The 60,948-nt window shown below is 44.4% G+C and overlaps 11 protein-coding genes and 1 long non-coding RNA gene across 22 annotated transcripts in view; 3 read left to right on the top strand and 9 right to left on the bottom strand.

Moving 5' to 3' along the window:
- Positions 1-3,205: 3,205 nt before the first annotated feature.
- On the top strand, positions 3,206-6,204 carry pter (phosphotriesterase related). 3 transcript variants are annotated; one of them, XM_057057027.1, is made up of 5 exons: positions 3,206-3,359; positions 4,071-4,521; positions 4,637-4,902; positions 5,119-5,259; positions 5,655-6,204. In XM_057057027.1, the coding sequence occupies exons 2-5, from the start codon at positions 4,090-4,092 to the stop codon at positions 5,863-5,865; spliced, it is 1,050 nt and encodes a 349-aa protein (XP_056913007.1). In that variant the 5' UTR covers positions 3,206-3,359; positions 4,071-4,089; the 3' UTR covers positions 5,866-6,204. The 3 variants fall into 3 exon arrangements, with proteins under 3 accessions (XP_056913007.1, XP_056913008.1, XP_056913010.1); XM_057057028.1 differs by having other exon boundaries at positions 3,237-3,371; XM_057057030.1 differs by lacking the exon at positions 3,206-3,359 and adding an exon at positions 3,382-3,551.
- Positions 6,205-6,698: 494 nt separating this feature from the next.
- c1ql3b (complement component 1, q subcomponent-like 3b) lies at positions 6,699-8,676 on the bottom strand. The gene is made up of 2 exons (XM_057057031.1): positions 7,583-8,676; positions 6,699-7,330 (listed from the first exon to the last, which is right to left on the bottom strand). Exons 1-2 carry the CDS (start codon positions 8,195-8,197, stop codon positions 7,151-7,153), a joined length of 795 nt encoding a protein of 264 aa, XP_056913011.1. The 5' UTR covers positions 8,198-8,676; the 3' UTR covers positions 6,699-7,150.
- Positions 8,677-10,934: 2,258 nt separating this feature from the next.
- On the bottom strand, positions 10,935-13,529 carry LOC130539033 (uncharacterized). The gene is made up of 3 exons (XR_008954010.1): positions 13,228-13,529; positions 11,495-11,681; positions 10,935-11,149 (listed from the first exon to the last, which is right to left on the bottom strand). It is a non-coding gene; the product is annotated as an uncharacterized LOC130539033 (long non-coding RNA).
- A 7,300-nt stretch (positions 13,530-20,829) lies between these two features.
- Positions 20,830-29,999, bottom strand: gpt (glutamic--pyruvic transaminase). 2 transcript variants are annotated; one of them, XM_057057164.1, is made up of 12 exons: positions 29,782-29,999; positions 29,082-29,268; positions 25,866-25,955; positions 25,572-25,680; positions 25,257-25,390; positions 24,765-25,008; positions 24,246-24,325; positions 24,030-24,166; positions 23,786-23,960; positions 23,335-23,490; positions 22,393-22,505; positions 20,830-21,376 (listed from the first exon to the last, which is right to left on the bottom strand). In XM_057057164.1, exons 2-12 carry the CDS (start codon positions 29,217-29,219, stop codon positions 21,286-21,288), a joined length of 1,467 nt encoding a protein of 488 aa, XP_056913144.1. In that variant the 5' UTR covers positions 29,220-29,268; positions 29,782-29,999; the 3' UTR covers positions 20,830-21,285. The 2 variants fall into 2 exon arrangements, with proteins under 2 accessions (XP_056913144.1, XP_056913143.1); XM_057057163.1 differs by lacking the exon at positions 29,782-29,999 and having other exon boundaries at positions 29,082-29,678.
- Positions 30,000-30,133: 134 nt separating this feature from the next.
- On the bottom strand, positions 30,134-32,138 carry fuz (fuzzy planar cell polarity protein). The gene has a single exon (XM_057057168.1). It carries the CDS (start codon positions 32,068-32,070, stop codon positions 30,769-30,771), a length of 1,302 nt encoding a protein of 433 aa, XP_056913148.1. The 5' UTR covers positions 32,071-32,138; the 3' UTR covers positions 30,134-30,768.
- Positions 32,139-33,028: 890 nt separating this feature from the next.
- gng5 (guanine nucleotide binding protein (G protein), gamma 5) lies at positions 33,029-34,309 on the bottom strand. The gene is made up of 3 exons (XM_057057174.1): positions 34,132-34,309; positions 33,590-33,732; positions 33,029-33,306 (listed from the first exon to the last, which is right to left on the bottom strand). The coding sequence occupies exons 1-2, from the start codon at positions 34,210-34,212 to the stop codon at positions 33,607-33,609; spliced, it is 207 nt and encodes a 68-aa protein (XP_056913154.1). The 5' UTR covers positions 34,213-34,309; the 3' UTR covers positions 33,029-33,306; positions 33,590-33,606.
- A 70-nt stretch (positions 34,310-34,379) lies between these two features.
- On the bottom strand, positions 34,380-39,223 carry ssx2ipa (synovial sarcoma, X breakpoint 2 interacting protein a). 2 transcript variants are annotated; one of them, XM_057057162.1, is made up of 14 exons: positions 39,017-39,223; positions 38,064-38,197; positions 37,709-37,875; positions 37,372-37,581; positions 36,887-36,997; positions 36,666-36,801; positions 36,505-36,580; positions 36,244-36,424; positions 36,005-36,152; positions 35,796-35,932; positions 35,531-35,704; positions 35,330-35,447; positions 35,056-35,209; positions 34,380-34,886 (listed from the first exon to the last, which is right to left on the bottom strand). In XM_057057162.1, exons 2-14 carry the CDS (start codon positions 38,104-38,106, stop codon positions 34,751-34,753), a joined length of 1,791 nt encoding a protein of 596 aa, XP_056913142.1. In that variant the 5' UTR covers positions 38,107-38,197; positions 39,017-39,223; the 3' UTR covers positions 34,380-34,750. The 2 variants fall into 2 exon arrangements, with proteins under 2 accessions (XP_056913142.1, XP_056913141.1); XM_057057161.1 differs by having other exon boundaries at positions 34,380-34,895; positions 39,017-39,220.
- Positions 39,224-39,446: 223 nt separating this feature from the next.
- mcoln3a (mucolipin TRP cation channel 3a) lies at positions 39,447-43,525 on the bottom strand. 2 transcript variants are annotated; one of them, XM_057057166.1, is made up of 15 exons: positions 43,391-43,525; positions 42,723-42,960; positions 42,482-42,649; positions 42,244-42,397; positions 41,980-42,049; positions 41,772-41,868; positions 41,600-41,699; positions 41,400-41,512; positions 41,077-41,226; positions 40,888-40,989; positions 40,694-40,816; positions 40,565-40,623; positions 40,417-40,459; positions 39,934-40,324; positions 39,447-39,853 (listed from the first exon to the last, which is right to left on the bottom strand). In XM_057057166.1, exons 2-14 carry the CDS (start codon positions 42,945-42,947, stop codon positions 40,193-40,195), a joined length of 1,536 nt encoding a protein of 511 aa, XP_056913146.1. In that variant the 5' UTR covers positions 42,948-42,960; positions 43,391-43,525; the 3' UTR covers positions 39,447-39,853; positions 39,934-40,192. The 2 variants fall into 2 exon arrangements, with proteins under 2 accessions (XP_056913146.1, XP_056913145.1); XM_057057165.1 differs by having other exon boundaries at positions 40,417-40,623.
- bcl10 (BCL10 immune signaling adaptor) lies at positions 43,279-45,928 on the bottom strand. The gene is given in 4 exon segments (XM_057057171.1): positions 43,279-44,115; positions 44,117-44,270; positions 44,359-44,647; positions 45,451-45,928. Coding segments are annotated over 4 exon segments (735 nt in total). The 5' UTR covers positions 45,502-45,928; the 3' UTR covers positions 43,279-43,874.
- A 274-nt stretch (positions 45,929-46,202) lies between these two features.
- LOC130539068 (outer dense fiber protein 2-like) lies at positions 46,203-51,663 on the bottom strand. 4 transcript variants are annotated; one of them, XM_057057159.1, is made up of 17 exons: positions 51,535-51,663; positions 51,086-51,237; positions 50,858-50,981; positions 50,644-50,775; positions 50,453-50,527; positions 50,273-50,344; positions 50,081-50,197; positions 49,827-49,934; positions 49,629-49,738; positions 49,422-49,557; positions 49,211-49,321; positions 48,865-48,948; positions 48,439-48,597; positions 48,013-48,113; positions 47,765-47,927; positions 47,559-47,684; positions 46,203-47,456 (listed from the first exon to the last, which is right to left on the bottom strand). In XM_057057159.1, the coding sequence occupies exons 2-17, from the start codon at positions 51,223-51,225 to the stop codon at positions 47,283-47,285; spliced, it is 1,932 nt and encodes a 643-aa protein (XP_056913139.1). In that variant the 5' UTR covers positions 51,226-51,237; positions 51,535-51,663; the 3' UTR covers positions 46,203-47,282. The 4 variants fall into 4 exon arrangements, with proteins under 4 accessions (XP_056913139.1, XP_056913137.1, XP_056913136.1 ...); XM_057057157.1 differs by having other exon boundaries at positions 49,827-50,012; positions 50,858-50,963; XM_057057156.1 differs by having other exon boundaries at positions 49,827-50,012; positions 51,535-51,662.
- A 92-nt stretch (positions 51,664-51,755) lies between these two features.
- Positions 51,756-53,465, top strand: ift22 (intraflagellar transport 22 homolog (Chlamydomonas)). Its single transcript, XM_057057172.1, has 5 exons — positions 51,756-52,017; positions 52,364-52,446; positions 52,565-52,645; positions 52,758-52,960; positions 53,036-53,465. The coding sequence occupies exons 1-5, from the start codon at positions 51,979-51,981 to the stop codon at positions 53,182-53,184; spliced, it is 555 nt and encodes a 184-aa protein (XP_056913152.1). The 5' UTR covers positions 51,756-51,978; the 3' UTR covers positions 53,185-53,465.
- A 2,355-nt stretch (positions 53,466-55,820) lies between these two features.
- Positions 55,821-60,948, top strand: part of zfyve9a (zinc finger, FYVE domain containing 9a) — a 15,179-nt gene continuing 10,051 nt past the window's right edge. For all 3 annotated transcript variants that reach the window (XM_057057152.1, XM_057057153.1, XM_057057151.1), the window contains exons 1-3: positions 55,821-56,098; positions 60,028-60,118; positions 60,514-60,622. In XM_057057152.1, coding sequence (XP_056913132.1) covers positions 60,553-60,622 — 70 coding nt within the window. In that variant the 5' untranslated portion in view covers positions 55,821-56,098; positions 60,028-60,118; positions 60,514-60,552. The remainder of the gene's footprint in view (positions 56,099-60,027; positions 60,119-60,513; positions 60,623-60,948) is intronic.

The following is a 60,948-nucleotide window of genomic DNA, read 5'->3' as shown; positions in this document are numbered from 1 at the left end:
AGCACCAAACCTGTCGCGCATGCGTCTGTCTCACCTGTACGTGGCAGCCGGTAGCCATGGTCGTGGGGATTATGGTGAAGTTAACTGCCTCCATCTGGCCAACTGCTGAAGTGTGATTGGCCTGAATACAGGTTGGAGTGACTGGGCCGAGCTGGGTGAAAAAACAAAGACGTGAGGTTCACCACGCCCTCCAAAGGGCGTCCAATCACCTCTCAGTAAACTACTCACCTTGTATGATCCCATGACTTTCATCTGTGACACAATGGCTGTTTGAACCTGAGGACATGGAACTCCAACCAACCTGCACACAGATGTAGAAAATGACGGGACGTTGGGGCATCTCTCTGACCACAACATTTCATCGAGACGCGGATGAACTCTTACCAGACAATCTTGCAGTAGGCCCGTGTTGTGTCGGCTGGTTTGCCGCTTGTAATGATGCACAGTCCCAAAAACAGAGCGCCGACCGCTGCCATAGTCCTCAAAGTCGTCATGTTTCTTGTTCCAGTGTTCTCACTCTCACTTCTGGGTTTATATAGCACACAGAGTGGAAATAACAAGCAATTTTATGACCACTGGTTTGTCATGTGGACCCGTGAAAAACTGATTAGCATGATGCTTAGCATTCAAATCGACCACAGAAGAGTTCGCCAGATTCAATTTGGCGTGGGTTTTATCCAGAACGGGAAATTTCTGACTTCATTCCCACATCTTTTAGATCTCCATTCCTTTTCTGGTCTGTTGCCCCTCCTGTCCTCTGCAGGGATCTCTGGACCAGTACCACCAGGATCAGGAACTGGTTTTTCTTCCTTCAAAGATAAGGTACCTCCCAATACTGCCCCTAACATCGGCTGTGATTTAAATCAAATCAGATTAAATGAAAAAAAAAGAGAGAATTATGTATAATTTTGCATTTTCATTTTCATTTTTAATGTAAACAAAGGAAAATAAGGGAAATTTGATAATATAATTGTTCCATTCTAAGTGAAAATAACCTTTTTCCAACTAATTTGCTTTGACTTGTGTGTTGAATTAACATTCCCATCGCCTTTGTGAATGTTTCACAGAGCGTGAACACAAGTGTGACAGGTCAAGAAGTAAAACTCAGCTGACCAACTCTAAAGCATCATTTGATTAAACAGCTTTATCTCAATTCCTTTGTTTAGCTTGACTTCTTCCTGCCTCTGCTGCAGACCCTTTATACACAGATACAGTATATACATATATGACATCCATACTGCACATCATATGTATATGTGTATATCTCATATATATATCTTGATATATGATTAATTATTATTCCGTTTGGTCTACAGAGGGCGCTATATCACAACAATCCACTGAAGTCCAGGTTTTAAAAAATCCTTACGAAAAGAATCAGCCTCGAATGAAAATGTCAAATAAATACTTTGAGAGCTTTACAAAGAAAATGTGGTGATATGACAACAACAATAATATAATATAATTGTTTAATAAATGTAAAATGTTGTAATTGTTATAACATATTATATAATGTGTATATATATTTTCCCAGTTGGGTTCATGGCATGTTTTGAATCTATGAATCTAAATTTTTTTTAACACCCTTTTGACACAGTTTGACACAATTCCCCAATTCTAGCTTTGCATATTGTGCATAAATGATAAGCTTGAAACTTGAAGTGAGCATGTTTTCTTCAGCGCATCACCTCGAGTCTGAATAAGTGGTCATCTGGTGGACAAATGCTCGGTCACCCTCTCCACCATTTGCAGGAATGGTCCATGTGACGGTGAGGGTGACAAATGCTGCTGTGGAGACCATCTGCTGAGCCACAGAAATACAGAGGAGTCACAGTCTGTCCCTCAGAACTCTTCTCCTCATCTCGTTTTCCCATTTTATATTGATGGAAGTTTTAACAGCCTTAGATTAGGTTATACTCAACTAAATTGCAAAGTGGAAGATTATGAGGATAAGTGAAATCATCATTACTCAGCACATGGTCATTTCTGAAATTACTTGTTGTCACCATGAGGAATTACAGTTACATTATCGGTGCATGTGCATTTTCCTGACATCTATCTCTGACTGCCGTGTCTCAAGCTTAATGTGTTTTTGTTATTTTCCTTACTGAGATGGCGGATTTCCTGCATCAGCAAATGCATTGGTGACGTTGTAAATCTGGTTCATGGTGAAGTCAGATTTATACTTAAAGCCTCAGCTGCCACCTTCAGCTCGGGGTATTTGGAGGAGAACAGGTAAGGCCAGGTATGCTCTCCTGGGAGCAATAAACAGTGTCACAAGGGAGAGAGTGACGTCTGGATGGGAGAGCCCTGTTCCCTGACCACTGATTATAACAGGGCAGATTTGTGAAGAGTTTTCTAAACTATTAACCCACAAAGGGATTGCAAACCTGAGGGCATCTGTGGTGGCGTACCCATGTACGGGAAGGGCTTATCCCTCCATCCTACCATGTCTGACAAAATCCTGCTTTGTCCCTGTCCCGTGAAGTTAGCAAGCCCGCTGCCTGAATGAATACTGTGTTGAAGTGTTGAGCAGTTAACCAAAACACTCATCACCGCGCTCCCAGACACCCTAGACCCCCTGCAGTTTACATATCGAGCAAACAGGTGCACAGACGGCTCCATCACCGTCATCCTCCACATGCTCTTTCCTACCAGGAGTAGAAGAAGACATGCTGGTGTGTGCAAACGCTTTTTACCGACGACAGTGCAGCATTCGGCACCATTGTGGCCTTTAAGGTTCATTATGAAGACATCCTGGGGCCAGAACGGCCTCCACCGTTAACAGGATGGCAGCGGTTTCCAGATCCTGGGGGTTGAAATCGCTCACAGCCTGACCTGGTCTCAGTGCACCAACGTTAGCCCAAAAAACAAGGCAGAGAGTCAGACTGAGGACAGCTTCATTGCACAGAAGACTGCTAAAAACTTGGGTATGAACAGTTACATTTGCCCATCAAAACCTGTACATTTCTCCGACCATGGTGCATTATATAAACTCTGCTTTGCATATTGTTTTTTTAATTTCATGCTTTTTACATTTTAACTTATTGCTCTTGATATATTTAAGATGGGGCTTGAGACCTAAGGATTGGATTGCCAGTAATTGTTATTAGTGTAAATGGCAATTTAAAAAAAAAAAAGGACTCTTGCCCTCCGGACGATCACGTGACTATCTCATATACGCAGGCAAACCCCCCGAAACATCGCGATAAGTCGCCCTTTGAGTGGGCGTGTTCTGCTCGGACGTCACCATTGGTCGGGATAAATAGCCCGACTAATTCTTACCGAGTTTGCCTTTTACATGACAGCTCAGCGCACACGAGGTGACGTTCTGTGGTGAACCCGAACCCAGGAACTAGGTCAGTTACTAGGTCAGTTACTAGGTCAGTTACTGGCCCGACAAGAAGAGCGAACAGCGTGTCTGCAGAACTGAGTTTACGACACGTTGGTTTCTGTTTGGTGCTATTCAGTCAACATCTAGCAAACTCGACGCATCGTTGCAATTTTCACTATAGTTTTCTTTTTTGGTTTATTTGTTTTCTAACAACAAGGTAATTGCTGAAAAATTAAAAACGGATAAATAACGCAGCAACTGCAGACCGCACAAGTTTTCATGGGGGGTCGGGTTTTGCAGGCCTGGGGGTGGTCGAGCAGGAACTCCTGGAACTCCGAGTGGTTGTCAGTCCTGTAATAGAAACTAAACAATCCAAATCAATTTTTTATATACGTTGTGTTAATTACCTGCAGCCACACGTCTTAGACACTGTTGTCAGCCATTGCAATCACCTGATTTTGTTTTATCTGCTGATATTTTGCAGTGCAGATGAAGGGCTATAAAGAATGTTTTCACTTTCCATAGAAGCAACCTACAGAGGGCGGCCTCAACGTCACTTGCAAATGTAGAGTTTTTTATTTCTGCTAAACCTGCTAGCCACAGTCGATCTAATGTAATTCGAGTCTGTGGGAGGAAATGATTACCTAAAGAAAACCCCTTACCTGTAACCACACCTGCTCCGTGGCAAAGAACATCTTTTTTTGTTAATGAATAAATCTATAAAGTCTTCTTTCAGGGATCTGTGAACACCAATCATGTCAAACTTAAGCGGCAAAGTCCAGACGGTGCTGGGTCTGGTGGATCCGGAGCAGCTGGGCAAAACCTTGACCCACGAGCACCTGACCATGAGCTTCGAGTGCTGCTACCACCCGCCTCCTTCGGGCGACAAAGCGGTGGCGGAGAACCCGTTCCAGATGCAGCACATGCACTGGTTGAGGCAGAACCCTTACAGCTGCCACGAGAACCTGCTGCTGCTGCAGGAGAACGCCGCCGTACGAGAGGAACTTCTGGCCTACAGGAAAGCCGGTGGGGGCGCCATTGTGGAGAACACCACCACGGGCATCCAGCGGGACCTTCCCACTCTTAAACAGCTCTCCAAGGACACTGGGGTCCACATCATTGCAGGAGCTGGATACTATGTGGACTGCACCCACACGGAGGACACCAAGAGGATGAGTGTGGAGAAGGTGACACAAATAGATTTCGAGTGCTTGCACCACTCAACTGTACTTTAAACAAACATAAAACGAGCCATGTTGTTAATTGCTGTCATTAACTATCTCCCCACATCCGCCTTTTCAGCTCTCGGACATTATCGTCAGCGAAGTGCTCCACGGCGCCGATGGGACAGACATCCGCTGTGGAGTGATAGGAGAGATCGGCACCTGCTGGCCCATCACGGACAGTGAGAAGAAGGTGCTGAAAGCCACAGCTAACGCTCAGTCCCAGCTCGGCTGCCCCGTCATCATCCACCCTGGAAGGAACCCCGCTGCCCCAGCAGAAGTCGTGAGGATTCTGCAGGAGGCGGGTGGTGACATCAGCAAAACTGTCATGTCACACTTGGATAGGTGAGACGTCGGCTGACTGTTTATTTGATTTCATTATATGCATGAGTTTTGTTTTTCTATATCTAACTTAACCAAATTATTATTAACCATATAACCATATTAATCCGCCGTTTGTCTCCCCCTGTAGGAAATCCGGCGGCATTACAACAATATGCTGTCAGGATTTGGAAAATAAGTAAAGTTCCATCTGCCCTCTGTGTGTGTGTGTACTTGCAGGACCATATTTGATGAGGGTGAACTGCTTGAGTTTGCAAAGCTGGGTAGCTACCTGGAGTACGATCTGTTTGGAATGGAGATGCTGAACTACCCCTACAACACGGAGGTGGACATGCCCAGTGACAGCCAGAGGGTGAAGACGTGAGTCATTAGTCCCGTAGTCTTTATGAAACAACATACCATACAATGTTAAAGTTGACAAAAAAGGTGATACAATATTAGATCCTGCTTTTCCTGTACGTTCTTGTGCGGGTGTCAGGAGTGTTTCATTTAGAGCACGGTGTTGATTTTGTGTTGTGGTGTGAAGAAGGGAGCGTGATCTCCAGCTCTTTCTAAGGAATCTGTGAGACACTAAGCTTTGCCTGTGATGGAGGGAGCGGCGCGTGTCAACAGGAGAAGTGAAGCGAACGAAGCCACACAAAACTCTCGCATTCTTCCCGCACACAAAAGGCCAATTTTTCCAACAAACAGAGGAAACTTTCTTTGTCTGAAAGCGCCATTTGAGTTGAGCTTTTTCTATGTTCTTTATTTACCAGCTTGGCGTTTCTCGTGAAGGAGGGCTACGAGGACATGATAGTGGTCGCGCACGACATCCACACCAAGAACCGCCTCACCAAGTTTGGCGGCCACGGCTATTCGCACATCCTGAAGAATATAGTGCCAAAGATGCTAAGGAGGGGCATCTCGCAGCGGCAGGTGGACAAGATCCTCATCGACAACCCGAAACAGTGGCTCGCCTTCAAATGAAGCGGGGAAAACGGGATCCCTGCGAGGCTTTTTAAATGGCTTATTAAGACATAACCAAAACAGCCCACAGTTATTTAATTTTCAAAATCGTTGTAGTCATGATTTTCTATGGAATCACTTTCACTAAAATTCAACTGTAACGATTTTTCTTAATTCTCTTTGGCTAAAGGGTTATAGTACCTCATCAGCCATCTTTTAGTGATGTTTTTAGACAAAAGATTTCAGTAAAAATGGTGCTAATTGTCCTGTCACGGATCATTATTTTTGTAATTTAGGCTTGATGACAAATGTAAACTGTCCAAATGAACTTTATGGAATAAAAAGCACATGGGGATTTTTTTTTTTTGGGTGGGTTTTTGTCTTTTTGATAATCAGTATGCAGCTCAGCTCCTAACACATTGCGGCTGTGTCAGATGGGTTGTCCTGTTGCCCCTCAGAGGGTGTCTGGGTGTCAATGGGAGCCTGACAATGAAGGACGTCGTCTCTTCTCACATCTGGGAACAGGTGGCCTCACAGGGTGACTTCACGGCATGATCAATGGCGCCATCGCCGCAGTGGACTGTGCGCGGCAAACAGCTACTGTATATAACTTTGATTTATCTTCCGAGAGGATTACACCGAGAACCAAAGGGTGTAATTGTACAGTATATTTACAGAATAGATGACAGTCTCGCCTCCAGGGGCCCGGCAGTCAGCGGGCAGATCGATGTACATAGCCTTCAAGCTCAAAGAAACATTTGTTTCGCCGTGGCTGCTCGGGCTGCTGATGTGCCTGCTGGCCTCAACCAGCTGTCACACCGAGATGACAAAAAAAGAGTCAAACTGCTCCAATGTAGACATCAGAATGGTGCTCTCACACGTTTATCTCCTCTTTTAAAGTGTCATTTTTATAATCATGCAGCTACAGTTTACTGTGAAATGAAGCACACGCATGGATTAACAACACTGGACAGAGCGGTGATCAGAACCTAGTAATCTACGCCCGAGTTCTAAAGGTCAGTATGGTGGACCATTGGTAACGGCAGCTAAACAGTATGTTTACTATATCAGCAAACTATTCAATAAAGCTCAACAGCTCACTTGGTGTCACAGCCACAATAATCAGGACAATTCAGTGTTTTACAATGATTCTATTATCAATATAAGCTCTCCACTCTGAAAGTGCAGTTATCTCCCATCTCGTCCTCCTGTTTGATAAGTGTTGGGTTCTGTCTCTAATAATCCAACTGACACCGAACCGAGCGCGGCCGGTGAGGCGGGCTGCCCGCCCAGAGGTCTTCTGACTTCAGTCAGCGTACAACATGAAGCCGGAGAAGGTGCTGTACTTGTTGTTGTTGCCCCCGTGCGCCTTCCCACCGTCCAATTTGATGTAGATCTCGTCCCCGGGTTCGAGATGAAGAACGACGCTGTTGCTGGCGTAGTCGTAGTTCTGGTCGGCGTCTTGGGCGATGGCACTGGCTCTCACCTCAAAGGGAAATACATTTCAGCTGATGCAAAGTTGATTTAAAAAATATATATTTAAAAATCAGAACCACGGTCAGCTCCAGTGACGACGCGGTCCCCAGAGAACTTCAGTATGAGCATTTGTACTGGGGTCCAAAGTCGCGCGTAAAAGCAAATTTAACATGAATAAATAAACATGTATTTTCTAAATGATTAATTCTAAATAACAATCGCAAAATATATCAAGGCGCGTGTTGACACCACAGAAGCTTACCTGGTTGTTTTTACAGAGATCAGCCCACATGCTGGTTCCATCCCCGCCTCGCATCAGCACATGGTACACAAAAAAGTAAATCCCCGGTATTGAGCAGGTGAATTTCCCCGTGGAGGGGTCGTAATGGTTGCCAAGATTTGTGACAACGTCGTCGAATTTCAAGACTTCATACCCTTCGTGCTGCTTCTTCAGTCCTGCGTAAAACGCGATCTTTGGCACTGTGCTGTAAGTGGCAGCACTAATTGCACCGTTGGGGCCGTTTGCTCCGGGTACTCCCGGGGGACCCGGCGGTCCAGGCGCTCCCCTGTCTCCGGGCGGACCAACAGGTCCAGGTGGACCAGGCTCGCCGCTCGGACCCCTCGGACCCATCCTGCCGACGCGCCCCGGCTCCCCTTGCGGACCTTGAATAAACGTCGGAAGAGACTGGACGAGGCGGTTGTCTTTGACCGGGTTGCTTGCCGTGGCCGTGGCTGCGGTCCCGTGAGAATCGCAAACCATTTGACATGATCCGAGCATCTCATAGCGGGCGGAGGTCCCGGCGGTGTTCACCATGACCGGGATCAGAACCACCAGCACCAGCACCAGCGCGACGCCACAAACACCAGTTGCAATCATCTGCACTCTACGGGCTCGCCGTGTTCTCTGGAGTGTGTGGTCTTCCAGCCTGCTTGTGGGCGACAGTTTTGCCGAGGGAAGAATTTTACCAGTTCCTGGCTTAAACTGCAGGGGCGGGAGACGAAATAGCCCTTTAAATGCTGTTGCGCAAAAGTAAACATCCACAACTTTTACGCACCGCGGTTCAGCTGATTTATTTCCACTGTTGCGCCCCGCGAAGAAGGCGGGAAAAAATATATAAAAGAAAACAACACCTGAAGACTGAGAGGAAACAATCTTCTTTATTGCGCAGCGCAAAGTTTCTGCCCACCGCGATGACACAGGAGAATATGGGGCAGAAACCAGCCGTTATCCGCTTCTGTGCTCGCAGAGTGAGGGGAGGGGTGGATGTGATGGATGGGACTAAATGCATGCGAGAGAAAATGAAAGAACATACAACAGTGATGCAACTTTGAGGCTCGGAAACGTGACTGTGCATATCATCGAATCACATCCAACCCAGGCTGGATTACTTTCTGCATTGACGGTCAAAGTTCCGCCCAATAGCAGAACTTCCAACAGCTCTAAAGATCTCAAGCATAAATAGACCCCTTAAAGACGAAAAAGCAATACTTATTTGGCATCTGGTCACACCTCAGAGGCTCCCCGTGTCCAATTTATCATTTGGAAAAATAATCTATAGAGCCAGTGAGAGGAAGATGGCACTGAACAACGAGCAAACGCACATTTGTTGACGAGATGACCGAACGCTGAAGAGTTTAGAAGAGAGATCAGGTGCGATCACTTAATTAATGAGTAATGAAACGTCACCATCAGTAGGTCGGTGTCGGATTTAAATAACGCACCAAAAGATGAGGAAAAGTTGGGATCGATTTCTTGGCTTTGCAACAAAATTTAGACGAAACTTTTGCAAGCTTTGAGTGATGAAGGGCTAATTGTGGGTGAGGAAGGCCGATGATGATGCGCTCATGAATGCAGAGACAGTCACCGTGTCAGTGTCTCCCAGGAGGAGAGATGGATGAACAGCCAGGAACACGAGCAATGGGCCTCATTTTGGTCAGGTGGGAGGCTCAACGCGCCTCAGCGAGAGGAAGGAAGGTACAATCACTCCTTCGAGGAACCAGGGAATTTAAAAAACAAAGTATTTTTGGAAATGACACAGCCATAAAATGTGATAAGTGTTTTTATCGCCAAACATTGCATTTTTATTAGATATTCCATCCGGTTGAGCTTTCATTTATGAGAATACAGATTGATATGTTGTCCTAGAATAGAGCTATATTCCATTAATGCGCCTCAGATCAGGGCAAAGTTCATGTCAGGTATTTTTGCTTCTCAATAAAAGCACCCAGCACACATTTTAAGAAAATATAGAAACATTGGATCTCTTTATATTCTTGTTTTTCAAGAACTGCCATTGACCCTGGTACTGAAAATGGAAGATGGGCCATGTGAAATTGTTCTCACAACTATTTTTTTTTAGTTTCAGTTTTCTCTATGAGAACTTTTTTCCCCACAATATTGAGTTTCAGAAAATGCTTTTTGAGCATAATCTCTTTCACCTTTAGTTTGATTATCTATTTCCAAATGTTGCAAAAAACTGTCACTACATCTTATAGATAAAATAACAAAACCTGGATTGTTGTAATATTTGGTTCACACGTGCCTTCCTACAGATGAATAATAAAACCCTCCTTAGTTAATATATACATTTATTCATTAAAAGGGCAAAGTTTGGCTAACGAGGTCCTGCTACATAAAAGCTTGTTAGCATCAGCGATGTGCAAGTGCATGATAAAAGTCTTTTGGGCTTCAATTTGACTTAATAAAACCTCGACAAAAGTGCATGTTGGTTAAGTGAACAGGACACAGTAAGATTTTTTAAGGCTCCGAAAACCCATATTTTCAAAAACTCATAGTATGTCCTTACTCACAAGCCTGGGAAGATAAAATAATAACCTTGTGATTGGTCAGAGGAAAGGATTAAATGCTCAACACAACCGCTAATTTGAAGAATGAAAACATGCAGCTTTGGAGGATCCGGTTTGCCACCTGTTGCCACGGACGATGGCCATTGCTTATTACAATCAAGATGTATGCTGGTTTTGACATGATGAGAAGAGACATTCCTATGGGCCAGTTTAAACGACTCCATAGCTCCTGCCCTTGGTGCAAAATGAGCTTCTACAATTACGTCGGTGTGAATATTGCTAATCTTTATAAACCGCCTGTGAGCAAAAGAAAAAAAAATCCATGCTGTGTCCCTTCGTTTTTGTGGACAGTGTGCTGTAGGACAGTATAATTAACTCCTCTGAGGCTCTGATGAAGGATCAAGAGAAACTATCTCCAGATGACATTTCATGGAGACAAAATAATATTTACCATATCTGGAAGAGCACCTTGTCTGTGGGATGGGTGCAAAGTGGGAAATAGAATAGTATGTAATTGAATAATAAACAGACACATATCAACTCTCTCCCTCTCTCTCTCTCTCTCTCTCTCTAACACACACACACACACACACAGTGGGACATACTGTGGCAGTTATGAGTCAACGAGCACTTGTTAGTGGTCAGACTCTTTCCCTCCAGTTGGCATGAGCCTCCAGTGACTCAGTGAGACTTGTAGACCAGGAGCCAAAGCGAACAGCAGTGTCAAAAAAAATAAAAAATAAAACACACCGAAAGCTGTGAGAAGACTCAACTTATAATAGAAAGTTTTTCTTAGGATCACTGAATCAGACCAAACAATGTTTATTTGTCTTGAAAAAAGAAAAGCCCCGACAACAACCTTTTACATGTCCGATGTTGCTTTCGCTCACTTTCCACTCAATGCGTTTGTTACCTCCGCTGATGGGCTGAAAAGATCTCTCTGGTGAAGCCCTGACAGGTTGTTTTGAGTCTTCACTCCAGAGTTCATTTACAAGCAGTCGGGCAGGAGTCCTGGGGGAGCCTGATGATTTTTGACATCCAGACAAGCAGATGTTCAGAGGGCATGAATAAAACATACGGCTTCATCTGACCACGGGCTGCAGGCTCTCCGAGAGTCTAATGAAATATGAGCCGTGATTTCAATTCACAAGAAAAAAAAAAAACATATCCTTTTGTCAGATTTCTGTGATGCAGCATTAAATATGTATGACATTTTTGCGGCCTGACCTGAGTGGCTAAGCAGTTATGACAATCAAAGCCCAGACAGGTTTGTCAAAGCGGCGGATGGGAAGGAGAGTGAATGGGCCCCTCGTTACCAGCCGGGAATATCAACAGCAGCATCATGTGACCAGTGACAAGTGTTTACCAACTGATGAAGCACCGTGCGTGCTGGGTGGAGGTCGGGCGCATGGCTTTTTCACACCTCCCGCTCTTTGAAATGTGGAGCGTTTCTTTTTCCTCCTCGCAGCAAAGGCCGGACCCAACAGTTCAGCTCAGCGGGGGGGAGGCGACAGAATGCGTTACCACGCCGCCCACTCAAAGCTGGTCCGGCACTGTATTTAAGAAAGAGAAGCAGTCACAGAACTCAGCAATATGAATTTGGTAACATGGAGACCGTTCATTGAAACAAAACACAAAGTGAGGGTCGAGTTCTAACTCAAAAACCCAGGAAACTACAGGAAGTCCGTTTTAATGGACTGTGTTTTTGTCTGCTTTACAAAGAGAAGTGTGGGTGGGATTATAGCATAAGAGCATAAAATATTGGAAGAACAAAGAAAGCAAAATCACACAAACATTGTAAAGAGACGGGAGAAGAAACAGCTGTGAGAGGCCTAACTGTCCCGTTCTCATTATTTTGGTGCATATTGTTTTTTCCCCCTGTGAAAGTGTTGAGGCAGGATTAATGAGAAACAAAGAACTGCAGTATTGCGACTATTTATGGCACCGTTGGGCCCGTTTGTCCGCTCATCTCGCTTTTCCGTGACTTTCCTCTGATGGTTTCCGTTTTGATAATGTCAATTTCAGGAATTTTCATTTTCAGAATGACGTTTCTTGTTTGAGGTTTGTGGATGATTTTAGAAAAGTGAGGAAGACTCTCTCATCTTTCTATTCTTATCAACTTCTTGTCCCTATTGACAGGGAGGCGGCGCAGTTTGACACATCGAGGAGGTTCTTAAAGCTGCCCCAAGTCTGGAGAAGCTGCCAGGAGGCACCTCGTTTATACTGGACAACAGTTCCCCCCATTATTTGATCATCTTTTCCATTCAATATGAGACCTTGATGCTCATCAGCAGGGTGGCGCCCAAATATAGGAAGTCAGTTATGGTTTCATACACACCGTGGTCCAAATTTGGCCACCCTCATCTGAAGAATCAGAGGACTTCTGAGCTGCTTCATGAAGAACTCTGACCTGGACATAACTAAGTTTATTACCAAAAACTGAATTTCTGCAGGAGGCACTGTTGAACCTCAGAGAGTGATGAGGTGGATCTTGCTCGTAGCCAAAGGTCACATCTAAAGGGGTTCATATTGTGTGGAGGATGGCACTCAGGTGCCCTTCAAAGCTCCTTCAATAAACGAAGGAGGTTATGTTGGTGATCTGTGCACAGCATCGCCGTACAGGTACTCCTAAGTAGTAGCTTTCAACATTCCAAATGACACACACTTACAGCTAATAGATAGCTAATAGCTAATAGATTAACCCCTGGTGGGTTCAGCTACGGCTGATATCCTATTATGGATATTTTAGCTCCTCCTATTGCATCTGAACCATTAAACTGTTTTGTGTTCCCAGGGATTCTGGCGTCTTTTCATGCTGGGCGGGGGTCACCGCAGAAAGGGCCCATGACATCATAGCGACAAGTGTAATCCCACAGACATTGTACAACAACACTTCCCCCGATGATCCAAACAATAATCCTAAACCCTCGCTGCTGTTGCACGAGATGGAAGACCTGCTGATGCGCTGCCATCATTTCTAACTGACCCCTCGCCTCCCCAGCGTCAAAGAAAGGCAATATCCCTCTTATTTTATGGGGTCTTCTTTCTTTCCTGAAAGCACAAATGTTGCACAGTTGACCTTTGGTTGAAAAGACCAACCTTCAACGATCCAGCACTTGCAAGTACGCCTCGATTGGTTGTTTCACAGACACACAACTGATGCTTCCAGGCCTGCTCAGTAAGTTGTGGGTCACCGCTGGACAACATCCCACTGAGGTGAGCTGTGCTGCTGAGGTTGAAGGATCCTCTCCCTCACAGTAATTCCCAGCATTGCTCGGTTAGAGAGACAGAAGCTGCAAGCTGTCATTTTCTGACAACAAAGTTATTTTAAAAGGCGTAAACCTCAACGGGCATCGCCGCATCTCCCCTCTCTTAGCCAGCTGACAGGGCGTCGTCATCACGTTTGATGACACTGTGGAATATTAAGAGTATTTATAACAGCAGAGAGGCTCCAGATTACAGGTTACAGATGGAGTCATCTGGACCTAATGTATGTAACAAGAGTGTCCAGATCCCGTCTCAATTTCTCAGACTCGGAGTCACCTTAGAATAAATTGATATGCGAGAGCAACGGCGGCCAATTATAGAGAAGTGTAGCGTACCTCTACAGGAAAAGCCGGTGTGCCAACTTGTGTCTGTGATGAATGGATGGTAATTAGTGAGGTAACACTAGCCAAAGGATGAATGTGCACATGCCATTCATTTGAATACCTTACCTTTTACGGAGGCCCTTGTGTCCTGGGGCATGGCTGGGTCTAATGAGCTCCCCCCCAGAGATGCCCTCAGCAATAGGTCGCCCGCCGTTCTGACTGACGGCCTCCGGGAGCGGCGGTGGTGACGGACCGCCACCTGCTTTGCGGGCATCAGTTTTTTTTTCCTGTTGGCTATGATGGAGGTCAAATTTGAACATACCCAGAAAACACAAATTTGGAGACATGGGTGCATAAGGGACATTTAAGGGTGGCTTTCATAGAGACAATATTGAATACTGGCAGTGATGGGATGGCTTTTTTCTTTGTATAGGGGATTCCTCTGATGACTTAAATACAGCATCACATGTTGGATGTAGCTGTTGAATGACAGCAGGCTAAACAACACCACAACTGCCTGTAAGTAAATTACACCTTACCTGCTTGGACTAGAATTCTACATTTCATCTTTAGTTGCTGCCAAGTCCTTTCTGTGCCTCTTGCACCTGTGCCCTCAAACACACATACAGAATATAAATAAGTGAATGACTGAAACACTCTTTTTTTTTTACTCCAATTGATATTCACGCGCTAACTCGGTCAGCAATTTTCTGCCACGCGCGCCTAACTCTGTGGTTCAGCACTGCTTTTTAAAATATCTATATATGTGTTTATAGTCATTTTCTGTATATGTTTCTGTAAGGAAAACCAAGTATTTTGTTGTACAGTGTGTTGTGCTTATTAGAGCAGAAGTGAAATCACAACCTTGAACAATTTTGTCAATGCCCTTTAAGTGCTCCTTCAAGTGGAATGGCGGCAAAACAAGGAAACATCTGCTGCTCTCCGTTCTTCCTAATGACGCATGTTTGTGGGATTTGTGTGCGTATAGAACTGTGCTCGTGAAGGATGTATTCAGACAACTCTGTGATAGACTCATATCCTTGCCGCAAGACCTTAATTCAAGATTATTTTCAACTCTCTTCATTAAGTTGGACTCAAATATTGAATTTCCCTGACAACTTCCAACTCCACTGGGTAGAAGAAGAAGCATCAAAGCTTTTTTTTCCCACCTGTTGCCATGGTGAATTATGTTCTGTGTTCCATTGATAAGGGCTTTTCAGATCCCGATGCACGAGCTTCACTCTGGCTAACGTTAACTCGGAGTTGCTCGAACTAATGTTAACACCTGTTCGGCAACCAGAAACTCAGAGTGGAACAACCTGGATTTCAGGATCTGACTCACAGTTTGACAAACCTGCTTTCTGAAACGGGCCTCAGGTGACACTCTTATGCTACGTCAATAAAACTGAATTTAGGCAAACAGAAAAGAACACCAAGCCAAGAAAGGAACCCTGTGGCATCTTCCTATCAGGATTAGCTTGTTGGACAGCCAAAACAAACAAACAAAAAATCCCAAAGGATTATTCAAAAGTCAAGATTCAAGAGTACTTTATTGATCCCTTTAGGGGGTGTCCACCAGGGAAATTAGCATCTCCAAAGATCTACAAGCATCTACAAAATTTCCCACCACCATTACACCCCATTAAACCTATTAAAGATAATAAAAATAGAATAAAATAAGAAATAAAATAGAATAAATTAAAAATAGAATATGAATATAAATATGAAACTATAAAAATGTTCCAGTTCTCCTGTTGGCCCTCCTCCCCCCCTGTGAGGAGTTGAACAAATGAAGTTTCAAATGAAGCCATGCGGGATAAAATTCCAAGGGTGGAAATCTTAAACTTCTGGTGCTGGAAGGACTGATGAGCTGTAACACTTATGGCACCATCCCATGACAGTTAAAACAAACAAAACAAAATCTGTCAAAAGACATTTCTCTTCAAAATCCAGCTTTTTTTAAATAATTCTGCGAGACACGGTGACATCTCCGCCTCTGAGTTGAGTCAGTATGTCTCTGAGTCAGTAGAAAGGGACTTAGTTCACACATCTTTGCGCAAGAGCAAATTATAAATAAGGATGACAAATTGTGTGGTTGAGTTTATGGATTCCAAAAAGCAATCCAGCCTCCCCTCCTATCACTTAGCCCCTCCACAGCAAACTGGCCGTGAGGGGCTCCGATCCCTGCAGGTCTCATTAGGCTTGAAGCGGCATTACACAAATCTTTCAGGCAAAAGTTTTCACCCCTAACAAACACGTGACACGTCCCCCAAAAAAATCTAATTGACGGCAGGTGATTTGCTCGATGAAATAAAACGTTTCTAGCTATACGTGTGTTTTATTGAAAGAACAGGATGAAGTGTTGAGTGGGACCAGGCGCCAGGACCGAGGGGGGTTCAACACACACATCACACATCGCAACACACACACCTGAACACTCACATGATCGTCATGCTGCAGGTGATATGTAATTACAGCTATGCATAATCTTTTGTTGCTGAAGTTGGGAATCATAAATCCGGGATGGGGGAGGGGTGCAGTAAGATCCAGATGGTTCTGCATAATCGAGTGTTTTCGAGAGATGTAGGCCTGTGTTGAGGTATCTGATCAAATGAAGGTTTTTTGGTTGTTTTTTTAAGCAGCGGCCTGATTAAGGTAACTTTAAAAGCACAACCTGTTGCTGAAGAACTTGCCTAAAATGGAACTGCCACTCAAGAGCCAAATATCCCCCAGTAATGGTGTTAGGACGGACTCCGGAAGACACGCTAGGTTTAGATGTAGTAATTGCCGAAGTCAGCTCAGACGGGTCTGTTAGCGCAAAGTGGTCTAAAGGCTTCAGACATTTGTGGAGCCGACATGTTTGACAACTGCCCAACAGTCGACCGGAGAGCCTCATCGATTTCCTCTCTGATAGTTTTATCAGCGAAAAGTCTGGCTACTGTGAAAATAAACCCGTAGCTGTTCTAATTAACGTTTAAGGAAGAATAATGGGTACTTTGAGACAGCCGTTTGTCTGTGTGTAAATGATTTCTACTCTGATTGTGGTTGCACCTAATCTCCGACAGGTCACTTTAGCATAAACTAGACATCATGTTGGACAGAATTAGCTCAGATAAGAGGGAGGATGTAGAAAGATGCTACTGAGAGGTCTAAAAAAAGTAAGAGGAGTTTAAGATTTGAAAATCAGTGATATATAAGGCTGCACCGAAACAATAAAAGATGTCGCTCTCCAAGTGCACTAAGTGTACACATTTCTGAGCCTGTAATGCATTTGAAAACAGAAAAAAAGGGGGGGAAATGGGAAAAATATTCATATTCCACTGGCTTTGATGATTAATTCTATAATGAGTTTTGTCTAAAAATGAAGCTAAGCTGAAGTAAAACTTTTATTTTATATTTATTCTTGTATTTATTCACCAATTAATGATGCTATAAAAGGAACAAAAAGACAAAACAATTTTTTTTTTTTTTTAACTCTTAAATCCCAGAAACTTTACAAGCAATGAGTTGATTATATGAAAGTTGAATACTGACATCTAGATGTGTTTAGAATATTTCATATTTTTGCTCAACTTAAACAAACACGACTCCAAAAAGGCTGCGAAGGCCTATGGTAAGGGTGTGCGAGTGAACGAGCAACCTGGAATACAGGATTACAACAGCGGATTATAGCAATCCAAATCCCTCGTGCAACAACCCGAAAGAAAAAAATAAAAATAAGTACATTGATTTTCATCGAGATGTCAGTCGATACGCTGTTTCACTTGCTGTATCAGAGGGTGGAGTGTCGCATTTTCTGCCGATGAGATTGAGCGGCGGTGAGAGGCTTAGTGGCAAATACAATCGAGGAGTGTAAACATACATAGGGCCACGAGAGGCCGATCAATGCCTGCAGTCTGGGATTGATTAATTACCTCAAGAAAGAGACTGAGGTGTGAGGACACCAGAGAAACCTGATCAGAACAAGATTTATCACCCAATCTCTCTATCCTTGCTCGCCATCTCGTTGTTTACTCTTCTTTGCTTCTCCCTGTTTACCCACTCGATTGCGTCATCTGAAAATATGAACGACCTCTTAACCTCCGGTAGAGGTCAAAAAGACAAATTTCACCCGCCTTAAGCCGTATCTTCGCTGCGTCGCCACTGTGGCCACCTTCTCTTTTTTTTCAGAATGTTAACGTACAGATTTTGCTTGATATCACCACCCTGCTTGGCGCGATTTAGAGCAAAGATGTAGCTGCTTCCAACCTCCGAGCCTTTTCTTCCTCCTGACACCAGCTCCGGCTTTGGCTGAAACCTCTCTGAAATACAGTGAGTTGTCAGGGGATCTCCGCGGTCACAGCGAGAATACAAATGAGCAGATACAGATGAGGCTTTACATCACTGCTGCCGCTGCTCCAGATTTAAGCTTGGCTACAAATCGTGACCGCACTTTGGCTTTTCTTAATAACGTTGGAGAAACAACCGTATCCAATGTTAATGTTGCCCTCTTGGGTCTTTTTCAGCGTTTGATTGCGACCTGCTGGAAAATATTTAAGGTCATCGCGTAAAATCGCACATAATCTCGTGTCCACAAACACTTGTCGGTGGCTCTGGGCGGCCATAACGTCTGATTCTGCTCACACGAGCCTGCACACAGCCGAGAAACAGCCCACTCAGGACAGAACGGCCAAATGACATCCCTGCTGTCTGATGCATGACTGTCTGACGGTCTTCCAACATTCTCAACCCCAACTAATGATAACCTTTGACTCCCAAAAGATGTCAGGAGATGAGAAGGGGAAAAAAACCCAATTAATTTAGGGTGAAGGGGACTGGAACGTGTGAGCTCGTCATGCTGCCGGGGTGAATGGCGAGGAACTCCAGGAGAGACAAGGATGGGTGTAATTAGGATTCAAGAGGCTCATTGTCAAAGATAATTAAAGCTGACAGCCACTGTGGAGTGCAGAAGAAGAGAGCAGAAAACACCGTCAAACTACATGCTCTGATTTAACACTGCAGTCTTTGAATCTCTGTAACACACACACTTGTACTTCTATCTTTGTGAGGACACTAATAGAAATAATGCATTACCTAACCCTGACAATCCAAAACAACCCCTTAAGCCTAACCCTAAACCTAACCTAAAACCAAGTGTAACCTCAACCTAAAAACCATGTCTTAAAAGTCCATTGAAGATGTTAGGACCAGTCAAAATGTCCTCAATTCCCAAAAATGTCCTCACTTTGCTAGTAGAATGAGGATTTAGGTACTCAATATGTAACAAGTACAAGAACACAAACGCAGACCCAGATGCAGATGCGGTGGCATCAATCATCCCAGATTGATCAGGAGCTGCACACAAAGCAATAAACCTGATGACAGATTAATACAGACAATAAAATCAGATATTGTATCTACATATGCAGCCTGTCAGAGCCTGAAATCACGCCGGATGTCATTATTACAGCCAACTGTCTGATCAGCTGATTATCTCCCAAATTTCTAGAAGTGGCAGCTTTAAAGTGGCTGAACGGCAGTCACAGTGCCGATGGATAATGTTTCTCTGTGGTAAAAGAGTAAGTTGTGTCTTTAAATCGGTTATATAGCTGACAAACGCATGTTATATTTGGTTCCCAGGCAGCACAAATGGACTTTGTGACAAAAAGAATTATAAAGTCAAAATTATAAAGTGTCACGATGGCCACTTTACACACGTCCATCACAACTAGGGCTAGGTAAAGATTCGGCGCGGGAGATTTGGCATGAGAACTTTAATTGGAAGAAGTGAATCCCTGTTCTTAACCCCCTCGATTTTCAAGCCTGTCAGAGAAACTGAATTGGCTGCTGGGGAACAAAGTGGATTTTTTTTTCCCTCCCCACAACTGCATCTGCAAATGTGTCTCCCCTGAAGCTTTGTTTTTGGAGATAAACTTTGAAAGAAGGCCTGCAATTTAAAATGTGGTTTATCTGCTGCAAAAGTTAAATTATAGCCTAAATCAATGTTAGGAATTACTATAGGTCATAGTAAATCTATTTTATCTACTATATAGAAATGGCAGAGACACTTAAATATTCAGTAAAGACAAAATACTATGGAGTACCTCAAGCAGCCATATTGGGACCACTGTTATTCCTTCACCTGTTTGGAGATTATTGAAAGATGATGGTGATCAAATCAAACCTTGTGTTGGATGAGTTGCCAGCTCAACAGAGCCCACATAGAGAGACAAACAAGCACTCGTGCTCACACTCACACCTAAGATTAATTTGACTTCAAGCCCTGCACCACATAGGTCAAAGTGTCCTTGAGCGCTGCACCAAGACCGGAAACCGTTTACTCTTTTAATGGGCGTTTTTCCTCATTTACAACCTTAAAATCATATTGCAGAAATGAGATTAGCACCACTCTCTACAGCCCCATATCCTCACCAGTCAATCAATTTAAAAAATTCAACAATTTATGGTCAAATTTTCCAAAACTGTTCTTTTAAATAAACTAAAACTTTGAATTAGCTTTTATTTTTAAATGTTAGCTTATAAATTGTTGTGGAAAACCCAAACTGGTAGTGAGAAGATGTCTTTTGTGATTTATGATAGTTTGCACAGGGAGAGGAGAGATGAATGGAGTTTGTCCCAGGACAGAAAACAAGGTTGTGTGGAGTGGAGACACGAAGGTAAAGTCAAGAGAAAAAACGCCTGAACAAATCATACACTGGTAACCACCTAACATGAACAATGGAAGAAGGTTTAGGTGTCAACCTCACCGCTTGGGTATAAACAACAATCTGGCAATGGGCTGAAGATCTGGGTCTTTTATACAGCAGCAAGAAGAGGTTGGAAAGCAGGTGGGCGTGGTTGCCCAGGTGGGGGTGGCCAGAGTTGATTGGCCACGCCCACACGAGAGAAGAGGGGCGGGGAAACACAGACACAAGGAGTGCTGGGAAACGTAGTTCATAACAATAACCTGTTTCGCTTCTTTATCTGTACGTTCAGTGTGGATGGTATAGCAAATATGATCTCCCAGAGATTTAAAATAAACATCCACATATTATGTTTAAGCATTAGATAGCAATAAATGTATGTTAGCTGAAACAGACCTGTAACTGCTGGAGCTTATTGATTGAGACCATCGCTTTAACTGTGTTTATTTTCAATCATAGAAAATCATCTCAGAATCATCACATAGGTTGGACTCCTCTATGGAATATTTCTGCAAGAGTTACACATTTATCCAGTTATACAGATACAGTTGTACTATTTTTTGCTGAAATAATCTACACCTCTCATTTTTACAAACAGCCCTTCAACACAATTTGAACACCCTTCAAAATGCGCATGTACACACACACTGTAAATCCTTTTTTCATTTCAAGTGAGATATATCTGCAAAAATAAAATCTTCATTTCCAGTTTTTAATTCCGTACGGGGGTTGGGGCAGCTGTAAGGACCTCCACCACCACGACCTCCACGGCCTCAGAGGGTCAAAGGCACTTACAGTATCAGATTCAATCTAATTGGCTGAATTCATTAGTCTATCGGTTGATGAGCCGCTCCTCTTGTGAACAGAGGGGAGGAGAGGAGTTTTTATGAATACTTCTGTGTGAATTTGTGATGGAATTCTTTCACTTTGTCGAGCAGGATCTTCAGCTTGTCTGTCGGTGGCAGGATGGTCATTCTGAAAGAAGAAGAACGAAGGTTATTCATTGACTGACCCACAGCAGCCTCGCTGACAAAGAGAAGGTCAGCGGTTGCTAGTTAATTGAAAACCAAGGATGGGATTTAAATTAAAGATAAGGTAAAAATGAAGAGATTTCTTGAAATAAATGATCATCTCTGTTGGCTGACCTCGTTGACAAATATACGAATTTCACATTGCTTCGTCATTCATTTACTGATTCCGGTAATAGTTTCCTTTGTGACTAGACGGGGAGATGAGAACAAAACCTTTCTTTAGGGACTATTGCACAAGCTGTACAATAAAGTGGCTCCTCCCTCACTGTGCACGTTGACCATTCACTCGTTGGCTAATTCATAACACGCTGCGCTAAGTGAGAAGCTAATCATTTCCAGTGTGGATCATTGGTATTGTGAATGTTTGTTAACGCGGTTTAGGGGTGTGAATGCAGTGAGCATCCTCTCAACACACATTTAATTAGTCACCTCGCTCCCCAAGCAGACTAACTATGGATGGATCTCCTAAGAACCCGCCGAGGGACCCCCTTCACCCACGCTGCTAACATTTCGTGCAGCCACCGAGCGCTCTCAAACACAATGGGAGGGGAGGCATTTGATCTTTTGAAAACAGAAAAAAGGGGGGACAAACACATCTGGGTCTGGCTTTCGCCTCATCCCGCTTTGTTCAGGAGCTCGTGAGGATTGGTTACCTTCCAAAAAACACGGTCCTAGATTTAACTGCATATGGAGGAACGTTATTAAGGGCTGGAATTTAAACCATGCGTGCTTCAGTCCGGCTCTCTCCTGTTGCTTTAGTGTCGGCACTGACAGCAATAGTGCTCAATCAGACCTGGGAGCACCAGGAAAGCCCGTAAAATGTTCCGTAAAATAGCTCCTGTTTATTTTTCTGCAGCACTTTAGTGACATAAGGTGTGAGAGACATTCGGAGTCATAGAAATAATCGATAAATGAAGGGTGGGTAGTTGCAGACCTTGAATGGAACGTAATGTTGTGTACCTGAAATGGTAGGTTCCATCCTTCTGACCGAAGCCACTTCCAGGTACGAGGCAGATCCCCGTCTCCTCCAGCAACCTCATACAATAAAACATATCCGGCTGCTGGCCGTTGGCCTGAAAAAGAAGAGACGTAACTCAGTTATTAAGGTGAAAAGAATTTACTTTTAAAATCCCATTGCCGCCTTCAGGGTAAAAATGCAATAGTTATGCTGCTGTGCTCTTTAAAGAAAATTGTTTTGATTCAAGGCAGGTTAAAGGACAAACATCTCCAAAGCTCCTCCAGTTACCTCATTTCAGTGCAACAATATAATGGTCAGCTTTCACAAAAATATTACTTTGGTTAAGTGGATGTCCTCTGAGCTTTTCATTGCTGTAAGGATAATTCAAAAAGTAGTTTATATAGCTGAGGATTGAAGTACAGGAACATTAAATCACTGAATAAATTAGGGTTTGGAGCCTGAAATAATATGGAGAACAAAATTCAGTGGAATGAAGTGATGATGCTGATGGCTGTTAAAGAAGGGTCGCAGTTTCTGGACAGCGTGACAGTGAGCAGAGTCGCCGGGATTGATGAGATGTTGGTAGATTAGCTTTACTGTGACCTTATCTGCCGCAAGGCTAATCAGATTCTCAGCTCGGCTCATCCGCCCTCCCCGACGTTCCGCCAGGGCGGTCAACCGCGGCACTGATTTAAAACCACAAGCTATTGGAAATCATTTGTTCCCTTCAGTGAACAGAGAGGGGGAGACACACTTAGCTGAAGCTAGTTTAACTGGTTAATCCAGGAAGGGGACGCCATTAGGCCGATCTAAGAAACAACATTTGCTCCAGGATGTAACTAGTGGATTTGTTGGTGGATTTGTTGTATAACTCTATTTAATTCTTCACCTTTGTTGCATATAATTGGAAGGCCAAAGCTTCCGTAAGCGTGTAGAGTACTGACCGTGGCCTCTTTGACGGCCTTTTCTGGAATGCTTATGCGAGGGAAGGAGTACATGGCCCCCTGCACGGGATTGCAGCGGATGCCTTCCACGGTATTGAGAACCTGCTCTGTGAGTTTGGCCTTCTCTGCCAAGACACTCAAGGTAGCTGTGCGCTCCTATATGTGGCAGAAGAAAAGGGAACATTGTTTAATTCTTACATCCGCTTGACCACTTCCAAGCTGACCACAATTGTGGCAAGTGAAACAGTGTAAAGAACATACCCTTGAAAGGGGTTTGAGGATTTCAAAGAGCAGAATTTCATTTACACCATGCAAATATTTTAAATTTGTTAAAATAGGCTAACTGCGTAACTGAATTTCCTTTGCTTAATCACTGCACTGGGAAAAGGCATTAAAAAATTCTATATAAGCTTTCAGTTTGTATCAGAAACACATACAAGAAACTGCGCACCTTAATAAAGTTGTCATATGAGGGTTCCCCAGGCTGAGGAGGGTTGACCACCAGGTCCATCAGAGCCTGTCCTGGAACGGGGGGACACAGACGGACGGACACCAGCTTGGTCAGCTGAGCCTTCACCTCATTATCCATGTTGATGATCTCCATGTAGCCGCCACGGAAGCCACACCTGAGACAGAGAGGCGGCATCAGCACCAGCACAAAATGCTCCGTTGGCCACAAAGTGAAAGCTACTCACTCCCCCATGTAACACTTGGAGGTAGAATGGAACGAGGCCAACTCCACCGTGCTGGAGTACTCCGGGCCCATTTCAAACAAGACTTTCTTAAAGGAGTGGAACTGACAACCGTCGGCATACACGTTATCCTGGTATACCTGACGGACAAGTAAAGACAAGTGTCACAAGCCTTCCCCTGAAAGCGGGCAGATGCGATGCGCGATGCAGAGGCGGCACCTCGTCGGCCATGAGGAAAAGGCGCTCCTTGGCTGCAAATCGGATGACATCTTCAATGCACTGTCTGCTCTGGACCTGACCTGTCAACAAGGGGTGAGGCTTGAAAAGGCGATTCAACGAGCAGGTGTTTATCTGCTGCCACCTAGTGGTCGCTCTTCGCAAATGCGAGGTTACGGAACACGGAGGACTGCGAGTGTTCACGCAGAAACTAACCCAAGGATGCATTATGGGCTTTACTTTAGCTGTTACCTCCCACCATATCTTTTTAAATTACATATTACTTATTTAATTATAATCACTTATTACTTATTTAATTACTTATTTATGATCTGATCGGTAAAACTGAGAATGGAGTACAGAACTGAATGAAATCCAGACAAATTGGAATTAGCTGACAATTCACGAGCCTATGGCGATCATGTTTCCCCTGCAGTTCTCCAGCGCCCCGGTGATCGCCCAGACCTGCTGGTGGAAGTGGGTGGGAAAAGACTTGGTCGGAACTAACAAAACAAATGTTACCAGTGGGGTTTCCAGGGTTGATGATGCACAGGGCCCTGGGGTTGCAGTGCGTCCGGGCCTCGTCCACAGAGCGCTGCAGCTCGCTGATGTCCAGACTCCAGCACTTCTCTTCATTCAGGTAATAGTTGACCTGCACCGCTCCCAGTTCTGCCAGAGCAGCCGAGTAGAGCGGATACTGGGGAATGGAGATCATGACGCCTGTGCGGGTCGCGCCCTCGCCACACACAAGCAGTTTTAGCATGGTCTAGAAGGGAAGCAGACACATAATCGCACTCTTTACTTTTAATTTTAGATCCACTGAAAGGTTGTGCAAATATTTGAAATGTGTGTAGATCTGATTATGATGCTAATTGTTTTTGTCTCTTCATCCAAATCCATTGGGTTTGTGGTTACGGTAGGACTGAAGGATGTAGTGGACTCTTCATCAATTCTGGTGTAAAATTTAATCTTCAGGGACGGCTCGGTTTCAGAGATAAATGACGCGATTAGTACCACAATGCCGTCGCTGGCTCCCGTGGTGAGGTAAATGTTGTCGGGGGCACAAGGCACGCCGCCATCCCTTCGCTCAATGTACCGTGCCACATCCTGACGCACAGATTCGATGCCCTGGCTGGCGCTGTAGGAGCCTGCGGGAGATTAAGGAGGAGAAAGCAGAAGGGGGAAAGGATTTTTTTTTTAAAAAAGACGGATGTTCGTTGCGAGTTTTGACCCAAAAGTGTAAAATATAACACAGATCATTCCAGGTCATTAGAAGGACTGTGTGTTATGGTGACGGTCTAAGAACAAGGCCATCACAATCATTCGCACCCAAACTGTTCCCTCCACAGGACTGAAGAATGCGGCGCGCTCTACTTTTAGCGTCCTCTGGGAATGTGCTGTCATTTAGCAGCTCAGGGTACGAACAGAGTGCCAGGACCTAGCAACAGAGACAAGTATGAGTGTGTGAAAGGATGTTGTGAAATATCCTGCACAGATTAATGCAGAAAAGGGGGGGGGGTACTGACATGTACTCAGTTAAAGAGGAAGAATTGTCCTCTGACACTGAGAGGGAAGTGATATATTTAGATAAAGGGTTGGGGGGGGGGGGGTGTAGGAGCAGACCTGTCTGAAGAACGTGATTGGCTGCTGTCCCATGGCGTGTGCATCCCCAATGTTGGCCTTGATGACTTCAGCAAATGGCTTTTTCACTCCCTACAGAGGAAAAGAACAACACACCACCACATTTGTGAGGAAATTGAACTTCATGGGCAACAGATGGTGGCTTCACTGTCAGAAAGTGAAGAAAAATCAAGTCTACATTTAAGATTTGTAGTTACTGAATAAAGTCCACTGCGAGCGTTGGCGACATCTAGCGGGGAAAACTTTGTCAACACTTATTTTAAATATGAATATGAAAAGTGCTAAATTACAGCAGGACAAAATATCTATGCATAGGTTAATATTTAAATTTTTACTGCCATTAATTAAAAAAACAATAATTAGCAAGCTAACTATTGTTACTGTTTATACACAATCAAAAGATGACTATGTTTAATTAATCTGGGCTATTGTTAATAAGACTATCCAGATATGTGTTCCTCTGCCTCATTTTCTTTCCACTTAAGGTAGGAAGGAGTATGAACAAAGAAGAGGGGCCAAGGAGAGGAATTAAGGATCCACAAATTATAGAAATGGAATGACAGATTCCTATGCATAGACAAAAAAAACAACTGTAAAATGGAGAAACAAATAACAAGGATTGTGCAGAGGTCTAGTAGAGAAAGAAGTGGATTCATTCATTTTATTTAAGGTCAAAAAATTGGCTAATTTAACAGTTCTTCAGGTAATTTATTGTGAAAGCCAAGTGTTCCTGCTATAGCTCAGAAGACGACAGTGTGTGTTAACTTGGGAACAAAGGTCAAACCTGGGCAAAGACCATGTCACATTGACACACCTAACCTTCTGAACCTTGTAGGTTTCATTATGACAATTAAATAAACACATGTTTAACAGCTAAGCACAATTTAATGAAGAAGAAGAATAAAGAAAGCTTCGTTTTGCTCGTGACCATTTCATAAGCAGCTGAGACCACTGACAGAGGGTAAACAGCAAGTGCACGGACAGGAGTGTGCACGTGCACTTGCTGTGCACACCAGATGCTGGGATCAGCATGACACTGACGCCAGTATCGGAATACCAGGCCGACAGCCTGCAGAAACCAAAACAGCATGTTTGTTTGATTTGTCCATCCGCTTCGCCTCTAATTGGTCGCATTCGGAGGCGGCGCTGGGGCTGGACCAATACCAGTATACCAGCTGGGGCAATATCAGCCCTGGGGTCAAAAGTTCCACACACACTAACCTCTGCTCCTGAGAACCAACTGAAAAAGGTTTTCATCCTTTGTCACCCACAAAAAGAGAAGAAAGTCAGCCTCGCACACAATGTGACAGATGGTGATGCTGGGGAAGAGAGGCGCTTTCACTCCTTTACGAACAATTAATGATTAATATTAACAATAATATGTTTAAAAATCATTAAACAACATGAGCAGCTGACAGCCGACTCAGCTGAACTGAAAGTGCAGCATATATTCTACAGCCAAGACCAGTTTTAGACACCTGCATCGTTGGCCAAAGTGTGTGGAAAGAATCTAGCTGCGGTTTTCTCCTCGTAGCAACTTGGAAAAGGTCCTGGTCCACCCCAGCTAGCTACTCATTAGCACAGACAAAGACCTCTATATAATAACGGCATGCTGGGGCCAAGTTATTGCCAACTGGCTCACTTGTTCTGTCCCTGTTCTAGTAACCATTAAAAGATAACAAATGAAGCGTTGAGAAAAGGAGGAATTCATTTTAAAAGAGGCTTTTCTGGGCTGTAAATGGAGAGCAGAGATCTAATGGAGGAATTAAAAAGCTGTAGGAAACTGGAGTAGAACATCATGACGTGCCGTGAGACTTTGATTATTTGGTTCCCAGTGAGAATCTGAGTCTGACCTGTTTCCCAAAGAAATTCAACCCGTTTACAGCTGTTCTCTGAAAAGGAGGTGTTTGTAAAAGCAAACTGGAATGTGTTTATGGTGGAAAAGCACCAATTCACAGTCTAATGATGCTCAGTGGAGTGGAAGATGGGAGGACTGAATACAGAGCATCATTCCTGCGCTCTCCTGCGCACTCGGGGGACGACCGCCAACCCCACAATCATCCTGTGAAAACTGGCAAAAGTTTCTTCTTTCTTTATGCATGAATATGACCAGCAAACCTTAAAATTACAATGTGTCATTTACCAGACGTCCTGTTATGTTTGCAGATCAATGCAAGGCTCGAAATATTTCACAATATTTCTCCCACAAAACCCTCTAAAGTCCATCAGGAGGTCTGATAAGAAACAAGAAACTGTAAGTTTTGATCAGAAACGACCTTAAACTGTTGTTTTTGCAAATGATATGATTTCTGCTTGGAAATATCCTGTATGGGATTGACAGGTCGATAGTTTTTCTTTGATAACTAGTCAGCCAGTCAGGGGGAAGGGACGGGGAGTAAAGTGTGAGGTTCAATGGCAGATAAAGGCCGGTTAAAGCAAACAAAGGCAAAAATCGATAATGCCACTGAGCCATCTGCTCAAAAAGGGTGACTCTTGTCGTCATTACCGCCCCTGCCGGATGAAATGGCCCAGCTTTTCACCTGTGCAGGAACCTGAACTCATCCATTTCCAGGAAAAAGGACATTTCTTTCACACCAGACTGCACACGGTACACTGACAGCTGATGGCCACCTCGCTGAAGAGTGTAAAAGTAAAGAGAGAGAGGCCCCAAAAACTGGCAAGCAAAGCTGTGACTGTTTAGGACTGTAGCTGGAAGGCACATTTAATAGCTACCAGCCGACCACTACAGTCACAAAACATAGATTCTCTTTGAATGGACTTTTACAACGCTGTCAGAATTGTGTGCATCATCTAAAACAATTTAGAAAAAACCTTTATGAAACAAAGACCAAGTATCGATGGCAGCAAGTTTGTGGACTTTGATAAAAGGGTGTGTATGCAAAATCCGTTGGGTTAGACAGTCACAGAGAACATGGGTTGGAAAAGGAAGAAAAAAACGCTGAGATCACTTCATGAAAGACACTTTTCTCACACTCAGCCGAACCGCAGAGGCAGAAGAGACATAAAGAAATTCTTCATTCATTCCCATTCTTCATGGGAATCTTACAGGAGTTCCAAACAATTTAAAAAAGTGGACCAAGGCTACAATACAGCAATAAAACATTCTAAAATGGAGGCCTGTGATATAATAGTATTGTAATCTGATTGTGAGTTGAAAGGTATTTATGAGATAGGTACCTGAGAGAGCTCCCGCTCCAGCTCCACAGCCCGCTGCACGATAGGCCCCCGCACGGCGTACTCCACCTTCTTCACCGTGGGGTTCATGGTGTCTATGGTCAGCACCTTGGCCCTGGACGAGACTCCATTCTCGGTCATTTTCTCTCTGGGAAGCCCACGCCTGGTCTCACTCACGGAGGATATGGTTCTGGAGGACACAGGAGAGGAGTTCAGTGCGCGGCCCCGCGGACCATCACCGGCCCGCTTCGGTGCGCCGCTGACGGCGAACAGCTCGGTTCGCCCGCGGCCTAAAAAGCTGAGGTTTCTGGGTGAGAGAAGCTGCATCCGTGAAGCTGCCATGGTGCAGCCCTTTTATTCCCGATAAGCCGAGGCACTTTATGGAGCGTCTGCGGTGCGCAGCGACACGTCTCACTCCACACCAAAGGAGTGAAACTGAAGTTGTGCACGTAAACGCACCACGCTCCTAAAAATACACCGCCTATGAGTGGACAGAGGTTTGGACTCGCCGGGAAAGGGGACACAGAATTCTCCACAAAAGCACCGATTGTGCAGAACAAGACCCACTCGTTTAAACCTCAGCCTGACATTTGGGGTGCTCTTTTCCCCGTAGTCGTGGCAACACTTTAACCATCCCACCCCTTTGTGTGACTTCACACCGACCGTTATCCCACCCCCGCTGTCCCGTTATCCCTATACGCACCGTCAGGGTGTCACTCAGGCTCGGTTCTTGGGTTACTGAGCAGAATCAGCTCGGTGTGGCTGACGTGGCTCACTGCGATCTCTCCAGAGCACCGAGCGCAGGGTCCAACTTTGTCCGGGCTTCACCGCAGCACCTTTTGTTCCAGCTGCTCCATGTGGTTGGGGAGGAGACTTTTTCATTCTATGGGGATCTAAATGCTTCTTTTGAATGCTCCTCCTATCTGGACACGGCTCTCACCTCAGATGGCTCAATGGTAGTAGACAGAAGTTGCAAAATTAGAAGGGAAAAAACTGCAGGCACATTAGTTTCAATGCAAAAAAATAAATAAAATCAGTGATTTTCACAGTTGTGATAACTTTAAATCCATTTAATCCATTTAGCCTTTCTTTGCTTTTATGCCCAGGCTATTCTGCCTCCAGTTCACAGTGCTTGTCACCTCTAAATCACACAAGCCTGCGAGTGAATTGTGCCACGTATAGAGTTTCCTGGGGAAATGAAACCGGTGTTTGCAGCAGATGCAGTTTCTTTTACTGCTAACCGGAGCCGGTAAACAACCATGAACCAGTATCACAGTCATCCACATAGAAGTTACAATTACCAGTCTCAAATGAGAATAAATCACATTGGATTACAGCTGGGGAGGGAGAAAACGGCACATCTGGTGTTAAACAAATCCAAAAAATTCCACAGGACTTTCACACATTTGAAATGGATGATTGCAGATTAACATTTTCCTTGCTGGTAAACATAGGAAATATATATATTTATGCAACAGTAATTATCCATTAATGAATTAATGATGTCCAGTGCAATTGGCAGAAATAAAGTATCATGTTAGACCCAGCAGATCTATTCATTTGAAATGACAAAACAGCATATTTCAAGCCTCTAAAATGGTCAGCGAACATTTAAAACAAGCCGCCCATCCATATTACAGGGGGGGAAATATGTATCTTGTACCAATAATTAAGAGAAAGTAAAGTTTGGTTAAAAGCCAGTGGCTGAAACGATATCAGAGAGAGTCTGCGAGGCCAGCGTCTGCAATGCAAAGGTGGGCACTGACAGCGGGGTGAGCAGGAACAGCTGGTGCTGCGGTGTCTGGAGTCCAAAGCTTTTGCACTCTTCTGTCACTAGGTAACACTGCAGTGGATTGTGGGAGAAACTCAGGACAAAGTCTTCAGCGTTGCTCCTCGGCTCCTTGTCCTCTGGGACGACACAGAGCGTGTCCTCCTGGGGGAAGTAGCGTGTCACGCTGAAGCTGTAGAAGAGCTTCAGCAGCTCCCAGCAGCGCTGCCTGGACGGCAGCGGGGGGTCACTCGTCTGGAGATTAGGCTGCACGCAGGTGACGCACCGCCGTGTTTCACGGTTGATGAGAAGTACCGCCATCACATCAGGGCGCGGAGATACAGATGCTGGCAAGCAATGCTGTCCGACAGCCAGGCAGGCCCTCAGAGTCTCCATCAGCGGCGCCCAAAAAGGAACCACCAGTCTGGTCTCGGCTCTGTGCAGAGAAGGAGTTGGGCCGCACAGGATGCACACATCTGCCCCCGGGAGCAGCTGGAAGCGGAGCAGCCGGTGGGCCACATTGGGGCTGCCTCTGGGAAGGAAAACTGGATAATCGCAAGAACTTGTTCCAGAGCCCGCCAGAGAGCGTACCAGAGCGGAGAGCAGCACAACTTCCTGCGGTGCCAGACGCCACCACTTCTCCGTCGCAGCCGCTATGCGTCCGCGCACAATGAGGCAGCCAAATTCGCTGTCCGCTGACTTAGCAAATCCGTCTACGGCCTCTTGAAGCAGACCGGGGTCAGGGGGCAGCAGGGAATCAGCGCAGTGTGTCAAGTTACCGAAAACTCCCTCTTGCCCGTCTTCAAGCAGCTGGTCGATGAGGCTGAAGCAGGACCGCAGGTCCTTCTTCAGTCTCTCCACATTCCTGACATTGCCCAGCTCATCCTGTCCCAACACCAGCACCATGCAGTTCCACACGTTCTCCAGGAGGCGCTGCAAAAAGACTTGCTCCGCTCTGCTGCTGCTACCTGCACCACCATGGCCACCTCGGCACACTGCGATGAGCATCACACTGTCCTGGAAAACCCTCCAGACAACCTTACCACCACCTTCTGTCGAAGAGGACGACACCACTACGCCCTGACTGCCCCCGAACATGTGAACACCATTCAGCGAGCCAATGACAGAGAAAGGCAGCTGTCTGTTGGCTCCTCTGGTGAAGAGAGGAACGCCGCTGCTGGCTGTGAGGCAGATGAGCTGCGGTGTTCCATCCTGGGCCATCATCGTGTGGACAAACTAGCTCAGTTCTGCGAGCATCCAGCGCTCATCGCCTTTATTCGACCAGATGTGCAACGCTGTCAGCGGCGCATTAGCCTTTAACATAGTTTAATCATCGGAAGCGAAATGGTTCAACAGAACATAAACAGCATTGTTCACTTATCCAACATTCATTCGTGGCTAAGTACATCCCAACAACGTATGTGGCATTTAACGTGCTAGGTTAACAAAGTAGGCTACCCTCGTTTCCACAGTAACGCTTTCCCATAATTCATCTGTGAAGCTGCGCTGTGATTCAGCTGATCGGGAATCAGTTCGCTTTTACGACCCTCATCGCAACAGATGGTGAAGCTAATCGTCATCGCTGACCTGGGATCAGTTCCGAGCTCACGAAACAACCGCGTGATGAGACTACCCCATCTCGCGAGATTTAAATAAACCAAAGCGGAAACACGTCGACTTTTTTTCAGTAAAAATATGGGGAAACCCCATAAAGACCAGCTGCGCACAATTTACTATATGATTTTAATGATTTAAATTAAAAAGATATGTCAAACAAATACTCTGCATTGATTTTGATGCGTGTGGTAAAATGCAGCAAGATGGATCATGATGGTCAAAAAAGACTCGTAAACAATATAGTTACATTAGCAGTAGCTAAAAAAATGATAAAATTATATATTTTGATTGACTTAATGGAGTTAAAGGTGGCCAGTAATGATAGCTAGTGGTCCTCTATAGACAGATCTCCTGTTGCACTTGTTTGGACTTTAGTTAAGCAGGTAAAAATAAATCTACTGTGATTTTAAGCCATTTGTGATCTTCCTACACAAAAGAACATCTACTTTATATTTATTTTAACCCTTACTGGTTTCCAACAATCAATGTTAGATAGTTGAAATGTCTACTTTATTCCTTATTAGCTCAATATCTTATGGGGAAAAAAAACCAATGAAACTGTCAATGAAATTTTAGATAGTTAACATTTTTTATTAATTAAATACAAAAAAGTCCAGAACAATGATGACTAAATATAACATTAGAAAAGGCACATTTTTTTTAGTTGAAAAACATACTGTGCCATAAAAAATAAACTGGTCTTTTCCCAACTGCGGCTGAAAATAGATGGTTCGTGATATGATTCCAATGTTTTCTAACACTCGAGATCCCGTGGCAGTATAATGGCTTGGCATGAGAAGCAGTGTTGAGGTCAACTTTTCCCTGTAGCATCAACATGAAGGCCTGCACGAACAGCACACACAAGGATTAAGAATTCATTCTGAGACATTCTAGTCTGTGATACAGTCATCCAAGGTCAATACTGGGGATGATGGAAAATAAGCATTTTTCTTATAAACAGAGATTATCAAGCAAAGGGAAGTTTTTTTAATAGATATACGAGCACGGAAGGGGTGGGTGGAATTCTAAGTTACAGCTACATTAACAGACTTTTTACTCACTCTTTTTTATCAGTGAGTAGACTGTGAGTGCGTGTCTGAAAGTGTTACTCGTTAGTAAAACTGACCAGGAGACACAGTGGTTTCATAAGAAGGAGCAGACTTTTTGCGGCCTGAAAGGGTTGGTGCTGGAGGAGACACCGGTGAGTAGAGGGTCCTGCAGGGCGTTCTGCATGCAAAACTGTTGAAGGTCTGCTGCTGCCTGGGAGACCTGTTGAGCAAAAAGTTTCCACACAAGGTTACTACAGCAGTCACTTGTTTTCGCGTCTGTTGTTAAGGGACTCGAACTGGTTTTCACTTCCGTTTTGAGTTCAACTCTACAGCTTATAATGGTACCGATCCTGCCTCCCTGGGGACAGCTGTTCCAAAATATTCACCATAAAAATTACACCTTTCTAATTGAGCCTTCTTGTCACACTTAGAATTCATACGATTCCGTCCAGCTCGACAGTGTTTCAAGTGTATTTATATACACTTCCCCTTCTATACCAAACAACGCCCTATCGCACTTGTTAGCGGTGCTAGCGTCTATGCTAGCTAGCCTCGTTAGCAGCCCGCGCTAACGGTTACGAATCCCTAAAAAGCATATAACAAAAGCCGCACGGATTACCTTCACCCGGTTTATGCTCGCCTCAAACCGCAGCTGCTGCACGACCTTCTTCATGACTACGATATTAGAAGAACCCGACATTTTGGATGTTTTTTTTTTGAGGAAAAATGCACGCCGAAGATAGGGTGGGTATCGGGCTTCTGGGCTGGACGCTCGCTCGAGACAAAAGCAAAGATGATGACATCCGGATTCCGGTCGTTCACTTCACACCTCTGCACGGTAGAGGGCGCAATAACGGAGACAAAAACTTTAATTAAAAATTCCTTTATTGCGCACAAGTTCGACAATCAACAGAATATGTAAACATTCACATGTAGTGTAAACTAAAACTTCAACTTGGACAGATCTACCACTCGCACCCACAATAGATTTAGACACCAAATTTAAACCTTTCTTGGAATATAGCTCCCCATTTGAGAGTGCCCGTTAATTCATATAGACATTATCAAAGACCATAAAGTGCTTCCTCGATTGATCGGATTTAGCTTAACGAAATGTGCAATTTTCAGCGTGTAAGTCTTTAGTGCTCATCAGTAATGATTGAATTCAGTCATGAGTGTCAGCTCACCCCCTGTGAAATCACACACACACCCCACACACACACACACACAGAAAGACTTTAAGCGAGTCTGTTCTCATCTTCATCCAAGGAGAAGTTACCCAAGTCCTCACATCGAAGTCTATTTTTGGAGCTGAAACGAGCGTCTCCACCTTCGCTGATGCAGGAATCTTGCCAGCAGCCTCGATTCGTGTGCCTGGAAGAACTGAAATGAAAAAGAAACACTTGGCAATAAAGTGGTTCTAAAAACTCATAGCTGGGTCTGATACTGTCTTGTCAAGACCATCATTTCAGGGTCAAGTTGCATAACTCAAAACAAGAAAACCAATACTACAAGGTCTTTGCTAAAATCCCGACGCTCATACCTCCCGTCTGGCATCAGCCGGAGTGTTCGGTAAAGTTCGGCCGTGGATGGAACAGTCGTACACTGAGTTGGTTTAGGAGTGGAGAAAGTAGCATAGCTTGAAGACGTGGCCAGCTGAGCGTTTGTAGAAGACATTCTCCTCTCTGGCTCACTTCCTGAAACACAGCGGATCATAAATCAGGATGGTTTTGGAAGTTCAAGGGCGCCGCCTGCCCATCTTAAAGACAGGAACCCTCCGCTGGTCACACATACGTGACATGTGTGTGCAGACTTACTAATTGATAAGGCACTTTGTCCGTCAGACGAAGAACATCTTCTGCGGTCAGTAAACGGAGTCATGTTCAGAAACTGATTCTTCAGCCAAGTATCTCGGTCCTCCTGGAAGGCCTTTTTCTGAGGAAAATGGGGGAAAAAAACAAAAACTTCAAGGCACTTGTGTTCAATAAGAAGTGCACAGAACAGAAAAGATGGCGTACTTCTCTCCCCAGGCGGATGGCAGCCTCCGTGAAGTTCTTTCTCTCCCTCGCAAAGTTTCTCTTCTGCTCCTCGAAAAGCCTCCACTCCTCTTTGAGTCGCTCCTTCTCCTCCAGCGTGTAGCAGTCGTTAAGGAATGCTGCCGTCTCGTCGTCAAGGGACGAGTTCAGTTGTTGCTAGGCAGAATCAATGTAAACAGATGCTGGAGTTAGAACCGGGGCACATTCATCCACCCATTTATCCCTGGTTCACTCCCCACAACCAGACCTGCAGGAGCTGCTGCTGTGCCTGAATGAACTCTTTGCACTGCTGTACTTCACGCCTCATCTCTTCCATCTCGTCCTCGTGCGTCTCCCTTGGTATCACGTCTTTACCGGCCTGCAGCTGGTTCTGAACCTGCGATGCTGGTCAAACAAACACAGGCGTTAATCATCTCTCTCCTGGTGTCTGAAGGCACCGGGTAGTGCCACGCGTACCTTGGCTGTCCAACTTCTCCACATGGTTTCTCAGTTTCCTCCACTGCTGCCGGATGCTGTTCGTGAGCTGCTCGCGAGCGTGCTCACAGGACTGGTCCAGAGTGTCTCTGCAACAATCGCCTGCTTCCTCCTCTCTGTCTAAATCGACCTATGCGATGATTCCACGCTTTAAGTCCATCCAAACCTCGAATGCACATATTTAAATTCATTTGAATCCCATTATAAAAATGAGTAAACACCTGCTCCTGGCTGTCATCAGCACAGGCTCCTCTGTTAGAGGCCTGGCGCGGACTCAGGATGTGGATCATGTCCTTCTTCATCTGCTGGAGGACTTTCTTCAGCTCGGAATTCTCCAGCATCAAAGACCTCTGACTTGCTTCATAGTCACTGAGCAAGGACTTGTACATCTCACCTTCATGGCTGAGGAGAGCAATATACACACCCTCTGGTGAGAGCACGGTTTCCAAACCCATTGACAAATAGAAAAATGGCTCTGCTACCTGGCTGTGACTTTTGCAGTTTTCCAGTGGCTTCGTTTTCCATCTGCACGCCCCAAACTGTTCAGTACATCAATAGCTACATGAAGGAAAAGAAGAAAACATTTAAAATCTTCAATGCTGAAATTGTCTCATGGGAACAGTGTGCATTTGTCTATATTTACCTAGTTTCTTATCCTTTCTGTCGATCAGTAACTGGCTCAGCCGTTCCTTGAGCTTTGCAGCTTCTCTTTCTTTTCTTTTGGCATCATGACTGTACTGAGTGGCCCGACTAGCGATGATGTTCTGGAGCTTCTGGACCTGTCAAAAAAAGATTGAATCATGGCCAATTCTCCATACAATGAAACCCTTTCGAATAATACATTCGTATAAGATCAAAGCGTACCTCATCTTTTTCTGTTTTTAAGCAGCTTTGCAAAGTCTTGATTTTGAGTTGTAGCTGTCTCTCTGTCTCATGTAGGCCAAATTTCTCTCTTATAGACAGTTCCAGCTGATCCTGGATGGATGTAAAAATAAAAAGATGGAGCTCTCAATAAAACTACAAGGCTAAATAATGTATCGTCTGTGAAAATGTCTGCTTGTTTTATTTGCACCTTTTTCTTAGTGGATATAAATAACCTTGACGTCTTCCCTGCTATATTTAGATATCAAGGATATTTTAACATTGCAAGCATTGTGAGAGTTGTTATTCAAAATTTCTGTAATTTTTTTCCCTCTCCATTCTTTCCATTTTTCTAGGAATAAAAAATAAGACTCATAATGTCGATTTGTCGCCATCTAGCGGTAAGTGATTGATCACTGACCTTTAAAGTTCTACTTTAGTTATAGGTGTGCTTGTAGTTGCTCATTTCTAGATGAACTCATACGTGCCTTCAGTCTGGAATTGTTTGTCTGCATATGTTCCAAGGAGCTGGATTTCTTCAGATGTTCCTTCTCGAGCTCCTCTAAAGTGCTCATGCTCCGTCGGTGAATCTGGACCATTTCGTACATGGCATTCAGAGCCAACACCGTGTTCAGGCTGGGTCTCCCAGCTGAGGTGGCCCCGATACACGGAGAGGACAGGCCCAGCGAGGAGAGCTCCTGCAAAGGAAAGGACACAGAGGATGACCTATAAAGAATTAAACCAGTTGCAGGAATAATTTAATGCTTTTCATCAAGCATATTCGGACATTTGCACCCAATCAAATTAAATATCAAACTTTCTTACCTGATTGATATATGAGATGCATTGTGGAATATTATCCTCTGTACAGAAGGCACTAATGACACTGTAGGAGTTCTTGGTCAGGGGCAAACACGGGTACATTGAGGAGACATTGTTCGGTCTCGTGGGAGACATTGTGAGGTGTGATATGCTGGAAATCTCACTGTGTTCTGAAACAGTTAAAAGAGGGAGAAATGTAGGCATAAAAGATCTTTTGTAGGCTGCCTTTGAGAGGCTTGAAATAGACCGCTGCTCTTAAATGAGAACAAGAAAATAGGTCACCTCTGCTAAAATAGGCATAGCTGTTGAGCCTTTCCAATATTAAAATACTTAATCCTACATTAGTGCAGACATTTACCCGTCGATGCCACCATTGGCACACTTGTCCACCACTCTCCCATATCACCAACGCATCAGGGCACGAGGGTGTGAGATCATGAGCTGCCAACCCCGGAGGTGGATTAGCCGTCGGCCTCCAACTGGAACTCGTGCCTACAAGGAAGCATCACACCATGAGTGGGAGCGGCAGAAGATAATCTGGGCTGTGATTTCACCCACATCGGATTAAAAATCTAATGTGGCTGCAGGGGATCCAGACTGGGGTTTAAATGGACCCCCTTACCGGATAGTGGCAGATCTCACCAAAATACCCAAAGATGGAGACACCCAAAAGGCTTCACCTCATGGTAAACTGGTACAATGAGTAATCTTTACTTTTGTGCCTGCGGGACAATTTGATCCTGACAATTCTGTCAAAACAAGCTGGGCCAGACGCCACTCCCATGATTTTTTTACAATACACTGAAATGTTCTTGTTCGTCTAGAGAATTATGTTGACACCATAAGTGGAATTAGTACACACCAAAAACATTGTGCATGACTAAATTCGACCCAACATTAATCTCTAATGTACCGTATTAACAACAGCAGGACAAATTGACTACATTTATCTCCAGACACGTAACGAGAAAGGTCAGGCGTGTTTGGCTTCAATAATCTTATCTAATGCTGCACCCAGAATTGGTAGAACTGAGCTATGTGTACATTTCAAAAGTAGGTGGTGCAGTTAGCTAAGCTTAGCTGGGCGACACAATAGTTTAGCCAAGGTTGTAGTTTAATATCGCTACAAGTTATAAGTGAATCATCATCAAGAATTCGTTCAGATCCTTCAGGAACTGATGCTGTCAGCTTTTTGGCCACGTCGATATTTCACGACTTGGTCACTATAAAGTCGGATTGGAGTTGACAGACGTTTGTAGTTGGATGTGTTTCCTACCTCGGACAGTATTAAACTACAATAAACACGCTTACCGGTACAGCGTCAAAGAGCAACTTCGGCAGGACAGATGAAGTTCGGCGATAAAACCACAACGAGCAAACTCCTGCTTTAATGCAAAACACAGGAGATATATCGACTTTAAACCTCGTTCCAATGGCAGTAAAGGAGTAACGACACCGAGCAGATACAGGCAGCAACGCCAGGAAAGCAGGTGGCAGGAGCCGCAGCATTAGATTGTTTTTTATATTTCCACCTCTACGTCTCTCGTGATGTGGAAACAACCGTCGCTGTGATTGGACGAAAGAACATCACTGGTGAGTATCAAGGTCACCTATTGGATGTGGGCCTGGTCATGGAGAAAGGCAGCTGTCATGTCAGGTGTCACCAGGAGCCAGTGAGATACTTGGTATAAGATTTAAAATAACTACCAGGAAACTATATTTTAAAAGTACTACACACACACAGCTTTTTATTGGATTTTCTTTAATAGATTTTGTTAAGAGACATTATGTTGTTTACTGTACTGAGTTGTGAGGTGTAATTTTCAGTTATAGTTTTGTTGACTAGGAACTGACATTGTCATCTGCTTATTGAATTTTGGTCACGCCCATGTTGAGCTTGTCTTTTTTTTCCCTCTTATCGTTCCCGATGATCTCACAGGCAGACGTGTATGGTCCTTGTCAGTCTCAAATAAATATTCCCGGTTAGGTAAAAGACTTTCTTGTCCCAGAAAGGATTCTTTTTTCGGGTTCAGCGCAGGAAAAGCTGCAAAAACTTAACAGGTTTTACTGTGAAAATCCATGAAAAAAGAAAACGTGATTGTGATATAGAAAGAAAGTATATGTTGACAATGCTCCTGAAAAAAACAACTCACTCACTCACTCACTCACTCACTCACTCACTCACTCACTCACTCACTCACTCACTCACTCCTCACTCACTCACTCACTCACTCACTCACTCACTCACTCACTCACTCACTCACTCACTCACTCACTCAGAATTTCATACAGTAAAAGTAGAACATGAGAAAGTTTTGCAATTAACAACAGTAGTAGTTAGAGACAGGCACTGAATAAATTCTAATTAAGTGTACAGTACAACTGAGTTTTCTCAGGCTTATCACCCATTTATAAAACAAATGACATGGACATGGAAATAACCAGGGTGCGTTCATGGCTTCACCACATGCTAGCTCATCATCCAACTCAGCAACATGAAGAAAGACAACACAAGGCTACTTCTTCATCCGTCTGGTATCTCCCAGAATCCGGCTGGTCGCTGCACTCTGCTATGAAGGCATGAAGCTGAGACACTGGCACCTTTTCTTGCTGATGATGCTGTAAAAGTGTCACGGATGATTTAAAAAGCAGCAGTGCAACAAAAGTCTACAGTGATATCGAATTTCCTCCTGGATTTTGTTTGGACTGACCTTGATGGTCTCGTAGGTGTCGGTAATGAGGGCGATGAAGAGGCTGAGCACCATATAGATGAAGAGGGAGATGAAGGAGTAGAGGTAAAGTCTGCTGAAAAGCCACACCATGTAACTCTTGTCTCTCAATCTCAGGAAAGTGGCGTACATGTCGTCGCCGTTGAGGAGAGAGAAGAGGCACTCAGTCACTTTGTCCAGCGTTTGAAACTGAAAACATTAAAAAAAAGTTGCCATGATTTTGCCTCAGTAATTAGAGCAACATTTCATTTTCAAATACCTTGTCATGATAAGGCCCAAGAACAATCCAGCCACAGAAACAGTATCCAAGGTACATCATGGCCGCGCAGCAGCAGAACCGGATCACGTTGGGGAATGCTGCCCTTAGGGTGAGGATCAATATCTAGAACAGATGTGCACTTTAAACATCGCCTGGAGGCTTATGCAGACCCAAATCCACCCTGACGCTCTCACATTGTACTTCTTGAAGAAGCCTAAATAACGGATGACCCCGACCCAGACCAGCAGGGTTGCGGTCCCCAGCAAGATGCTGCACACGTCGTAGTCGGTCAGGTACTGCAGGGGGGGAGTAGACGGCCGTGAAACAAGTGGCTCATTCCCGTACGGCAGCTCAACAGCAAATACTACCAGAAACAAACACACCTTGGTTTGTATTCCAATTTTAAGGGCTGAACCAGCGATGGTGAGCGTGTCGCTCACTACGATGAGAATGTACCAGCCGCTCACAAACTCCATGCGGTCGGACCAGGTCACTGCTTTATGGAAGTGTGTGTGGAAGAATACGCCGAACTCCTGCGTGAGTAAAGCCAGTCGTGCGCATTTTAATAAGATTTTCATACGAGCGTGTCTCAAACATGTCGTGCCACATCATTTAGCCATAAAAAATGGATTGTAAAGGTGATGAATGGCACTGATTGCATACAAATTCAAGCACTCATGTGTTGGGTTATAATCAGGGAACTCACAAACTGCAGCTGGATGCCGGTGATGATGGATCGCACGCAGAGGACGAGGGAAGTGAAGCAGACGAGGATGACCGCAGAGTCAAGCAGCAGCAGCCGGTAGTCGATTTTATCAGCTGAGAAACCGCCGCCGCACATCTGAGGTCACTTTTTGCATCGCTTGACCACCAAGATTAATCAAAACGTCACCAGTTCAGGCTCACATTTGCCTTCCACATTCCAGTCTCTGCACTCGTAGATCCTCATGTCGTTCTCCACCTCGACCGCGATCTTCCCACTGTGAGCGTGGTTGTCGAAAATGATCTAAACACAGCGAGAGAGAGGGATTGAGGTCATGTGACCTGTGTGTGTTTAGTGAGAGCCACCAACACCAACCGTTATACGGAAGTCATAACAGTCAGGGAGCTCGTGGTGGCGGACAGTCTGCAGGTTGATGGTCTTCAGGGTGAGAGTGACGCTCACAGACAGCAGCCTGCACACACACACACACACAACACACACACACACACACACACACACACAGACACGCATTAATCAGCTGACCTTTCAACCACCTGCTATGGCACCAAGTGTTTTTGGTCACCTTCTGAAATCTAAGGACAAATTGACAGGAGGGCCGTGCAGCGGCTGCATGGGATGTATGGAAATACAGTCTGTGGAGAGGAGACAGCGTGATCAGACCTGTTCTCTTTCCCTGTGGTGAAAACTTCCTCTTTCCACTAATCTGCATGAGGATTATTTTCCATTCAGCCTTCCACAATAAAAACAGCCTGGTTTCATATGAACTCCTGCTGAATGGACACACCTGTTACAGAGCGTTCCTGCCGAGCCCTTTCTGCTCACCTACCTTTATCGGTGCGAGGGTCGATATCAAAGGTGTCGTTTCCAGGGAACACGCAGCTTTTCCTGTAAAGTTCCTGGCACACAGAGAGCGGAGCATAGTCCCCGTCCACCAGCTCATATGCCAGGTTACCCACAGTCAGGTTTTGGAGATTGATGTACTGAAAGGACAGAAGCATTTGTTTTTCTTTTAAATTCCCATCTGAGGTCATTCAGAGCCTTTTTTCCGTCCTCCCCGTCGGCACCTTGTCGATAATGAAGAAGATGTGATCGTACACGTCTGACTTTGTGTACAGCGCGTAGCTTCCCGAGTGGTGATCCTTGTACCCTTTCAGGAACAGATGTCTGAAGGTCATCAGGTTGTCATCTTTGAAGGTGACCATCATTTCGTTGCTCAGGCCAAAAGAGACCAACTGGGGGGAAAAAATAACAGACGGGAAGTAAATGTAGCCCATTTGGCCCGACGGTTATAGCTCTGCTTCCTACCTGAGCAGTGATGAGAGCAATTTTTAGTATCTGTAGCATCAGTTTCCACGGCTTACGGCGCCTGGCTTGATATTTTTCGCACGGATTCATGAAATAGTACTTGAGCCTGCGTCTCAAGTCTCCCACCGCTTTTGTCTCCAGGCTCTGCACGTGAGCGTTCCACCTGCAGTGGACGTTCGGCCTCCTGTCTGAGCAGGCAGCCAGCAGCTGCTCGCCGTCCTCCATGGCGCCCGGTTCTCTGGCGGTGAATCGTGCGTATTTATTTATTTAAAAAAAAAAAACTCCAAAAGAAGGTAAGAGGTCAGCCATTCCAGCCATTCTGATGTTTATCAAACTAGTTCTCCAGCCTGTGCTCACATGCCTCATCCGGAAAATGTGATGAGGCTTAAATTTAACAAAATCATTAAAAAGAGGAAGGATTTAAGCACTTTACATTATCGAATTTAACTCCCTAAACATCGTCACGTTTGGCGTGGCTGCATCCGTAGCAGCGGAACAAATTTGAGTAAAATAACATCCAATTAATCAGAAATAAACATCAGACGCTGACAGTGTAGATGTTGCCAATATTTAATTTTTCATCTATGGATTTTTAGATTACAGAGAATAAAAACACCGTAGGAATCTCTAAAGTACAGCCACGTATAAATGGAATTAATTTGAATTACCTCTTGACACCAGCGTGCTACAGGGTACAGGCGAGTCACTAATGCTCCGTGTGTCATAATCATGAGCTGGAGACCAGCCGCACCAGCCGTCGTCACCGTGAGCGTCACTCCTCCGAGTCACTGCGCGCTTTTCTAACATTTATATAACGGAGTCGCACCGCGGCCGCCGGGCCAGAAACGGCGTCTGATTTACTAGGACGATCCCGTGGTTGGTGTGTTTCGAACTTCTAACACATTCATCGCTGGAGCTGACGTCAAAAGGTAAATACAGCAGCGCTGAATTCAAGATAAAGGATGATTTCGATTCTCAAGCACCAGTATAACTTCGGAGTAGCTGCCCCCGTTTTCTCCAGCCCTCACGTAATGCAAAACAATCTCCTGGGAACAGCCGATCAAAATAAGCAACACTGGAAAGATAACAATGAGAATGGGTCCATGTTAGAGTTGGAGATGAGTGTTGTCTAGGTCGGTCCTTTCTGAGTGGCTAAATTATATTCCTTTGTGATATGGGAGTGAGCGAGCGCGAGCGAAGCGGCTGGAAGTTTGAGTCCCCTCCAGGGCTGTTGCACCCTGGCGACGCGGCGTCGATGTTGGAGGGGGCCCGGTCCGGAAACTCATCCGGCAGGGGAGGAGCGCCTGGGTCTCCGGGCCTGGGGAGGTTGGAGGAGGCCGTGGAGGAGGCGACGTTGATGCCATCGGGGCAGACGCCGGAGGCGTTGGTTCCCTAAGGATGCCGCCGTGAGCAAAGCCGAACTGGAGGTGCTTTGCTCTCCGTCAGGGTGGAAGAGAAGAGTGGAGTCGTGGGAAAACATGGTGGACAGGTGGCTGGTTATGCAAGGAGAGCTGGTGGCGTTGTTGGACGGCGAGCTGGAGGCTGCAGCTGTGTCAAGGCAGAGACAGACCCACAAAACAATACATTATTTCACACATTATCACATCCATACATTTGGATGAGATGGTCTCCGCACCTTTGAGGGTCTCTATCTTCTCATTTTTTGCCTTCTGCACCTCATCCGTTATTTTGGTAATGATGAAGTTTTGCGAGCGCATCTCTCTTATGGAATCGGTCAAGGCGTCCAGGCCGCGGGGATTCTCGGCCAGCATGTCCAGCATCATGGCCGTCCTCTTGGTCTGCGTGGTCCTGCAGCTGATCTCCTCAGCGTCGTCCCGTGTCAGAATCCTGCGAGAGCGCAGGAAGTCCAGGTGCCGCTCGGCTCTGATCTTATCACAGAGGTAGTGCCGCAGCCTGGTCAGCACCTGGAGGTCCACAAGAATCACAACGAAGTGGAAAGCGAGTTAATGTCGACTCCTGGATGAGCTCTATACGTCTCTGTGGACCCAACATTGGCATTTATGTTGAATAAAGCAGCTTTGGGTGTGGGCAGATCCACCTCATTCGCGCCTACATTTCCCAGAATGCCGCACATGGGTAGAAATAACAAGGTTGTCAGTGATGAATGCTGGGATATCCAAGTGACTAAATTAGAAAATCTATGGGTACTATTAATTGAAAATTTCGTTTCCTGTTCTCTATGTGGGGAGTTGGCTTAAGTCTCCTACTTAGTGCACGAACCCAATCGATGCTGGGGTACCTTGCCTAGTTAGGGAGCATCCGTGGTTACTCTACCTAACGACGCCGCGAAGGGAAAAGGGGATGGATGGCTTCCCGATAGTTTTCACAATGAACTATGGGATACATTGGGGCTTATATGTGAGGAAGTTTGTCCACCTGTGGCTACATGGTGCAGCCATGGAGGGGGACCCGCCTGATACTGATGCAAACAGGCCTAAATTTACAGCTACACCGGAGCCAGAATACACAAGATCCATATGTACTGCAGTGTCTTCAGAAGAACTGAATTTTGATTAATCATGATTAGGCTTAACTGTGTCCTGTCCTGTTGTTAAGGTGACCATGGGGAAGGTGGGGTGGAATGAACCGGCCTCGGTCGCCATGTAAAACCCAAATGGAGTCAGCCGAGCGTGAAAAGTGAGTCTTTTTTTCCTCGCACTCTCGCACCAGATTGTTCATCTGAATCCCGATTTAATCTCGTACTCACGTCTTTTTTAATCTCTGCCATTTCATCTTCGGTGAGCTGAGGAACATCCATCCCACCCCCCCTCCGCCGCAAAGTGTAGTCCAGGTGTTCCGGGAAACGTTAGAAATGCGTAAAATCGCGGCGATCAAATCGATTAGGTCGATTGATTTTTGTACGAAGGCGAATCGAAGCCGCGTTTTATTGGGTTTTCTGTCGTTCAAAGGTGTTGAATGAAGTTTTCTGTATCGATCTTCCCGGACTTCCTGATTCTGCCAGATTTTACGTCAACAGAAGAGAAGTACAGTCGGAGGGGCTGTCGGTGCCGCTTTCTACTGCTTTATTATTATTATTATCATTATTATCCTGCAACAACACTCGGTCCGTGGATTAAAGGTGATATTTGGAGTCGTCACTTATTTCGCGACATTAAAACGAATCCCTTTAGCTGCGGATTTTGCAGCATTTACGCGCATTTAAACGACAAAAAAGCAGTTTCGACGCGTTTAGTTTCACATCCTCAGTCTAAAAAAAAAAAAATTAAATTCATGGTTCATACAAGGTAGATGAATGAAAAGTACCCCTTCACAATGAATAAATAAATAAATGTTTTTACGACTGAATTAGCTTTGTGATTTTATACATTGGCATTTCTATTTATCATATGAGGAAGGAAAATCAGTTTTTATCTAGTCAGAAAACCATATTGCGGTCGGAAAAGCACCCAATTTCTATTCTAGATGGCTGAGAGGGAAAAATACTAGTAGAAGTGAAACTCATGTGAAAACTCGCGTGTTTAATTTTCTGAAAGTACACGCAAATATTAGAGTACATGTGAATACAGCATATTTTAATATATAGACAAAGAGAGAATAAAAGTGAATGTTGTACGTAAGAATACAAGTTTTGATCGAGTCAAAATCAAGAAATACCCGTAATTAGAAGTACCCCAAAGTGTCCACTAGATGGCGACATCGTACCCTATTATATTATACGCTTGAAACATCTTCGATCACTCAACATGGATCAACATTAGCGCAAGTATTAATATTATTTGTATTAATTTTTTGGGATCTGTACATAATTAGAAATGAAAACCATGGAAGCTTGTATAAATCTTAGAATTTTGGTTTTTAATTCATAAACAGGACATCAAACATTGGAATAAAGTTCTAAAGGACACTTTCAGTTGTTCTTCTTTAAATATAGTTTCTGATAGTAGTTTTTCCCTGATCAGAGTTAGTGCTTTATATGTGGCCCCAGCAGTGCTATCAACTATAGAATCCTGTCTTGTTTTTAACCAAGTGATAATACCGGTAACTGTTGCTTCGGCAGATATGAAAACGCCAGACATGAAACATTAGTTCTACTTCCACTTCGGTGAAACTGTCACCAAACCAATTGAGAATCTGAAAAAATCCAACTTTCTCACGCACATTTACAAAAGTCAGCTGCAATCAATGAAGAAGAACTGGAAGAAAGTGCTGCTTGTTGGTCAATAATTAAAGTTACAACATTAGAGGCGTAATGTTCTGCACTGAGGGTTACGTGACTGATTCCTCTCAGTTTATTGACGATTTCACTGAGAATATCAGCACTAGAGAGGTTAACAAGAAAAATGTTTCAAGTTTGGACGCACCGTTCGGCCTTTTCCCGGAGACATTAGCACCATTAGCACAGCAGTTTTAAATGCTGGTATATTTAGAAACTGCTTCAATATACAGAAAAACTGTTTTATGGTAGCACCAAAAATGAACCGCTTAAATGTGCAAAAATGTGACCCAGATGCATCAAAGAAAAAAGCCCTGATTCAAAGTTTAAAAAGAAAGGTCTCCTTTTGATGCTACACACAAACCTTATCTCGGAAAGTACGAGGCTCCAAATCTTGCCATTTGCGGCCCTTCGTCGAACACAGTTGTGTAAAACTGTTTGAGGAAATCCACATAGTTCTGAACGCTCTGTTTGTGGCTCTCTGATTGGTCCAGGCTCAGCTGCAGGTCCTTCAGACGCACTTCAAACTGTTTCTCAGCCTGCAGGTATAAATTACACAATTACACAATTTCCTAGATTCAACACACTGACGACAGCATGCACGCGTTCCATCCAATGTGAACGTTCTAAACGGACATTACCATGTGTTTGCTCTGATGAAGCAGCCTCATTTCATTATCCCGCCGGATTTTCTCCGCTTCAAGCTCCACGATTTTAGTCTGAAGGGCCTCTTCTTTGGAAACACTTTGCTCTTTGACCTTGTTGACCTGGGTAATTATGAGGAGATGTTTGGCAACAACTCACAAAGGGTTAACTACTGGTTGTGGTCCATTGAGTAAGGCTGCACCTGCTGTTTGACATCTAATAACGCCTCCTCCAGCTGTCGGCGGAGGGCCTGACACTCTGAGGTTCGCTGCTCCAGCTGTCGATTGCTGCACCTGAAAGCTTCTTCCTGAGTCCCGAGTTTCCGAACCAGCTCCAGGTTCTCTTGCCGCAGGTTTTCCATCTGCCTGCAGACACAGACTCGGTTAACAATTCCTATTTTACTCTGAACATGAAGAAGACAAGTGTGCAAAGGGGATGAGACAGTCTTACTTGTTGAGTGAATCCATTTTTTCCTGTAATTGTAAACTGGCCTTGTGCATGGACTCTCTCATTTCCAAAGATGATCTTAGGAATTTCGTGTGACCCTCCATCTGTATGAGTGAAATGTGCAATGCAGAATAATGTCCATTAAGGGTGAGAAAAGCTCTTACATCTCTTGCAAATGTGCATGCATTATGCGTTACTGCATCATTCTTTGAGTTATCCACAAACAACATTCTTAACACAGCTTAAACACAGTAAAAACTCACACAGCACAAACAAGTACAGGCGTAAATGTCCAACTTTACTGTAGGAGACTGGTAATATAAGGCGCCCACATCAGGAACTGGTGAGGAAATACCACCCCCTAGTGGCCAACAGGGGGTATTTAAAACCAAGATACATTCAGGGCCAACTCCGGCTCTTGGTTCACACCTTAGCCTGCAGCTGCCTAATGGACTCTGTCTTTTCTGAGCACTTCCAATGAGAGCGTTGCAGGTTGTCCTGGCACTCCGAAAGACTCTTCTCAGACACTCTCAGTGACTCAGTGCAAGACTTGAGTCCCTGCAGGCAGTCCTGAAGCTCCCGTCTCAGCTGGGCTCAGGACGAGGGCAGCAATGGACAAGATGGGGTTGAAAATAAGCAAACTCTTAAGCAGTCATTATACCTCAACAGGACTGTAAGTGCTGAGAGATGCGTTTGATTTTCTTTCGACTGCACTTGTGTAGCTAAAATGTAGTTAAAATGAACATGCAAACTTCAACTGAAAATCAACATATGTGGTTAGTGTAGAAACACTCTGGCAGTCTCTGGTATATGCCATTAATTAGTCCACTGGTTTTAAACAAAAGGGGAAAATACCTTCTGTACTTCGACGCCTTTTTGGTCTTCGGCCACTCTTGACCCTCTTAAAAGATGCTCAACCTCAGCTTGAAGCTCTGTAACCTGGAATAAAACCACCGCAGCGTAAACAGAATCCGTCACATCTTTCCCCCATATCCCTGAAAATTAGCGCCATTACTCCGCTATTTGCACAATAATCTCAATCACTTCATTTTACTGCTGATTACTGTACTTAAATCTGCTTGTAATTTCCACCAAACTTGTCCCTCTTTCTAAAAGTAAACCATAAACAACATCCAACTCCAGTTTCTTACTCTCATATTAATGTGTGTTGTGTTTTTATTAAACTGCAGATGTAAACGACCTGATATTGAGCGAGTTCCACTTGACGTTTCCTCTCCTGAGACACGACCGTCTCTTCCACCAGTGCAGACTCACAATCAGTCAGTTGCTGCTCCAACTTACTAACAGATGCCTGCAATGACAAAAAAAAACACAATCCAGACTCAATCAACACAGTCAAATACCTTAAAATATGTTATATCCACATTTTGGACACTGGAGGTAACGTCTACCTGGAGCAATGCATTGCTGGCACCGAGCTCTCCATTTTTAGTCGTGAGGTTTTTGACCTGTTGCATCAGGGTCTCCGTGGCTGCAACATGGTTGTTCTTCTCCCGCTGCAGTCTCGCTGTCAAGTCTGAAACTTCACTTCAAAAACAGAATCACTTGTTATTTTCCACCATAAAACAGGATTTCTGTCTGAAGGTGGGACAACGAACCTCTTCAACAAGTCGACGTGAGCTACGACTTTGTCCGTCTCATCCCTCATCTTCTCTTTTTTTCGCCTTCTGGAATCCAGTTCCAATCGAGCGCTGGTTAGTTGGAGATCCTGTGTCCCGGCCCAGACAATAGACGGAATTTAGCATGTAAAAAAATTAAGAACGAATGTGGATAATGCCAATTTTTCATCATCGTACCTTCTCTTTCAATTTATCGTAGCATTCCTCGATGGCAGCTTCAAATTTCTCGGCCCTCAGCTTCTGTGCTTGACAAGCTTTCTTTAGGGATTCTTGGGCGTTTTCGGCCTTTTTCGTCAAAGTTGAAATGTGGTGGTTCAAACCATCGATCTCCGTCTTTTGCTCAATCAGAGTTTTCTCCAGAGACTGAAGTAGACGGGATATATCACAGTGTTCTACATCTTCCATGACATATTTAAAGTCTGATAAAGTACCCGCAGCTGAACAGTCAGTCGGTTGTTTTCAGCCTCCTTATTCCTCAGCTGCCCCTGCAGATGAGCACGAGTCGCCTCCACAGACTTGGTCAAGTTAACGGCACTTTTGATTTTCTCCTGTGAAGAACAACACACACAACTGCTGTTGTCTGAGTTTGCCAAATTCCGTGAAAAAGCATCCGCTGTGCGTACCTGCTCTTCTCTCCGCAGCTCCGCCAGTTCCTCCACTTTCGTTTCTGCTGCCGTCACATCGTTCCTTAAACACTTTAGGAGGAAAAATAACACCAACAAATGTTTGCTCAAGACCTACAGTCCATTTGAATTCAGATTTTGCCATAGATTTCAAAGGCATCATTACATAAGCACATTCACCTCATTTATACGCTCAGCTTCTGCTATTTTATTCTTTAAGACGTCAATACGGCGGTTTGTTTCAAGTCTATCAGCCTACATGCAGACAAGAAAAACAACAGGTTTCAAATATTTAAATTCACACATTATCTTTTTTATTGTGAATAATGGTGCTGCTGCTTAAATAGAGGCCACAAAAGAGGAAGACCAACCTCTGAATCCTGCAGCTGTCTCAGTTTCTGACGGACTGATTTATTTAGGCGTCTAAAATCCTCCAGCTTTTCCAGCAGGAGTCCTCTCTGCCTCGCAAATCGCCTTTTATCGGTGGCTGCAGGTCTGGAATCCTTCAGGGAAAGATAGACTAATTTAGATTGATTTAGTTCACAACAAATGAACATATTGTATTTTAAATATAAACAAACATACAGCAAACTCATCGTCCATGGCATCTTTAAAAGACACGATTTGTATGGCAGCAGCATTGGCAGCTACCTCTGCATCTGATAGTACCTTCAGGAATGGACTTTTATCACTGGTGAACACTAGAACACTACAAAAATACATTTAAATCAATCATTTTGGGATTACATCGGTGTCCTTGCATTATACAAATGTACATTTGTGCCTGTATATCCGTGCATTTTAAGACCATACCTACTGCTGTCGATCTCCTGAGAGGCTGAATGGAGACCGAATCTTGTTCTGCTGCTTCGCTGCTGTTGACAACAAGCCAGATCACTACAGCTCAGACTGATATCCTCCCTGGTGGAGCCAGGACCATGATCTAAAGACATGGTCTTCTACTGCTGCAGAGACATTGCACAGTAGCATTTAGTGGAAATATGTAACGAGGAACAGGACTTCAGTGTCAACATTGGACAACTTTATATAGCTTAGTTATAGTTGGTACCCATGGTTGTCAAGGAAGCCTACTCCATAGCAGCAGACGCGAATATATTGTGAAGCAACAAAGCATTAAGACTTACGCTACAGCATTGACAATAGCTTGTTGGCAAATTAAAACCAATCCGCAGACACAGACTCCGTTATCATCGATGAACGCATTTAAATAATGTCAATGAAAAAAAATTACAATCACTTACATCTGTGTGAACTGCCACGGACGTTATCTTAATGCGAAAGCGTAACCAAAAGCCACGCCCCTTACATTAAAGGTCAGTCTGATTGGTTGTAAATGAGGCCGTGTGTCGTTACGCCAAGGGGCACCAACCTGTATTACAACCGCTGATTTGCTGATCGAGAGAGCAGTAGGCGGGACTAAATTTGAGTAAAGCTACAAATGACCAATCAAATTAGAGAACAAGGCGAACGCATGAAACCATAGAAACGAAATGGAAGTTTACTCCTATGTTGTTAATTAACACTAGCCTTAGCGTTAGCATTTGGTACATTTATTTAACCTAAAATCGCTTTGAAAGAGACCATCTGTTAACATATGCTGACTTGCTGGGAATCGTATTATTCGCCGGACATCTTCGATAGACAGTAGACTGGCGGCTAGCTAATCCTCAACTCCTGCAGTGGAAATGTTCAAAGCAAAAATACTATTTATAGGACCCAGCGAGGTACGTGATACGTCATTTACCTGTGTTTACACCAAGGTGTCGGTGCGACGTCACAGATTTATGTTGGCTAATGGGCAGAGGCTCGTCGTTTAACGCACAACAGATTTTCATAATAGATCTGATCAAACTCAAGGTGTAAGACACGTTCCCCACATCTAAAATTACTACTGCACGGTTGTGATGTATCACAGTCTGAATCATTTTTGTGCAATAAAAGGAATGGTCATTTCTATATGCTGCATTGGCATGTGCTGCTGAGAGAGAGAAACAAAAGTATAAAAACTTGTTAACTATATCAGGATCTTCTCGTTCCACTGATGCTTCAAATTATCTGATGATTTTCCAGAGTGGGAAAACAGTTCTGGCTAATTTTCTCTCAGATACGACAGAAAATGTGGGAGGTGAATACAGACCTACTAAAGGAGTACGGTATGGTGTATTACACATTAATAACAATCAGAGTTTTAACATGATTTTAAATTTCCTGCCAGATATGTTACAACAGGGAATTGATTCTTTATTAATGCTCCCTTTTGTTTTTCTCAAGAATCCTGGAATTTGAAACACAAGCTGAAGGCAGCAGGAAAAGATGTGAGGTCGAACTTTGGGACTGTTCTGGAGATTTTAAGTAAGAAGTATAAGAATAATAATCTGAAAGATAAATTGAATGAGCAGCCTTTATACTTTGATGAGATAATATTTTGAAAAGACCATCGTGATCTTTATCTTTTTCTTTATAGATTTGAATCATGCTGGCCTGCCATAATGAAGGACTCCAGTGGTGTTGTGATCATTTTTAATCCAGATGTCAAAAGTCACCTCAAAGAAATCGAGACGTGGCATTCAATGTTCATCGCTTCCCAAAGTTTACAGGAGAGTCAGTGTCTACTCATCGCTCACCAGAAGCCTGGCAGCGAAGTGGAAAATGGAAGGTTGCAACTAGGTACGAACACTCGAGGACTCCTAAAGCTGTTGTGTAGCAGATTTATGCCTTAACCTGAGTATTCTTTCCATGTAGCCTCCTATTTGAACAAACTACAACTTATTCACTCCAACCTGGAGGATGAACCAGAGCTGGTGAGACAAGGATTCATCAGATACCTGGGAAACGTTGTGAAGGCAATGTCAGAAAGACGGGAGCAAGAAGAGATGTCCATTATTACGTAGTGGCAGCACATGCAATTTGCACCACATTTTTCTGTGAAACTGAGAATTAACCTTTTAACAGGATACTGATACCTATTCATTGTTTAAATGCTTGACAATAGTGTTCAGAAAAGTCACAATCAGAAGTACAAATTAGGAAAGAAACCAATATTGAAACCTCATATCAAATAACGGGGCCTTTGCCGATGCACCCTGTGATGTAGAACCATATTAGAAACTTGCTTCGGCCATTGTACATTTATGGAGGGAAAAAGATCCAATAAAGTGCAACTTTACCAGAACTGGCTTTCACATTTTTCACGCAGCGCCCCAACGAAGCTGTGGTTTGTCCTGCAGGCAAAAAATATCAATTGCAATTAATTACCACCAATTACAGAAGGTACTTTGGCGACAAGATTCTGGACTGCCTAGGCCATGTTGACTTGGGTCAAGTGCACACCTGTTGGCTCGGCAACCTGCGTGTACAATGACTTGACGTGTAATCATCATTGACTCGATTTCTTTGCTGAATCGGAAGCTATGGAGGGAAGAAAGAGAGTCTAATTTGGTGTTTTTCTTGCTCTCTGACATCAGCTCTGCTGTTGCACATTTAAGGAATGCGAATTTGCTTTGTGCGGTTCCTTCCGTCAGTTCCTTCCTGACCTCAGCGTTTCCTTTCAGTTATTGTTGGTTCTCCTGTCACCCACTAGAGGGGGGTATTGACACTCTGACAGAGGTACTGAACCTTATCCAACAGCAACAAGAACGCACTCCTTGTTGGCACCTCGTGCATCTTGACAGCTGATTTTTATTTAAATATTTGCTATTGTTGCTGTTTTATTGGTCCATGAATCAGCAACAGCAGGGGTTGTTGAGGAAAATGTCTGTGAACAAAATTGCAGGGACTGAAGAGGTTGGTTGTCAAAGCATGACTGATTTTAATGTGCTGAGTTTAGTATTTTGTGTGTTTCAGACACGCAATAATGAGAGACACATGGGAAAAACATGCTGTTCCTGCTCTGTAATTTCTAAAGAAATTTTCTCCCCAACGCTAAGAATGTTGTTTAATTTGTCACTTTATAAAGACATCATTTGTTTTTTTCTTCACTTAAAAGTTTGTCAAGATCTTATTCAGTCCAACTCCTCATATCATATTACCTCTGTAAATGCAGGCAATTTGGATCTTTAAGCTCTAAAATGTGACAGTTTCAAAACACATTTAATTCTTTTTTTTTTAGGGTAACATAAAAAACACATTTGGATAATTTAACCATTTCCTCAACTAGAACAAGACAGATTCCACAATTTCTGCTTTAATGTTTATATTTAAATATTTATATTAACAGAGGGTCTCATAAATTATTATTTGATAGTGAAGGATTTAAAAATTAATTATTGCATTCATGACTTGTTAGTATTACTTTAATCAAAGTTTGAATGTCCTAAAAACATCTGGACTTGTTATACTGCATGATGGGGAAATAGTTTTTAAAGGTGAAATGCATCACTTCTAGAGATGTGGATTACATTGGAATAAATCGAGTTCAGAAGGTCGTGGGACGCTCCAACAAACAAGGGTCACACTGCTTAAGGTTATCTTTCAGATAAACATGGTTAGTTTTTAATATAATTATGATAATGTGGATAAAGCTTACTTACTTAAAGTGATGATTTATTTTGAAGTGTATTTTAAATTAACTCAGAAAACCCCACTGCTAGCTAATAATGAGTGACTAGACGGTTCATAGGATGTCTTTTCCTCTACATTCCATTGTCCATAGATGTGAGCAGTTGCACAACAGTACAGGCAACAGCAAAAAAGGAACTTTTGATTATTTAAATCTAAACTTTAAAGTGATTAAATAAACTTTGAGGTTGAATGAATGGAAGGCCATCAATTGTTGGTGTTGTTATCCTCGGGGAAGACGCAACAGGCATCCTTTCAAAACACACACACACACACACACACACACTACCCTTTACATGGTTATTCCCCGAGGCTCCACTGCTGCATCGTGTTGATCAATGAACCGCAGCTGTCATCATCATTCTGCGGGAGTCTGAAACAGTTACCCGGATATGCAATATCCGATCAGGAATGCCGGGAGCATAGACAGGGCTCATGGACCCCCAGGGCTCTACACACTATATTCATCCAGGCTGCAGCCAAAATATTCCTACCCGTATTTGCTGCGGCTGGAGCACAGCACAAACGCTCGAGCAGCATCAGCTGCGGCAAGATAGATGGTGACTGCGGCATCAAAGCCGGAAACAGTTTGTCGCCATCATGAAAAATAAGAGCATATAAAAACTAAAACAAGATATTAAAAGTGCGATGAACATGACACAACTTGTTTGCCGGCCCTGATAGTGTTGATTATAAGCCGCCTTTGTTACCATTATTAGACTGGTTTGCTTTTCAAATTTATTTTTAAAATCCAATTTTAGGCTTGCTAACAGTTTCACAACGCTAACAGTATCCGGCCTTAACGTGTTACAGCTTATTCGAGCCACAACTGGCATTCAATTTCTCAGCTTGTCTAGAGGCGACAAAATAAATTGAAATTTGAAATGAATTATTTTATTTTACAGAAATTCCGTTTTTGTTTCAGTATCGTTTGGTCTATGACGTTTATGCCGCGGACATTTATTTTGAATGCACAAACGGAAGTTGTGCCACCGATCGTTTCCACGGTGACGTTTTTTCCTCATTTCCCCCCGAATATTAAACCTTAGAGGAGGGATCCTTGAGCGCCGCGTCGCACAACTACAGCAGACTGGCGGACTATACTTTCCGACTTGGGCTGTCTGAGTTGGGAGGCAGCGGAAGCTGTACTCGGGGGATTCGTAAAAATAGCTTTTAAAGGCGATTAGCTATGACGGATACAAGCGGACGAGTTCCGCGGGACTCGGTGTAAAGATGAGAATTCCACCGGTGAGTATCAGAAATGTGTTTTCGCGGCAGCGTTGGGTTCTAATGTCACAACTCGCCATTGCAGCTGCAAATGTGAATCGAGTGGCTGCCGCGTCCTTCCCGGGAATATTTGGCGACGCGGACCCCGAGGAACCACCGTGGCGGCGGCGTTAGGATAACGCTACTTTACGTCAATTAACGTTACGCAACATATCTCCTGTAATCTGCCACTTTTAGCTACGCGCACTATAAAGTCGATGGCGTTGCGGCGGAAGGACGCGAACCTTCAGGCTGTGGGAACCTGCAGTTCAGCAGGACAAGGCAGCTTTTAAAAGCCTCCGTTAGCCATGATGCCCACCGACACACGGCTGGTGCGAGTGTCCGTCAGGGCAGCGAATCGCCGCCGTCACCGAGGGCACGACCACCCCGGAGCACCGACACCGACTTCCACGATAACAGCACACTCCCGTGCAGTCCATCCTCCACATGTCCTTCGTTATTTGTCTTCTGTCGTGATGCTGATAACTGCTGTGGAAAGTTATTCCGGGGCCTTTGGTGGATTTGACGTGCACCCAGTATAAATGCGGTTAGCACACCGGCTAACGGAACTATCCGGAGCAAACAAACTTCAACAGCTGTAATGGGTCTACGGCTGAGAATCGCCTCGCGTAGATCGTTAAAATGGACATTCCCCCCCCGTGCTTGGGCGATCGACCTCTGAATATTGTTGTCATGCGAGGCTCCGTCTGGCCTGGAGGCAGCGGACGCGGCCACGGTGCCACCTCTGGTTGCGTAATCGGGGCAGATCGTCATCTGTCTGCTCCCGACAGTTGGACTGATGCGTCTTTCTCCTTTGCCCCAACATCTGATCTCTGCCAGCGGAACCGTGACGAGTCTGGGTCACCCCAGCCTGGACTGGACCGTTCCTACCTAGTGAGGGGTTTGTGTTCCCGACTGGAAGCCACATCATTAATTTACACTGGGTGTGATAAGGTGGAGACGAGGTGGTTTTACTGGGCTGTGGGATCTAGTGCCTAATTATTGCCTCAAACAGCATTAAATCCCAGGGAGGGTGAGCCAACAGATCCTGCTGACAGATTCCTTGATCTATGTTTCTGTATGCTTTCAAAAAGCATGAGTCTCCTTTGGTTGTATTTTCTGTCTTGTGATGCTTAAATGAACATCAAAACTTATCTGAAGGGAGTGGTGGGGGGGGGGGGGGGGGGGGGGGGTAAGTGGTAATAGATGTTGACAGAGTGGCCTTGTTAACAGGACAGCTCTGATCTTTTTTGCTTTCTTTTAACTCCCAAGACGTTTAACTCATCTCATTTTTCCTCATAGATTTTTAAGGAGATTCTGGGGGGGGGAACCTGCGGAATGTGTTTATTTTGCTCTAAACTCGCTGTCAGGGCGTTCAGCATAGCTCAGTAATGTGTCACAATGAAAGTGATGTCAGTCCATTCTTAAAGAGAGGAAGCGATCGTTCCTGAGTGGAGGCTGTGTGGTGGTGAATACGGATCCATTCTCAGTATAAAGGCTGGTTGTTGGGAGTTCCTCGGTGTCAAAAACGTACATAAATGGTGGAAGAATAAACAAATGACACTAAATAATGCACTTGGTAATTGGATTCTTCTTTTCCTATATACGGATGATGGCTAATGCAACCACATCGTACCGTAAATGCCTTTAATCTGTCTGATGGGTCAGATGTTCAGGATCCTGCTCTGAACCACAGCCTGTCATGGTTACACCAGGTCAGACGCCTGATGTCACTTTCCGTATGCCGCCATGTTAAAGAAAACCTTCTGATTGTCAAAGCCAAACGGCTACAAGCTGACAGATTCTCCCGTCTGGTTTTACTAATTGTCGCTTCCTCAGTTTGTCGTGCCGATTGTGCATCACATGTCGCACAAGCCGTCATCCAGGAAACGGCAAGAAGTTAATCAAATCTGTCGCCGTTCCATCTCGTTCACCTCTCTCCTTGTCCCCATGTTATTGAGTTTAGTCTCCGTACCACAAACTCCCGCTGGGCTATGGGTCGTGGTGTTGATGTTTGGACAGTGAAGTCACTGTCTTCGTTTGGCCGTGCGCTCACTCTGAAGCTTGTTTGCATTCCTGATCAGTGTCTGATCAGTAAATCGACGGAATAATTCAGAGGGGGATTCCGTTTATTAGCCTCGGTTGTCTAATTATTCCTCACACTGCACCGAATATTAGCGATTTGGACTGTAACGAGCAGACTTTAGTTGTGAGAGACGTGCAAGAGCCGTTCCTTTGTGTCCCGAAGTCACTCTGACCGAGGCGTTCCTTCGTGCGTAAACATCTGCCTCCTTTTGAGCATCTTTCCAAGTTTACAAGTCTAAAAATACAACCCTGTCATGCACTTGGTCTGCATTATTCAATACCTCTGCAAGGTAATTAAATCTTAATCAGGGACGAGCTCCTGTCCTCGTCACGGCCTGGACTTGTTTGTGTTTGTATGTTGCTGTGTGTGCGGGTTTGAAGACGAGGACATCATGGGGAGGGGGGAAACCTGTCCGCCGGTGTGAAAGAGAAGCAGGAACAGCTTGGGCAGGTGTGACGTTGCTCCCCTTTAGTCTTCGGTTGAATATGAATGACTTCACCCAGACTGGATCACCTCAGAGATATGCAAAAAGAGAGGTGAAGCCAAATGTGACGCAGCAGCGCGTGCACGTCCCAAAGCCTGCTGACGTGCACGAGCATTCGATACCTATGCAAACGCTCCGCGCGACGCTCAGAACATTTGAATTGGCTTTTTAACGTGCCAAAATTGTGCACATTATGGAGGACGTCATCTGGAAAACATGTCCTATGCAAATCAGTGGGTAAAGGTGTACTATAAGGTCGTCATGGAGACATACATATGAATTGAATTTTCCCCCTGATGGCAATAGTTTAGGTTTTTGAACGAGTCAATGCAAACTTGTTAAAGCCAAGAATCAGTGCATCTTTTGGAGAGGGAGAGTCCAGACAGCGAGGAGCCTGCCAGACACTGAAGGAGAAATCTCTAATGCATTATTTTAATTCCCGAAGCACACTTTTATTTCTACGTACTTTTGCTTCAACGGAGAACATTTTGAGGTGCCTTTAGAACATCTTGTAACCAAAACCTCTTACTCCTAATAAATAAAAATGCTCTGTCTGGGAACAAATGTTTATTTTATGGCTTTTCTGGAAGAATCTGCTTTTTGCTATCAATAAATACCGTTCTATTTTGGTGTGATGCTGCTGTGTTCCCTCTGTCCTGACCTCCGTGTTCGACCTACGGTACATGCTGCGTATGTACACATGCTTGTCGTGTACCTGCTCTGTGCTGTGCTGACGCCGTGCCTTAAAATCTGTTGACTCAGCTCGTTCTTCCGAGGCCTTCACGCTGCAGACTCTCCGGTCTCTGGTGTAATTACTGGTGTCTCAGAATGACCTGTGGGTTCAGTCTGACTGTTAGTCATTTTCAGCCTGATCGCTCCATCATTCCAAGGTCCTTTCAAGAGCAAGGACAGACCAGGAAGGTTTACGGTGTAGTTAGTGGATAATGGCTCCATATGCACCAACGCCTGAAACAAGACCCTGCATCATGTTGGCAGATGAGTTTATCAAGTGATGTTTCACGTTTCCTCAGACTTTGTATGGATTCATGAGTGTGATGTTACTGTAAACATCAATTAAAGTAAGAGTAAGAGGCTGAGTACCAACATACCAACACATTTGAATATCAAGCCGCCAAGAGTTTGGGCCAGTACAAATAAAATGAGGTAAATTCCATCCATCCATCTGTTGCCTGCCTCTTTATCTCTTTGCTCTTGGGTCGCTATGTGGTACTTGCACGTCCTCCCCAGGCTTGTTCTCTCCCACAGAGAGAATTGCACATGGGGTTGATTGAAGAATGTAAGTGGTGTATGTGACACCGCTGTGTTTTGTCTATATTTAAGGTGTGGGCGCTGGGCGCTTGCCAGACTGGATGAAGTGAGAATTGAAAGGAAAGCCCGCTGCGAAGGCACTGCTGAGAGGACCTCTGTGCAGGTGAGAAAAGATCAGCATTATTCCGAAATGAAAGTTCCCTTTTTTCCTACTATAATGTTATTATTGTGGTGATGGTGGTTACTTTTTTAACAATGGGTTTTATATTTGTATTAATATAAACCATTTGGCTGAACTAGTGAGCCTTGTTCAGTATTTTAGAACCCTTTATTAACCCCCATGTAGTTTCCAGTCAGTAAACAGACGTTTGACTCATTTTCACCCAAATCGGAGCCTCCTGAAGTGCACGTAGAAGAAACTGCACTGTGAAGTCGGTTTTAGAACTAAAGAAAACATGAAAAGATGTGGAGGACTGATGATTCATGCAGGGAGCTGTGCGCACTGACTCAAAATAAAAATGGATTTGGCATTAAGGAAGCGGCTCCTCCTGCTTCTAGGTTCACACAGCCCGTCGGCAGGGTGGAGCTTCCCGACCCATGGAGAATTACTTTCAGGCCGAGGCCTTCAACCTGGACAAGGTGCTGGATGAGTTTGAGCAGAACGAAGGTGAGCGACTGTGTTAGAGTCCAGATGGTGTCGCTGAGGGATTCATCGTGTGGGGGGGCAACTCTGGGAAGTTCTGAGCAAATCATCCCGGTGTTAACAAGCTTATGGAGAGCGAGCCAAGCTCACAGGTAGTGATTGAGGGTATGCAATCAGGGAATAACACTAATTATATTATCAGTTTCCCGTGGGCTTTTCTGAAACTGTGTTATTGGTTCAAGGTTTTTCTTTTCCTCCACACTTGATGCCCGTGAAGATATGATTTAAGGTCTTTTTGAATAAGGTCTGTCTCATTTCCATCCGTACTAGGCTGCTTATCACAAAGGGGA

This window comes from Takifugu flavidus, chromosome 15 (genome assembly GCF_003711565.1).
Source record: "Takifugu flavidus isolate HTHZ2018 chromosome 15, ASM371156v2, whole genome shotgun sequence".
Classification (NCBI taxonomy): domain Eukaryota; kingdom Metazoa; phylum Chordata; class Actinopteri; order Tetraodontiformes; family Tetraodontidae; genus Takifugu; species Takifugu flavidus.
The sequence above is the reverse complement of the archived record's forward strand: the minus strand, read 5'-3'. Positions and strand labels throughout refer to the sequence as shown.

Coding starts and splice junctions, on each gene's coding strand:
- mcoln3a (XM_057057165.1), bottom strand. CDS start 42,947: ATGGAGGACGGCGAGCAGCTGCTGGCTGCCTGCTCAGACAGGAGGCCG. Junction 42,398..42,481: donor TCTTCTTCATTATCGACAAG/GTGCCGACGGGG, acceptor CTGTCCTTTCAG/TACATCAATCTCCAAAACCT. Junction 40,624..40,693: donor TTGGGCCTTATCATGACAAG/GTATTTGAAAAT, acceptor TAATGTTTTCAG/TTTCAAACGCTGGACAAAGT.
- c1ql3b (XM_057057031.1), bottom strand. CDS start 8,197: ATGATTGCAACTGGTGTTTGTGGCGTCGCGCTGGTGCTGGTGCTGGTG. Junction 7,331..7,582: donor ATCTCTGTAAAAACAACCAG/GTAAGCTTCTGT, acceptor TTTCCCTTTGAG/GTGAGAGCCAGTGCCATCGC.
- gng5 (XM_057057174.1), bottom strand. CDS start 34,212: ATGTCGGGTTCTTCTAATATCGTAGTCATGAAGAAGGTCGTGCAGCAG. Junction 33,733..34,131: donor CGAGCATAAACCGGGTGAAG/GTAATCCGTGCG, acceptor TTTGCTCAACAG/GTCTCCCAGGCAGCAGCAGA.
- fuz (XM_057057168.1), bottom strand. CDS start 32,070: ATGATGGCCCAGGATGGAACACCGCAGCTCATCTGCCTCACAGCCAGC.
- ift22 (XM_057057172.1), top strand. CDS start 51,979: ATGTTCAAAGCAAAAATACTATTTATAGGACCCAGCGAG. Junction 52,018..52,363: donor TATTTATAGGACCCAGCGAG/GTACGTGATACG, acceptor ATGATTTTCCAG/AGTGGGAAAACAGTTCTGGC. Junction 52,447..52,564: donor AGACCTACTAAAGGAGTACG/GTATGGTGTATT, acceptor GTTTTTCTCAAG/AATCCTGGAATTTGAAACAC.
- gpt (XM_057057163.1), bottom strand. CDS start 29,420: ATGGCAGCTTCACGGATGCAGCTTCTCTCACCCAGAAACCTCAGCTTT. Junction 25,009..25,256: donor GAGCCAGCGACGGCATTGTG/GTACTAATCGCG, acceptor CTTCCCTTCTAG/ACCATGCTAAAACTGCTTGT. Junction 21,377..22,392: donor GATGGAACCTACCATTTCAG/GTACACAACATT, acceptor TTCTTCTTTCAG/AATGACCATCCTGCCACCGA.
- pter (XM_057057027.1), top strand. CDS start 4,090: ATGTCAAACTTAAGCGGCAAAGTCCAGACGGTGCTGGGTCTGGTGGAT. Junction 4,522..4,636: donor AGAGGATGAGTGTGGAGAAG/GTGACACAAATA, acceptor CCGCCTTTTCAG/CTCTCGGACATTATCGTCAG. Junction 4,903..5,118: donor GTCATGTCACACTTGGATAG/GTGAGACGTCGG, acceptor GTGTACTTGCAG/GACCATATTTGATGAGGGTG.
- ssx2ipa (XM_057057161.1), bottom strand. CDS start 38,106: ATGGGAGAGTGGTGGACAAGTGTGCCAATGGTGGCATCGACGG. Junction 35,933..36,004: donor GGAGAAGTTGGACAGCCAAG/GTACGCGTGGCA, acceptor TTGTTTGACCAG/CATCGCAGGTTCAGAACCAG. Junction 34,896..35,055: donor CGGCTGATGCCAGACGGGAG/GTATGAGCGTCG, acceptor TTTTCATTTCAG/TTCTTCCAGGCACACGAATC.
- LOC130539068 (XM_057057156.1), bottom strand. CDS start 51,225: ATGTCTTTAGATCATGGTCCTGGCTCCACCAGGGAGGATATCAGTCTG. Junction 50,013..50,080: donor GACTGACTGTTCAGCTGCGG/GTACTTTATCAG, acceptor CGTCTACTTCAG/TCTCTGGAGAAAACTCTGAT. Junction 49,322..49,421: donor CCAGCAATGCATTGCTCCAG/GTAGACGTTACC, acceptor TTGTCATTGCAG/GCATCTGTTAGTAAGTTGGA.